Genomic DNA, 55381 nt, shown 5'->3' with positions numbered 1-55381 from the left:
ATTGCGAAAATATTACAAAAGTGATGCAAATTGTTTTCTAACCACTTTTTCTTTTGGTGAGTACCCAAGACTCCAAGGTTAGTTCCCTCAAATACTTTTTTCCAACTACAGCACTGCGAATAATCTCATACAAGCGTTGAGCTACCAGGGTGAAGATATACTCAGTCCTACAACGAAGTCATTTGTCTGCAGCACGGTTACGGCTATTCCAGACTGATGAGCCTAAAATAAGAACGAAACTGCTGTGAAGGTTTTAACCGAGCTGTATTGCTTTCAACTCTGCCTTATCTCCCTTATCTCCCTATCTGCCTTATGAGGTGGTAATGTGTAGCAGTAGTTAAAATTTCAAATTTAAGTTTAAAATGTGGGCAACACAACTTCTCTAACTCACTTTTCGTTTTTAACTCACAAAAACTATGAGCTTGACACTAAAACTTTCTTCTTTGTTTCTTTCCAGGAAATCGATTTCGAACGCAGATGCACAAACGTTTCTATCATCCGACGGAGAAAATGTCAATTATGATTCCTTCATTGGCTCATTTGTTTCAAGCGGTGGCAGCGAAGGAGAAAAATCCCATTTTTCTAGAGCACCCACAAGATGCTTGTTCTACCCCGATGCCCAACCACGCCAAGAAGAAGGCGATAATATCCCAAGAAATATTAAAAACATAAAAACAATTTTTTCTGATATTCAGCCCGATTCTGAACGTGGATATGACTTCGGGACGATACCATCCTCTGTTCCAGTTGAAGATTTCTTCTCAAGAGGTACGGTAGGTTTTGAGCATGACCTTTCCAAAGGTTTTGACATCAAAGGAGGGCCTAGTTCACAAGGACAAGGTCACGTTCAGAACGGGCATAAAACAATTTATTTTAAGCCTCAAGATTCATCAGTAGATTCGAAAAAACCTTATGGTGTGGAGGAAACAGAAAACAGCCGTTCTAAGGAACCTCTCAAAGCTTTCCCTGCCTTTCCCACAACTTTTGACTCAAGAAATAATGATCCTGACAGTAGGTCTACAGCAGAAAAAATTGATATTTCCACAAAAGATGAAGATTTTGAGAACAATGAACATATATTAAACACTGAAAATCTTAAGAAATCATCTATAGAGCCTGAAGAGCGAAAAATAATTAGTAAACTACATGAGGAGTCTCCCTCGTATGTCGAGTTACCAGAAGAGAGAGGAATAAAAAGTACTTCAGATAAATCGATACATCAACCAACGGGTAAAAGTAGCTATAATTCTGGAAATGAAAATGAATCACCATCGTATGATGAGCTACCAGAGGAGAGAGGACTAAAAGGAACTGCAGATAAATCTCTACATCACCCTGCAGAGAGAGGTATATACCATTCTGAAAAAGAAAAATCCACAACATCGGCAAAATTTCTGGAAGTAAAGAAGGGCGATGATAAGACATCCACTTCTTTTTTCCAAAAAGACAACATCAAGGAAACCGAAAACCTGAAAGCTTTTATGGATGCTTTAGATAAATATGATGAAAACCATTCATTTACTGATTCTTTGTCGTCCGATTATGATGACAATGACGAAAAAGACTTAAGACATACTACTGAAGGCAGTAGCATTCTCAAGAAACCTGGCACTATCAGTTCACTTCCCGTCATTTCAACCGAACAAAGAACCGGAAGTTTCAAACCAACCAATTCGCGTACTCAAAATCTTGATTCCAAAAAGGTATCCGCTTTGGTTCCAACTGTTCACGAAACAAATCATGGAAATAAATTCACTGAGATACCTCAAGGAAGGGTCGAAGACGGTAAAACTATTTCATCTTCAGGTTTTAAACCCATTGCCCAGACATCTTATGTGGAGCAACAAAACGTGAAAACTGTGGTCAGAAGCGATCAAGATACGCAAGTTCCACTGCAAGAAACCTTCTCAGCCGTTTATTCGTCTGACGTAGGTTCACGTTCAAGACCTGTCTATGAAAATACTGCCAGTTTGATATCGTATCCATTAAATCCTGTCTACCATCCAGTTTACAGGTACAACTCGCCATCTATAGTGCATTCAGATGTCATAGTCACCTACTAAAGTACAAGCAAATGTTCTGACTGAAAATCAACTCATAAGGAATAAGTAAATGTTGTGAAACTTGATATTCTTAGTCCCCTACTGCACAGTTCACATCTGAAAATGGAAAGTTTAACGATTGGTTTAATTTAAATAAAATGTACTCAGACATAAGTGAAGCCGGTTGTTATTAACCCTGGTATATCAAGAATACGGTTTACATTTGAAAAAGAAAGTTTAACCATTGGTTTAGTTGAAATACGCTAGTTATACATAAAATCAACACTACGATAGCAAGAATACAGTTCACATCTGAAATAAGAAAGTTCAACGATTGGTTCCGATTGAAAAAAAAAACTGTTTTCATAAATGAAGCGAAACCATATTTTCTTTACCCTGTTAAGCAAAAACGCAGAATACATCTGAAAATGGTGCCCAAAGATTGAGTTAGTTTATAAAAACTGCACTCAGAAATGCAATGAAGCTCAATTTTCTTACCTCTGTTATAAGAAGAATAGAGTTTTGAAAGGAAAAGTTTAACGATTGGTTCAACTTGGGGAAAAAAAACCGTGCTCATAAATGAAGTGCAGCCAGATTTTCTTAACCCTGTTATAGCAAGAATAACCACAGCAAGGAGAGAGTTTACACCTGAAAGGGAATGACCAACGATCGGTTTAATTGGAACGCAGTGTACTCATAAATACAGTAAAGGTCGATGTTCTTACCCATGCTGTAACAATGATACAGTTTACCTCTTAGAAAGAAAATTTATCGACTGATTCAATTTAAATAAATCGTACTATGAAATTTTTAAACCTGCTGTTGCAAGAAAAACAGAATACATCTGCAAAGGTTATCTAACAATTGCCTTAACTGAAATGAACCGTGGAGTAAAACTTGATGTTTTTAGCCCTGCTTTAACATTAATACAGTTTACATAATCTGAAATAAAAAGTTCAACAACTGGTTTCAGTTTAAAAAAAACTGTACTTATAAGCAAAGTGGAGATCGTACTCCTTAACTCTGTTTTAAAAATAATACAAAAAACTTATGAAAAAGGAAGTTCAACGATTGGTTTAGTTTAAATTAACTGTACTCATATGAAATCTTTTTTAAAAATTGAAATGAAATGTTTACGTTTAATGTCTTATGCTTAAAACAAAAATAAAGAAAAGTGTTTTAAGGTACTAATGAGCTTTATTTATTTTTTTATTTTTCTATAATACTTGAAAATAAAATAAAAGCCCACTCATAATACCGGACGAAGCGCGAAAGTCGTATCAGCAGCCCAGTTCAGAACAAGAAATGGGGTCGTTTCCAAAATTTTAAAAGTATTTTTTTTTCTGAAAGAGCATGCTTAAAAACATAGTCAAATTATTTAAAAAATGGTCAGATCCTAAGTTTAATATTTTTAAGAGATTACTTTCATCGGTGCACTTTCATTGTTTAACGCTTCTGCCGATGACATCACAAATGATGAAATGCCATTTACTGTTGCCATTCAGAAGAGCACATTATTTAATTCGCATCTTTACTCACGTGTACTGGCAACGATATGGTTGATAGCAAGCGTAGAGGCAATTTTTAATTCGCTGCTTGATTATCATAACGTGGAAACGTAGTAGAAAGATGCGGCAAAGTGCATCATTTGTGACGTCATGAAGACCACGTCTTGTTTGAAAAATCGGACATTTTAAAAAATAAATTATTAAAAAAAAAAAAAAAAACTGTTGGGAAAATGAAAGTATTTTCTGAGTCCATGCTTTTTTTTTGCTTATTCTATCCATTTCAATCACTAAAAGTAGTACTTTTGGCTGTCATTAAGGTTTTTTTTTTAAATGTTTTACAACTTGCGGGCTATATCAATCTAGCTTTTATTTAATGACTTCTTTTCTTAAATCGCGGATTATTTTACGTTTTATGGGAAAATTTCAATTGTTGGGTGATTTATTTTTCTTTTAATGGAACTCTTTGTCTTGTTTAATCCCTAGTTTAGTTTCAAAGTTCACTAAAAAGACAAAATAACGTATGTTATGACCAAGTAAAAAAAAAAAAAAAAACCAAAGTCTTTAAATATTTTAAATTTGAATGAGTCAGAAGATGTATGCAACTGTACTCTACGTCAAATCGCGGATATCACAAATTTGCCACAGCGACTGCGTATGCGCGTGGACATACGCATATCTCTACATAGTATAAAATGAAGTCCCCAAAAAGCGTCTGTGTGTTTGAACTCGCAAAACTCGAGAACTACCCGGCCGATTGCGCTGAAATTTTCACAGTTTGTTCCTTTGAGTCCTGAGAAGGTTTGCAGAACAGTTCGAAAACAACTCCATGAATAGTTCTTTTTTTATTCCAATTTACTTCCAATTTTCACATAAATTCCCGAATATGGGGGTGAAAAATTACTCGCAAGTAGTAATATTACATATCGTTAGAAAGGGTAGAATTTTCCGCGTTCTACGCAATTTGTTTCAATGCTCTAACTTTATTATGGCGGGAGTTATTTGCGTTTTTAGCTCGATTTTTTTAAGGCTTAGCTGAAATTTAAGCACTTCTTTCTTCATTAAATAAATCAATAAAAAGTGAAGGAATTGTCCCACAGCTTTCTTTTTGACCCCATTGAAAAAAGCCACCTTTTTTACTCCAGATCTAACTCGACCTATGGTCGAAAAAATAAGCTTTTATCTCGAAAGGAAAAAAGTTACAAGCCTTTTTAAATCAAGTTTAAGAAATCTCGATTCCATTCAAATTGTGAACCATTTTCTTTCGCATTTTAATTCCTTAAACTCATTTCATTTAGTGTTTCCATGGTTACGTATTTTAAATCCATCTTTCTGGATTTAATTTCTTAAAAGTATTTTAATATTGTCGTCATTGTTGTGAAAGGAAATCATGATGTTTTTTTAATTTATTTTTTACGCCTGATTGTTGAATATACGTCACTAGACACAATTTTTATTTTCAAGGTGGACCGGGCAAAGCCGGGCAACGCAGCTAGTATTTCATATATTTCAATTCATAATGTGTTATGCTTGTGAAAAATGCATTAATTTAAAAAATAAGCAAACCATTAAATAAGTGCTATTTTTCGCTGTCAATTATAAAGTTGGATGTATCATATACATATGCGTACAGTTACATATAAAATGTCACGCAAAATATTTTCATGGTTTAACCCCAGTTTTGCCGACCTTTAAAATTTCTTCCCCCTTAAATACATCAAAACTGAAAAACAGGAAGAAAAGAAATTTCGTATCGGCGAAACTGGGGGGGGGGGGGGGCACTATTCCAAAGATGTTTGAATTTTCAAATGTTAAAAATTTTTAGAAAAAATTAGGTTCACGAAAAATATCCGAGTTACAGATCAAATTAGTGCATGTAATTGTCTTTCAATATGTTAATATGCAACTCCGTATCTCCCAGGATAAAGCTAGAACTATACCACCTTAAATATACTACCTTAAATTATACCACCTAGGATGGTCATGGCGCAGACTGCGCCATTGAAATTTTTAAGGGGGGGGGGGGGGTTGAGAGGAATTTTTCTTATTTTTAGGGAGGTTCTTGGTTTGAGGGGTCTTCACGATATTTAGGGAGGGTGCGCCCTTGCTCTTAGGGGGGGGGACCCCTGCTTAAAGCACGGCCAGCACGTAAAAAAATGCGCTTTTTAAAGATTTTCCAATAGTAATTGCTCATAAATTTCAAGCAAATTATTTTTTTTATTATACATAAATTTAAGATGTTAACGGAAAGTTTCATAAAAATCTGAGATGGTGAGTTTGAGACTTAACTTTTCATGATTCAAAACTAAAATTTAGATTTCTTCGAAGAAATAAAACAATTATCAGCAAACTTCTTTGCGCTTCCTTCTCATTCTACATCCATACATTTTGGAACAAGTAAGAAAATTTTCTCATTAATAATCAGTACGAGTATTATACATGCCATCATTAATCATTGCAGAAAAAAAAAATAGGTCCTGTCAGAAGTGGGATTCGAACCCACGCCCACAAGAAGTGGACTGCGACCTGAACGCAGCGCCTTAGACCGCTCGGCCATCCTGACATGATAATATAAAATTAAATGTAAAATTTAAACCTGATTTACAAATTGAAATTAAATTGCTACAAGTTATCTAACATTTTACTGTTATTGCTTTATGAACAGTTTTAGTTCCACCTCTGCTCTACGCAGAAGCTAAAATGGCAGTTCTCACATCACAAAACCTTTAGAGGGATTCATGAAAACTAAATTTTAGTGCTGCCATCTATAAGTCTTGTTCCTTACTAAATCTTCCTGCTACCCTATTGCTTTGATACTTAGATTTTTTTTTGTGACGTCATAAAGACTACGCCTTATTTTCAAAATCGGACATTTTAAAAAAATTATTAAAAATTAAGCGTAGAGAAGAGTTTTTTCTCGCTCCAAGTTTTTTTTTTTTTTTGCTAATTCTATCAATTTCAGCGACTTAAAGCAGTACTTTTGACTAAAGGAAACAACGCCAGAAAAAAAACCAAGGCTGTAAAACTTGTGACTAAATAAAATTTCGTTTTTGTTTTGAGGTAAGCATTACCCTTTTTGATTATTATCTTGATTGAGGTGATTTATCTTACTTTTTTTTTTTTTTTCTTTTTTTGTACTGTCAGCCGAGGATAATCAAGGATGTTAGTTGTATTTATGAAGGGTTGCGGTTAATTTATTCGGGAATTTTTTATTTGCATATTCATTTCTTAAGAATGATTATTTTGACGGAAAACTTTCAGTACTATTTTTTTCTTTAATTTTACCTGATTGTTAAACATGCGTCACTTGGCATTACTTTTAATTTCGAGGTAGACCGTGCTAAGTCGGGCAAAGCAGCTAGTTGTAATAGTAATTCGAATGATTATAACAACAACAAAAAAAAAAACATTTGAATAGTAAAAATTTTTTTAAATGCTTCTTTTTTATCATGTACGCATTAAAAATTTCATAACGCATTTAATTCAGTACGTGGAAGTATAAAGTGCAGTAGACTTGCGCTTAACCGGTACTCCGGTTTAACTGACCGTAGTTCACATAAGTACGAAAACCGAAAACCAAATTAGTAAAAAAATTAAAATGTCATACAAATTTTTTGCTAAAAAATAAAAAAAAACTAAAAATACGAAATACTTTGTTAACGGTATCATAATTTGTTCGCAATTTAAAAAATAATAATAAAAGAGTTTTAGAATGTGTGTGGGGGGAACGGATTGACTTCTATTCGCAACTCTAACGAACTATAAGGGGCACTGCAGTCACTGTCTAATGGCGGACGAAAAAACTAAATCAAACGCACGTGGTAACGAAGAAAATGCTAAAAGTGTTGTGAGTTTTGTTCGTATGTATGATTTTTTTATTTTATCCTTTATAAATCAATATTTTAAGTCCCGAGGATATTTTGGCCCACGTAGAAAGAGATTAGAATTCAAGAAGCATTACTAAACGTCAAACATTAATGCAAACTACGTAGTTCGTAGTTCTAAGCAGCCATTTTCACGATGTTGAGTTCGATATTTATCAATTCTTGATAAAACTAAATAATAATTGTGGCCTGACAAGAATAACAATTAATGCTAGAAAATTTAATGTGACATTACAAACTATTACCAAAAGAAGATGATACTTCTTTGCTTTGCTTGACTAGCGCTTATTGTTTTGCATTTGTAGCTGAGTTATTTCTCTCGAATTCCCGAATCGGTTAATTTAAAATTTTTCTGTTTCGATGTTTCCAATTTCTGAGTTACGATTTAATTATGTCATGTTATGCAAATCATCTACAAAATTCTTACGGATATACGGTGGTAGTTTTCTTTTCAGTTTGATTGACCATTATTTCTTTTTACTTATCGAATTCTGTAATTTTACTACCATTTTATTCCGCTCATGATAAAAATTAAAAATGGTTTCTCTAAAAACGCGAAATCTCGCCAAGGCTACTTTGCTCGCACAATACCAAAACTATAACCCTAAACAAATTTGGCGAAACCTTTCAGCTGAGAATAAAAGGAATAAAGTAAATTCTTTCTCTGTTAAACATTTTTCATTTTGTTCTACGATAATATATTCAAGAAAATATTTTGCATACTGTCCATTCCAACTAAATGCTGCTGTAAAATATGGTTAGTCAAATTAATTTAAGATTAAAAAAACTCATATTCTTACAAATTCATACAAAACAATAAAATTTTTTACTTTGTATGACGTTATCCAAGTTTGTTAATCCAGAGTTTTCGCTTTCACCATTTCTCAAATCAACTCATATTTTAGAAGGAAATAAGGAAAACTAACATTATTTTGAGAAGCTCGAGAATACTACTAAGGGACAAATTAATTTCTGTAGCTGAAAGCAAACTAAGACACATCGATTGCGTTAATAAATACTCAGAACAAACTGCCTGTGTTTACGTCAACAGACACACGAGGAACGCAACGTGGCGATGTTTTAGTGGTGTTTTCCCATTTGGTCCAAAAAAGAAGGGTGTTTTCCCATTTGGTCCAAAAATTTCTCGTGGTTTTGACTGACAAGATTTTCTTTATGTGTTTGACAGTTTGGACCAGTTGGAACCTCACCGTTTTAGTTTCTTCGGCAGTTTTGTAAATCACCGCAAGGTAGCGTATTCGAGCTCTGGAGTTGCGAATTTCTTTTTACTTATCGAATTCTGTAATCTTACTACCATTTTATTCCACTCATGATAAAAATTAAAAATGGTTTAACTAAAAACGTGAAATCTCGCCAAGGTTACTTTGCTCGCACAATACTAAAACTATAACCCTAAACAAATTTGGCGAAACCTTTCAGCTGAGAATAAAAGGAATAAAGTAAATTCTTTCTCGGTTAAACATTTTTCATTTTGTTCTACGATAATATATTCAAGAAAATATTTTGCATACCGTCCATTCCAACTGAATGCTGCTGTAAAATATGGTTAGTTAAATTAATTTAAGATTTAAAAAAAAAAAACATTCTTGCAAATTCACACAAAACAATAAAAATTTTTACCTTGTATAACGTTATCCAAGTTTGTTAATCCAGAGTTTTCGCTTTAACCATTTTTCAATCAACTCACATTTTAGAAGGAAATAAGGAAAGCTAACATTATTCTGAGAAGCTCAAAAATACTACTAAGGGACGAAACAATTTCTGTAGCTGAAAGCTACAGAAATCGAACTAAGACACATCGATTGCGTTAATAAATACTCAGAACAAACTGACTGCGTTTACGTCAACAGACACACATTTAACGCAACGTGGCAATGTTTTAGTTTTCCCGGCAGTTTTATAAATCACCGCAAGGTAGCGTATTCGAGCGCTGGAGTTGCGAATTCAGTTCAATCATAGAGACAATCATAACACCACCACAGAAACTCTAGTGTGGTGATGATCATAGAGGCTGCTTTCAGTGATAAAGCTAACGGAGTCACCAATTTATTAAAAACGATTCACTTTTAAGGATGCACAGTAGCACCTCGTTCATCCGACGCGCGTTTATCCGGATCTCCGGTTTACTCGGATCAAATTTATAGAATTTAAAAAAACATTACATTCCCTTAAATAATAATTTTAAATTGTGGCAGCGTGGCAGCTGTAGTACTGATCGGTATCTTAAATTGAAATTGTAGGTAAAAATCTTACCCTTTGCCGATTCCTTTTGGGCGTTTGCATCTTTAATTGCTGAGAAAGGTATTGAAATTGACTAAAGAAAATGCACAGTAATATCTAATAGAAAACTCAATATATTAACAAAATATTTGCAGCTTCAAATAACAAATTTACAAATCGGACTCCATAAAAATCATTTTTCCGTGTTCCATCAATTCTATTTATTTTATCCCTCGCTCAGTTCACTTCAGATCCGAAAAGCGGTGGGCGGAAGGAAAAGTTCAAAAATAAAAGTTCAAGGCTAACCTTGATCAATTGCAACAGTAGAAAGAACGGAAGTGTAAGTACACCTAACATTCGCTTTTTATCTTGATTTCTGCCTATGTTATCAAATCTGTAGTTGCCAGTTCAACATTGCCTCTAGAATAATGTCAATCCATCAGACATGACCCCACTAAATTTTGCTTACGCTTATTGGCCGAGACAGTCAATGAAACTCATGGCAGCAAAGAAGGGGCTACAGGAAACCCCTGTTTCCATTATGTTGCCATTGATTGGTGGATGCAAGGGTCCAGCTCAGCGCCGCTTGCGGTCAAAAAGGGCGACTTCCAATCCAAAATAAGCAAACTTTGAAACGCTGATGTTGATTGGAGGGTGCATGAGCAGTTGCATCGGTTTAACCAGAAACGTCATACATTGTCAAGGCCCGTTAAACGTCAGCGGCATCTAGTGGGGCCATGCTTCAGATCAACCATTTTGGACAAAGCGCATTTTTAAGTCGTTGTCTTTTTCGGCGAGTTGTCGCGTTTGGGGATTTTTCACTGCGAGCAATTATTAGCGACACGACCCGAAACCCGAAACTTTCCTCTGGTAACCCTAGTTCCACAGCAATGAAAATTACGAGCCAAAATGGCTAAACTTAAGCTGATGCGTCGTTCCTGTCTTCTAATAGTGGTTGTATTCTAGAGTGGTATTCACAACTCCAGCGCTCGAATACGCTGCCTTGCGGTGATTTATAAAATTAAAGAAAAAGGTAAAACATTGCGTTCCACGTGTGTCTGTTGAGGTAAACATAGGCAGTCTGTTAACGCATACCATGCGTCTCCGATTGCTTTCAGCAACAGAAATTGATTTGTCCTTCAATGGAGCTTCTCAAAATAATGTTAGTTTCCATTATTTCTCCCTTAAAAGTTAGTTGATTGTTGGAAACAGCGAAAGTGTAAATAGAAGAAAACTCTGGATTAACAAACCACTTAATCGGCATGAAATTAGCGACGAATATGCTCGTCTGTTCCAAGCATTTTATTTGAAAGGGGATTAAGTGTTTTACCAGGTAACTTTTTTATTGTTTTGTGGGAATTTGTATAAGTATGAGGTTTTTATTTTATCTAAAGCTCGAAAGGAGGATTTAATATCATTAACAGAAGAATTAGGACTTTCATCTCTACCTATTTTAAAATTAATTAATTTAACTAACCTTATGTTACTGCATTTAGTGGGAATGGATCGTATGCAAAATATATTCTTGAAAATATTGTCGCAGAACGGAATGAAACATTTTAATCGAAAGAGACCGTTTAGAATTTGAGCTAGCCAAATTAAAAGCTGAGAATTTTAATCGCCAAAATAGTGCACCAACTTTATTTCATTGCTGACATTATCGGCTGAAGAGTTTCGCCAAAAAATTGTTTAGGGTTATAGTTTTAGTGTTATGCCATCAAGGAACCTTGGCGAGATTTCGCTTATCAGTTAAACATTTTTTTTTATGATGAGTGGAATAAAAAGGTAGAAAGGTTACAGAATTCTAAAGTTTAAAGAAATAATGGAAGATCATTTAAAAAGAAAACTACCACCAATTTTCCCGTGATATTCTAATTGATGATTTTCATATCATGATAGAATTAAATCATCTAATTCAGAAATTAGAAACATAGGAAACGGAAAAAAATAAAACTAACCAATTTGGCAATTTGAGAAATAACTCGGCGACAAATGTAAAACAATTAGTGTTCGTCAAAGAAATATCACCTTCCTCTTTTAAAAAATATTAGTATTGTCATATAAATAAATTATCTACCATTAAATGTTATGAAAATGTAATTCTATCAAGAATTGATAAATATCGAATTCAACATCGTGGAAATGGCTGCTTCAGAACAACAAACTACATGAAATACACCGCCAGCTCAGTCATTTCCAGCCGAGGACTGCAGTTTCGTGCTTATTAGCACTCATCAGCCCGGCATAGGAAAGTGACTGAGCTGGAAATGGAAAACCTCTTAAGGAAGCCAAGAGTGCGAAACAAACTGGTAGCTAATATAGAATTAGCAGACCAGACGAGTGACCGAAGCAATGGTTCGGCTCAACTCGAAGATTGAACGCGAGGCAAGGTATATTCAGTAAATTACCGCCCATTAGCCAGGGCTGAAGCAGAAATACCTGAAATACACCGCCAGCTCAGTCATTTCCAGCCGAGGATGCAGTTTCGTGCTTATTAGCACTCATCAGCCCGGCATAGGAAAGTGACTGAGCTGGAGATGGAAAACCTCTTAAGGAAGCCAAGAGTGCGAAACAAACTGGTAGCTAATATAGAATTAGCAGACCAGACGAGTGACCGAAGCAATGGTTCGGTTCAACTCGAAGATTGAACGCGAGGCAAGGTATATTCAGTAAATTACCGCCCATTAGCCAGGGCTGAAGCAGAAATACCTGAAATACACCGTCAGCTCAGTCATTTCCAGTCGAGGATTGCAATTTCGTGCTTATTAGCACTCATCAGCCCGGCATAGGAAAGTGACTGAGCTGGAGATGGAAAACCTCTTAAGGAAGCCAAGAGTGCGAAACAAACTGGTAGCTAATATAGAATTAGCGGACCAGACGAGTGACCGAAGCAATGGTTCGGTTCAACTCGAAGATTGAACGCGAGGCAAGGTATATTCAGTAAATTACCGCCCATTAGCCAGGGCTGAAGCAGAAATACCTGAAATACACCGTCAGCTCAGTCATTTCCAGCCGAGGATTGCAATTTCGTGCTTATTAGCACTCATCAGCCCGGCATAGGAAAGTGACTGACTGGAGATGGAAAACCTCTTAACTAAGCCAAGAGTACGAAACAAACTAGTAGCTAATATAGAATTAGCAGACCAGGTAATTTACTGAATATACCTTGCCTCGCGTTCAATATTCGAGTTGAACCGAACCATTGCTTCGGTCACTCGTCTGGTCTGCTAATTCTATATTAGCTACCAGTTTGTTTCGCACTCTTGGCTTCCTTAAGAGGTTTTCCATCTCCAGCTCAGTCACTTTCCTATGCCGGGCTGATGAGTGCTAATAAGCACGAAACTGCAGTCCTCGGCTGGAACTGACTGAGCTGGCGGTGTATTTCAGGTATTTCTGCTTCAGCCCTGGCAAATGGGATGTAATTTTCTGAATAAACAAACTACATGTTTTGCATTAATTTCTAACGTTTAGCAATGCTTCTTGAGTTCTCATTTCTTTCTACGTAGAACAGAATATCGACAAAGCTTAAAATATATGAATTTCAAACGAATAAAAAAAAAAAAAAACATTTATGCAAACAAAAATTGGTAGAATTACGGTAACCGGGTCGCGTTGGCGTATTTTTTTAAAAACTGCCAAATTTGGCACCTACGACTCAAGTAAACAAAGTACAACAATGTAAACAAAGGAATTCATTCAATGAGAGTTGTCCCAAAGAAAAGGGGCGGATCTTCGGATATCTTAAACTATATCATCTTGGTAACTACAACTGTTTTTCTTTCTCTGATCGCAACCGTTACTGTCGGCAGTCACTGTCTAATGGCGGATGAAAAAACTAAAACAAACGCACGCTGTAACGTATAAATTGCTTCTAAACTTAGGAAATGAGAGAAATTTTCGTTCGCATGTATGATTTTTTGTTCTTTATTCATTTGAAAAGATTTTTCAAAGTCTTGGTTATTCTGACCCATGTAGAAAGAGATTAGAAATCAAAAAGTATTACGAAAGTAAAAAATTAATGCAGAACACACAGTAAGTTGTTCTGAAGCAGCCATTTTCACGATGTTGAATTCGGAATTCATAAATTTTTGGTTCGCATCGAACAGCATTTTCATTTTGTAACGTTTTTTCTATACATTAGTACATATTATGTCCAGTGTCGTGACATTTCCGGCATTTGTTGACATTTTTGTCACATAGTGCACATACGTGACAGACTGTCAAGAGTGACATTTAACACTAGATAATTTATTTCTATGACTATATGATTGGATATCAAAAGAAATCCTCATGCCTTTAATTCAATCGTCATGGAAATGATTTAACTGATATGCAAAATCTTGTCGAGATGCATTATTCTTTCACACAATTTCAAAACCATAACTCTATAAACAGATTTTTGGCGAAACTCTTCCACCGATAATGACAGCTTTTGCGCAGCAATAAATTTAAGTTGGCGCGATATTTTAGCGATAAAAATTCCAAACTTTTATTTTTTTATTGTTCAAATTCTTAACGTTCTTTCTGGATTTTTCAATCTGTTCTGCGATAAATATTTTCAAGAAAATTTATTTGCATTATGTCCATTTCAGTTAGATGTTGTAGTAACAAAGGTTATTTAAATCATTTATGTGGAATTAGGTTAAGGAAAAGAGTAATTTTTCATCATGGTCCTAGTGTCCAGTCAATGTTGTTAAGTCCGCTTTTGAAAAACTGATATTTATTCAAATTCACTCAGAACAAGATAAATAAAATGTGTACTCACAGTTTATATCAGATATTTTTGATGTAACGCTGTTGCGAATGACGATTCCAAATGATGAATTACGCAAATGAAAAAAAAAAAAAGTACACATAACAATTTGTTTGTTTTGCCCAAAATGAATACGTGGAACGCAATGTTTTAGTTTTTTCGGCAGTTTTGTAAATATCCGCAAGGTAGCGTATTCGAGCTCTGGAGTTGCGAATTTTTCCTTTTAAAAATATTGCAAAATATGGAAAGAAACAAATGATTACGCCTATTTTTTTTTTTATAGAATTATATCATTTTTCTTATTTTGAAATTAAGTTTGTAGAAAATATACAAATGAGAGGTAACGTTTTTCAGATCTGCAGAGATGAATTTTTGAGACATTAAAAGAAACGTGTTTAGGATTCGATACTAACAATAGCGAAATGATGGAATTTGACTTTTTTTCTCCAGTGGAAAGCAAATGAGCAAGCTTGTACAAGAAAGCTCAAGTGCAACGCATGATAAAAATGCGAAGATTTAAAAATAAAAATTTGCCGTTAATGCTCTTTACGTTCCCATTCCAGTAATATTAAACTCATTTTTTCCTTTAATTTGATACATTTTTTAAATAAAAAAAATATTTAGAAGCGGAAGTGTAGGAAAAGAAATAAAGTATCATGATGTATTTGAATGAAAAGGTTCATGACGTGTTTGGTGTTACACTTTTTATTAAAATGTTTAATTTCCTATGGAACATTGAAATGAAACATATATTTCTACCAAAATTTAACAACAGTAAAATTTGGATAGAACACATTAGTCTGAAATAATCTGAGAAAAAGCCATTAAAAATACCTATTGTTTATATAAGAATTAAAACGATCTGCTAAATAAGTAAAATCACATCAAAAGATCCATTCAGAGAACGTTATCATTACTAAAATTGAAGTTCTAACTAACTGAATTAGTTATTTCGATAATAAATAAATTTTAAGTTTAAAATAGAACAATAAAACATGAAGGAAATAACTTACTGCGAACACATTCCAAAAAGGCATCCAAAAGGTATGAATAACTAATTTTAAATTCAAAACTTAGGGGATATTTCGATAATTGGGAATCTGGCGCGTTCGTCTTATTTTTGGCGTAAACCTTTTTATTTTGGTAACCCTGCTGATTTATAGTAACCCTATGAGAATAGATGTTTCCCACCTCTTTGTTTAGATTTGCAACGAAAAATATCTCTCGCGCAGGCAATGGAGCCAAAAATTGACGCCAATGAAGAAGGATCGCCAGATTCCCAATTATCGAAATCTTCCCAAAACTTAAAAAAGTAAAAAGTGACAAACATTTCGTGAAGTAAAATTTTATAAAATGCTTCGAAACGTTCGGATAAATCTGCAACGGTCTACCTCTGATGTCACAAGAATGGGTGGAGCTACGTAACCTTCTGACGTCACATCGTTTTCCTTGCGAAGTTGATTTTCGCGTTTGATAATTTTTTCTTTTCGCTATTCGATCATATTTTTTTATTTATTTATTTCTCTTTATTTCCTTTTTATTATTGTTATAAAACAGAAAGGGAGTTTATTTTTAAAGCAATAATGTTTTTACTTCATATTTAATTAAAATATTATTTGTTTTTAAGACATAAATTTGGCGTTATAAAAATATGATTATTTTATTCGAAAAATGGGAGGGGGGAGGAGATATCAAGAAAAGTTTTTAAAGTTATTTACCAAAATATGCTTTATTTTAGCTATTTAAGGGAAACATTTTGTGGGGAAAAATAGATTTTAAGTTTCTGTAAAATAAAACGGTATACGAAAAAAAAATGGTAAAAAAATCACGAATTTTTTTGTTATAAAATAATTTATTTCCCTTGAGCCGAGAAATAACAGGAATTATCTAACGTTTATTAGCACAAATAAATAGATTGTTGAACACACGTGTTTCGGGGTTTCCAGGAACCCCTTTTTCAATTCAAAGTTGTGAACTTTTGGATGTAAAGACATCCAGTAAAAATCTGTTTATTTGTACTAAAAAACATTGGTTATTTCTTGTTAATAATATTATTAAAGTTTAAAATAGGTGGTGACGATTGTCAAAATAAGTTTATCAAGTTACTCAACCATTATATTTTTATTTTAGCAATTAAATAAAATTTAATAGCCAAATGGGATAATTTAATAGCTAAGTTTATGGGGAACAATAGGTTTTAAGAGTCCGTGAAGTAAAACAGCTGACAAAAAAACAATGAAAATGGAAGAGCAGGATGGGGAGTGGGGGGGGGGGGGGCAATATTGTTATACCAAATCCAAATTATTTCTAAGGAATAAGAGAAAACAGAGGCATGGATTAAAACGAAAAATATACATTACTGAAGTTTAGTGCATTTGTGCTCAGGCATTCCAACTCCTTTAAATGACTGCTTTTGACAAAGATTCGTTTTTTTTTTTTTTTTTTTTTTTTAATGGAATAAACTAAGATGACTTTAATAAGAGTCCCCTGCTCGTTTCGCTACGCCTCAGACCCGGGTTTTATGCCAAAGTTCGTCACGGTCAACTCGGCCTTTCATTTCTTCAGTGGGTCGATAAAACGAGTATCAAGCGTGCTTTGGAACCTAAACACTAGGGGCTGCGCGTTCGGCTGACCGGAACATCTGATTTTAGCACCCCAGTGCCAATTGTTAGTTCATAAGTTTTGTTGATTTTAATTTCAAGGATATAAAGCTAGCAATACGTTTTTTAAATGAATAAACTTGTAAATATAGGATCGAATTGAAAAAGTTTAAAATTTCGGGGGAGGGGGAATGAAATGAGATGGAAGTGTAACTTTTTTTTTCTAGCAAATACTTGGTAATAGATTAATATCAGATTAAAGTAACAGAAATAGCAATACCTCCGTAGTCAACGTGTTAAATAACACTAGCCTACACTCCAGGCTCCCTGGTCAAGAGCGCCCATATAGGGGGGAAAGTGGGAGCTCAACCCATCCCCTCCCTTAGATATTGGAACCTCCTTGCTTTTAGTACTTTTTCTTTGCAAAAATGAAAAAAACATTTCTTCTCTAGCCATCAATGAATAATTTATTAAAAATGTCACACTTCAAAAAGTCTAATCTGCACTGAAATCGGTTTCTATGGGGAAAATATATCCTGCTAAACCATGAAAAAATATCTGAGCGCCCCCCCCCTATTTTTAAAATTATGCATATGGGCGCCCATGTTCCCGTACCTACCGCTTACACATGGTTTCATTGGTCAGATAGGACCCTGAAAACAGTTAAGTTTCTTGATCCAGACCAGGAGCTGGGCAATCCCTGATCCAGCACCCTCGAAGATATCAATTTGGAATGGAAACTTGGAGGTCTTCGTGATCACGACTGATTAAACGTGACGTGAACCTGTCACCATTAGCGTACACGGAGGATCTCCGACCAGCTGCATAGAACCCGCGATCCTGCAGTTGCGAATCCAACGCCCTACCGATCAGAAGAATACGGCCACATGTTAAGAACATGCAAAGGTCGCTGTATCATTTACCTGGAGACCCTACTCAATGGACTTCTTTTTCCCACTAATGGATTTTACCGCAACGCTGTAATTGAATTCTTGACTTCAAAATTCAAATGATTGCCTGGGACTTGATACTGGATGTTATGTTTTGGATGTTGCGTGCTGGATAATGTTTTCGCTTAAAAAGGATGTGTGAAATCGAAAAGGTCGTTAATAAATAATTCGATTTCGAGGTGCATGGACGCTACCATCCAAGGGGAGGAACATGCTAGCGGAGGCTCGTGGACTAGAGGACATGGACGCGCCACCACCTAAGGAGGAGGGACATGCTCGCGGAGGCCCGAGGACCAGAGGACATGGGCGCCATCATTGAAGAAGATGGACACGCTCATGGAGGACCGTGCACCAGAGAAGTTTGCATCATAAGTATAGAAAAATGCAATCAAAGGAAATCAATTATTGTCAAGTAAAAACAATAAACAACCGCGATTGCTCAAAAACATATTTATATAAACTTTTTTATTTTACTTTTTTTTTTTAATTCAGCAATTGTGAATTACTTATTGTTCTCACTTGACCCTTTTGGGCGTCCGTCCGTCCTTTGATTTTTTTTTTGCCACCACCGGTGGATTTTTGGAGGGACTCCACTTCGTCCACCCCCTCCCCAGTCCCCATACTGCTACTCCAGCGGACACCGTCTCCATGTTGCATCCATAGCCTACACACACGCAGAGGCCTACACGCACACACACGCCTGAACACATACACGCGCCTGCACACACACACACACTCCTGCACACACACACACGCCTGCACACACACACACGCCTGCACACACACACACGCCTGCATACACACTAACACACCTACATATACACGCCTGCACACAACAACATGCCTGTAGGCGTGAGACTTACACTCACACGCCTACATACACACACAAACTCGTGATTGCGAAAGACATAGTCAAAATTAAAATTAATTTTTATTTATTAATTGATTTTCCAATTTTTAAAAAATTATGTGAATAATTATTTATTTATTTAATTTATCTTAAATCGACTTCTAAGACGTATTTCTATTTAATTATTCAGTTCAAAAGTTACATTTTTCTGATCACAATATTTCTGCAGTTTTGTATTTGCCCTCTGCTTAAAATGCAGTTATTTTTACTTTTTTTCTTATTCAGTAAAAGTAGTTACTTTCTTTCTTATTTAGTATCATTAAAAACATGCTTAAAAATATTTTTAAAGTATTAAAAAGTTTTTGTTTCTAAATTATTGCAACTTTATTTTTTAAAGTCGACGGGGGGGGGGGGACTTCTTGCCAATTCAGGTAAACATTAGCGATGGAATAATTTTAATCGTGATGTATTTTGCAGTTCTTTAAGATATTTTGTAATTTTTCAATATGTTTAATTAATCGAATTAGTTTTTATAAGTCAAATGAGGAATGCCCCTAAAAATAATATAAACACCTAAATATAATAGAAAACATAGTGATATATGTTTAAATTTATTATAAATAACTAGTAAAAAAGTTAATATAAAAAAAATGTTTTTTGAAAATTGTTTTTTGATTTTTTTTTTTTTTTTCAAAAGCCGTGAGGTATAAGAAATCCTTCTTGCACCCCCCCCCCCTTGCCGCCATCCATGTGCACATTTCTTATTTCCTGCGGAAATAATAGGTGTCACATCATTGTCGTACCAGTAAAATTACAAAAGTATAAGAAAAAAGAAATGAATGAGTTAAAAAAAAAAAAACAGCGAGACTAAAACAACGTAAATCCGCTTATTTCAGACCGGCTGAAGAGTAGCTCCACCCATTCCGATGACGTCATATGGCAACGTAGCTGTGACGTCAGTGGTAGACCGTTGCAGATTTATCCGAACGTGTTTCGAAGATCAAAAATTGAAAAAGCACAGTATGTTGCCAATTTTCATTTCAGAAAAAAAAAAAACCTTTGAGAAAATTAAAAATATTATTCTATGGAATTAAAAAAAAAGATTTATTGGACAAATAAATTACAATTTTGTTCATGTGAATTCTGAAATGGTTGATTGGCCAAACGAATAGCAAATCAACTTTGGTTAGGGTTACCGAAACTGCTCCGTCGCCAAGGTAAGGTAGCGGGTTGCCAGAATGAAATATTTATCGCCGCGACCCGGTTACCGTAATTCTACCCAAAAATTACTAGGCCTATTATTTTATACGCTACTGCATGCATTTGTTTTACCTTATTCATCCGCCATTAGACGGTGGCTGCAGTGCCCCCTATAGTTTATTGGAGTTGCTAATTGCCATTTATGTGCATCTTATTATAGCTCGATAAGTATTACCTGAATAAGATTTTAAAAAATAACAAATTACAAAATTTAACACATCCAAAATTTGTTTCAGCAATGCCTTTGTATAACTTACTCCACAAAAAGTTTATTTTCAAAACAATGTAACTGCCGTAACCCGTTGCGATAGTGTATACTATGCTGTTGATTGTTCTTTCAAAATAACTTTGCTATTTGATACATCGTTTCTTGAAATTATTGTATTTGTGGACAATTAATTGAATATGGAAAATCGAGAATTGTAACACAAATTTCAGGTATCTAAAATAATTTCATGTTTCTTAAGTAGAATACTAAAGAAATATTTTCTTTTGAAAAAATTACTTGGAATATTTATTACCCTTAGGTACTTTTTCGTTGAATGTACTCTAATCGTTTAAATGGCGATTAGTGACGTAGTATTTACTTTCTAAATTGGCAAAAATATTTTTAAAAAAATGTTTTGCCGCCATGTTTGCGCCTTATGCTTTAGTTTTACTTTGCAATGGAATTTTAATTGTTTTAATTGATTTTATCCATGAGTTTGGTGGACATAATTTTACGGTGCTTTTCCGTTAAAGGTACGGCACTTAACGCATTTTTTATTTTTGAACTTTTGGCGATTTTAACGAAACAGCTTTAGTTTTATCACCGGGTTGGTGACTTTTTTTTTTGAGCAATCACGATTGCTTATAGTTTTCAATTAATTTCTCAATTCAAAAGTGTCCCCATGACTGAATGAACTTTTCTTTGCATCATGGATTTTTTCAGGGTTTTTTTTAAATAATTTTTTATGGGGCAGTAACTTACTGAATATACATGCCTTGCCTTCAATACTCGAGTTGAACGAACCATTGTTTTGGTCACTCGTCTGGTCAGTGCTAATTCTGTATTAGCTACCAGTTTGTTTGGCACTCTAGGCTTCCTTAAGAGGTTTTCCACCTCCAGCTCAGTCACTCCTATGCCGGTCTCATGAGTGCTAATAAGCAGGAAACTGCAGTCCTCGGCTGGAATTGACTGAGCTGGCGGTGTATTTCATGTATTTCTGCCTTAGCCCTGGCTATGAGGCGGCAACTTACTGAATATATTCTTTATTTTATTTATATAGATGTTTATTAATATTAATAGCAATTGACAATAAATTTACAAACTGATTATAGGAACATAATAATGATTAATATTTACACACTTTTTTTACACTTACAATATCCTACAGTTTTAATAATATTAAGGAGAACGGTTATGGGAACTGTTCACTTGTGCCCCTAGCTGTTGTGTTCACAAGTGCCCCATCGTCTACTTTAGAGCTAATTCGCAAAAATGAAGAACTTTTAATTTAATCAAAAAATTTAAACATTGTCATAAATTTACTTGAATGTTCATACAATGATTCGTAATACCTGTAGTTAGATTTAGAATTTTAGTTTTAAAAATGTTATCACGTGAAGAAGACACTGATAAAAAAATTTCGACACCTGCGAAAACAAAGAAATTTTGAGTGCCCTTCCACTTTAAGATCTCTGGCCTGGCTTGAGGAATTCTCTCCCACCGACATCAGTCTGTACTCCGGCAACATCAAGTAGCTGGCCGGCTGTGATTTGCATACACGTGGATACATGGATACATATAGTTCTTCCCATGGACACGACACCACAACCACTTATCACGCCAGCAAGAGTTGCTTACGTAGTTACTTTTGGACGTCAATCAACAATTCGAAATTCTTTTAAAAATAAAAATAAAAACTTGTTCGATAAGCACATTTTTAGTTTCAAAAAGATCTCAATTTTAAGTAGCTCGTCTACTGAGAACACGGAAGACATTTTAGCAATGATATCATCTGAAAAAATCTTATAGAATCATCCTGTTTTAAGCCTAGAATCAACGTGGTGAAACATAAAGCTTATTTACTCCCAAAAACCCCAAAGTTCCGGGTTAATTCTCCAAAATTCCCGAGGTTTTTCTCCCCCGTAGCTCAAAAACTGTTTTTTGCATCCCCAGATATGGATGAAGCAATGAGGGATAGGGGTGCAGGAGGAGATACGCCTGACTTCAACAGTTCCAAACGCTTACGGAAGGAGCTGAACAACATCATCCGTGACCCACCACCTCTGTGCAGTGCCGGACTGGAGGACAGTAACATCTACAGATGGGTTGCCACGATCGCCGGGCCTCCAGGATCTCCCTACGAAGGAGGGGTCTTCTCGCTCAGAATCAAGTTTACTAACCAGTACCCATTTGAACCACCACAGGTGAAATTTCTTTTATGCGCTGCCGAAAGCAGAGTTTTCTTTTTTCTTTTTTTGAGCAATCACGATTGCTTATTGTTCTTATTTGACCGTTTTTGAGGTCCGTGCCTTTTTCAGCTTGGACCAGAAGCCTATGCAGCACCACCGCCCACCGTCCTCTGCAGGCGGCGCGGCGCAGCTGCTCTGTTAATGAGCTATCCGCTTCTCCTGGTCGGAGGCGTCCATGTCCTAGACACACGCACGTTCACACACTCACACACATACACACACACGCCTACGTGCATACACACAGGTCTACGCACACACACAAGCCTACACACTGACACACACAACTATGCACACGTAACCGCCCAGGAGGAGAGGCAGGCTTTGGGGGGGGGGGGACAGGAGCTGTTTCTAGAAACAATAACTCCAATGAGTAGGGTCCTGTCTCAGTTCGTGATTGCGAAAAACATAATTTGAATTCAAAATTTCAGAATTCATATTAATTCTTTTTTTTTTTTAATCTGCATATTTGAACAACAGCAGCCGACGTCCGATTTTGACCAACTTTAATTAATGACCAAACTATCTCCCCGAAGTACAGCCGAACCTTCGGAAATTGACAACCTAAAAGGATTGGTTGGTAGAGTCTAATGACCGTTGTGGCACAATAGCCTTAATAGGCTGCTGTCTGACCACGGATTGTACGGAAAGACAAACAACCGTTTTACAGCCGCAAATGGATGAATCTATTATTTTTTAAGCGATGCCAGCTTTTGCAGAAGCAGAGTGTCATTCAAATGAGCGGAATACGCGCATCAGATTTTTACTTTTCCCCCTTTTTCACATAGATTCGTCTTATCTGGACGTTTGAAAATTCTATATAATCCGTAATTGAACAGTATACTGTGTCAAAGAGTGAATTAAACTAACAAACCGATGAAGAGATGCCGGAAATGTAAAATTAATCTTTATAATTAAATTTCTACTTCTGTTTGTATATCCCGGGTAATCTTCAAAACTTCTCTGGACCGATTTTAACCATTTTTTCCCCATAGATAGCTACATTCTCAGGAAAGAAACATACGCTATAATTTATTTCTGAAAAACTTAGTTTAAAAAAGTTATTATGGAAAACAGTAAATTTCATGCAATTTCCCCATTTAATCTTCATATAAATATTAGCCGATGATCGAGTAACCCGCGTGTTCCAATAATTAAACTCGCGCCACGGCATGATAACTTGATAATATGTTTTGGTAATGTTTAACATGCAGGGAAAGGCTTAATCGTGACAAGGCTGAACTCGATCCGGTCACTTAACTGTTTTACTGCTAAGACTGTCATTTCAGGGGAATGAAAAAACGAAGAAATGGTCAAGGGTCGTCGTGGCCTGATCGGTAAGGCATTGGACTAGGGGCCGGAGGGTCTCGGGTTCGATCCTCGCTAGTCGAAGATCCACCGTCGTGGTTAATGGTGATTGAGCGACGTTAATTATGCTCGTGGTTACAATAACCTCCAAGTGAAACGATACCTCTGGGGTCCCTCCCAGACCATAAAGTTATTCGGCTTCTGGCCTGGTTCTAAATTCTCGAACTGTCCATAGATGGCACCACCATCTATTGTGTTGTTTTCTGAAGGCAAGGCGCCTGGCACGCAGTCCTTCATAGTTAGAGGGCCAGCGGTCCCTTTGATAGTTAATAGTTGATAAAATCGTAACAATGAACGCTACCTACTGCAGTTTATAGGGTTCATCCACTGGAGTTAGGCTTACAATTTCAACTACCAAACAGGCAATGGCTTTGTTCAAATGTAGAAAAAATTTTCACCCATACCTTGACGGGCGATTTTCTAGTGATTAAATATAAAACCGATTGTTACAAAAATTCGTTGCTTTACAACAGCAATATTAATAGAAATCATAATGAAAATTTTGAATCAGTGCTTCTCTGGAGCAAGCATGAATTTTGTTCACTTCTAGTCGGGTACCCGGCGCTGCCGGGGCATTTAATTCAATAGTTTTTTTTCTTCTTTTGCACATACTACTTTTTGAACACAACGGAGAACATAGAAGAGCTTTTTTTTTCAAATCTTTTTTTTTTTTTCAATTTTTTTTTTTTTTTTTTTTTGGGGGGGGGGGTAGTACAATAGTTAGTACAATAGTTAGAATACAATTGTATAAACGAGTAGAACAACTGACCACACGAGTACAAAGTATTGTATTCGCGAAAAAATTTTCACTCAAAAATCGGCCTTAATTTCCGTTTTGCTCACCCCCGAATGAATGTTGAGTTTATTTTTCAACCCAACCACACGTGGATATATGCCTAGGAACGTACAGACACCCGAAATATCCATTTTGACGATCCCCGAGTTAATTACAACGAGTTTTCTCGTGACGTCTGTATGTACGTATGTTTGTGCGTATATGCGTACGTGTGTATGTGTGTATGTATGTCGCATAACTCAAGAACGGTATGTCCTAGAAAGTTGAAATTTGGTACTTAGACACCTAGTGGAGTCTAGTTGTGCGCCTTCCTTTTTAGTCGCATTCGGATGCTCCAAAGGGGGTCTTTTGCCTCTTTTTGGGGGGAAAACATTGTTAATATCGATGTAAACTCAAGTGGTGTTATAATTTGGCGGACACTTGGCGATATATCGCCATTCTTTTGGTCGCCATATTCGACAAATTTGGCAATTTTTTTTTCAAATCTGGTTTCAATTTAGCCACTGTTGGTGATATTTAGAGAGTAAACAATTGAATCACATTAAAATTTTTAATAATGGGGAAATGACATTAAATTGGAGTAAAAGGAAGTCATGTGATGCACACATCAGCTCGTTTGTAAAAGGAAGTAAAAGGGAGGGCGTAGGTATTAAAAGTTTGGAAACCAGTGGTGTGCAAGCTCAAAATGATGATTTTCTGTGTTACAGGTGACGTTTCTTACCCGCATCTACCATTGCAACGTGGGTGCCGACGGACACCTGTGCATGGATATCCTGGCGGATGCATGGAGCCCAGCCCTGACCGTGTCTTCTGTGCTTCTGTCTGTGTGTTCCTTGCTGACCGACTGCAATCCGAAGTCCCCGCTACAGTCTCACATCGCCTCTTTGTACCGCAAGAATCGCCAAGAGCACGACCGCCGAGCCCGACAATATACGCGCAGATATGCAAATGGACAAAACGACAATAGAATTCGAAATCCAATTTTGTAAAAGCAGTGAAATTATATCAATCATATACAGGGGTTTATAAAATAACGTGAGGTGTTCAGAGCTCTCTTGCGAGTGAAGTAGTGGACAAAACATTGCCAAATTTCATTGGCATACACCATGTATGCCAATGCAGTAGACCATGGGATTTCGATGTCTGAAAAAAAAAAAAAAAAAAAAAAAAAAAATCGCCATCAGGGGAAATTGTAGCGTTGAAAAGGTGTATTCTGTGACTATTGAAGGATTAAATGCTAACTGATAAAAATATGCATCAATTTTATTCACAAAATATGATTTTTACCAACAAGTGAGGTTCAATATGACCAACATCGAGATTTTCCAGGTACTGCACACAAAATGCACAATATTTTCCACACGTCTGGGGGGGGGGGGGGGAGGATTAATTTCGCCTACCTGTAACATTTTTCTAGTTTTGAAGGTTGAGGTATCGGGAACATGTCGCAGATACACAATACCGTTACGAAATCCCCATGGTTAAAAATCACAAGGTGAAAGATTGGGCGACCACGGTCTCCATACCGTAGGAAATGCATGACTAATTAGACTGCTATCAAAGAAATGTTGCCACCATACACTCAGTACCTAAAGCCCAGCATGGGGTGGTGCACCATTTTACATGAAATCCTTGCTGCCGCGCCTAAATTTCTTCCTGACGACTTTTGATAAAATTCTTCTCGTTACAAATTGAAATTTCGTGTTGGTTTTATTGAACCTCATTTGTAAGCAACAATTATTTGTAGCAAAAAACGTGATGTGTGCTTTAAATTTGACATTTTTTGGCATTTAATTCTTCAGTATTCGCAAGTAATACACTTTTGCAGCGCCAAAGTTCCTCCTGGTGGTGACTTTTGGTATTATTATTTTTTTTATTGTAGAAATCGAAATTCCGAGATCTGCTATGTCCGCCCATGAAATTTGGCAATGTTTCGTCCAATACTTCACTTTTTAGAGGGCTCTGAACACATCACGTTATTTTAAAACCACCCTGTATTTTGCATTGCCACTAAATCAATTTCTATGGATCGGCGGGAGTTTAGGAATCAATATTTTTGTAAACACGTCAATGCTACTACCATTCGAAAAATAAAAAAGTTTGAACAAAAAAAAAGTGTGAGAAAGTTGTGTGTGACTTTATATTCGTAGTTCTAGAGCTTGAATACGCCACATTTCGGAGATTTAAGAAATCATCTAAAGAGGAAAAACATTCCATTCCTCTTTTGGAATAAAACGTAGGCTTCAGACTGCTTGTGATGTCAATGCGATACAAATGATTAACCCCATTACCGCCATTCAATAAACAGAAAAATATACGGTGGTGCAATAATGAAAAAAATCTAAATAAGTAGCAATCGGAAGAGCATTTTAAAACATGTTTTTTGACGCATGAAATTATTTGCCCCCGTGTCCCCGTTATCAAAATAGGAGATCCCAAAGTCTGCCGAAATTGTAAGAAAAGTCGCCCCATTTAGCGAGTTTCGGCGAGTAATGGAAAATATCTTTCATGCGCTTTGCAAATGGATGCCCTGCCATATGCAGACGGTGAAATCGCTAAGTACCTTCAATATCTCGCCAAGTCTTTAAATTTGGCGCTTTTCTTAACATTTTAACAGAGTTTGATACCTTATATCTCGCAGGGGGAGGGGGGTAACGAAAAAATATTTAAATTACTTCATTCTTACCCTATTCGTGTGATACTCTGCTAAGCTTAAAAGTAGGTTATAAGTTACCGGACTTGTTTGTTTTACCCCTTTCATCAGCCATTAACCAGAGACTGCAGTACCTCCCATAGTTTATCCGAATTGCGACTATTTTTCATTCTTATCCTATGAATCAAGATCTAACTGCCCAATGCGTGGCCCAAAGGAAACATAACTCGACTCGTAAACAGTGTTTCGTGGAAAGAACCAGGTAATCCTGCCACTGAGGTTTCAGCATTGAGCCATGTGATAAATGTGATGTGAAGCAACTTTTGACCAAAAGAAAATAAGAAGTTCCGTCTAGAACTAAACGAGCCTACTTTCCCGTATACCCATACTACTTTCTAGTACCCGATCAATATTCTCAAAAATAGGGAAAATCGCAAATTGTTTCAAACATATTTTTTTAATATTTTAAGCTGATTTTTAAGAATAAAATATTCTTCACTCATCTAAAAAATTTAATGCGCAAAAAAAAAAAAATAAAATAAATAAATAAAAAAAAAAAAATAATAAACGAACAAATAAAATAGCAGCACCTTTTAAACAAAGCAGCTAATACACTTTTTCCATTAAAAAAATTCTTCAACAGCTTTCAAAACGAAAAATAATTAAAATTAATAACCTTATTAAAATAAATACATCATATCAAAAAAAATCGTTTCTTTTTCCCCAGTTGCCAAAAATAATTTTTTAAATTAATTAATGCACTTACCAAAATAAATAAAAACAATAAAATGTCAACTTAAAGAAATATTTTTCGCTGTCAAAAAAAAAAAAAAAAAAAAAAAAAACGTCTACGCATATTTTTATGTAGAAACATAAATGACTCCGAGTTTATCCGCCGAAAACTGAATACCTAAATTAAAACTTTAGCGTGAAAATAAAAACAAGTCATATTAACAATAATTATTTCAAAGTTAAAACCATAGCTGCGGAGTCGGAGTCAATCTCATTTTGGGATAAAGAAGTCGGAGTCGAATAACCAAGAATCGGAGTCGGTCATTTGTCCTTCGTGTATAAATTTTTGCCAAAACTACGAAGTCAGAGTCGAAGTCGGGGAGTCGGAGTTCGACTAATTGTCGGGCACAGGAGTTGGAGGGGGAGTCAGGTGCCCCTAAATTCTCGGATTCGGAGTCTGGAGTTTGTCATCGAGAGCTGTTTCCAACAAAATTTGTTTGAAGTAAATCCGCCTTCAAGTACGGAATCTGCATTGACTTTCAGTTTTCCCGTAGGCACTAATGTTAAATGATTTGAACCGTTCAAAATTGAACGGAAAATTTTTCAAATCAAAAATATATTTTATATACAAGTTTTTCATCAAAAGCTTTTCCCTACAAAGTTTGAAGCAAATTCGCCTCACAGTTCGGAATTGCCTTGAATTTCCCCGTAGGCGCTGATGTTAAATTTTTTTGAACTGTTCAAAATTGAACAAAAATAGTTCAAATCAAAAAATGAAATATAGGAATGAGGTGTCCTCGCCGAGATCTTCCGAACAAAAAAAAAATTGTTCGAATCGGTCTATTTACTCAAAAGTTATTAGGGGGGGGGGGGGGGGGACAGACAGGCCGACAGACATTTTTCCCCATCTCAATACCCTACTTACCAATTTTTAATTTTTCGATATTTATTTAATTATCATTTTTATTTTTGACTTTTTTTGTTTTTTGTAATACTTTCAAGATGCATTAAGCCTTCTTTCATGCTTTTTTTCGTCTTTCTCTGACTTTTACTGGGAAAGTAGGCTAAAAAAAAACTATAACTCAAAGACTAAACTAAGGCCCCCTATACATACGAGCCGAAGCACCAACTTAAGTTCAGCCATTTTGGATCGGAGTGCGTGTTTTATCTTTGCTGGCAAGTTATCGTTTTGGTGATTTCTTACTGCGAGCAATTATTAGCGGCACGTGAATTGTTTATTAAATAAAGTATAATTTTTGGCTAATTTAATGAAACCCGAGACTTTACTCTGGTAACCCTAGCTCCGCAACAATGAAAAATCCGATCGAAAATGGCTAAAAAGTTGATGCTTCGGCCTGTATGTATAGTGGCTCTAATAAAAATCTAATGATGGGGTCGCAACAACCAATGAAGACCTTGAAAACTTGTGACGTAGAAAACTCGGGTTGAACTTCAATTAGCGACTCTTAAACTTGCTAGCCAACTGCTATGTCTGCAATCACTAGTGAATCACACTAGCCTTGCTACATTGTAATAGTAATAAGGCGCCATGCTGAGAAGTGGAGAAAATTCAATGAAAGCTTGAATCAAAAGCTCAGGAGTGAGGATCACAAATAAACTGAAACTGCGAGGCCATATCTGGATGATACCTTAGGTGAGCTGATTGGTATTTGCTTGTAAATACAAGGGTCAGTTTGACTACACACAGTTGCACAGAAACTCCTCCTTTAATAAAGGATTCATTAGAAGAGGAAAGGATATACAATTCTAATTACTCTTATTTTTTTGGCCTAAAGCCTTCGATAACAGGTTTTGTGGAACAAGGGCCAATTGCACCCTTCACAATTGCCAGTCAATTAAACCAGTAGATAAAGATGGAGAACAGTCAAACGAACCAGGAGTTATAAGCTTATCGCTGATGATAGCAAATAATCGTAAAAATATAGTATGCGGATGCTGTGGTGATGGTGCAGCATGTGGATGCAGTGACCTAATTGGTATTTTCTTGCAGAACCAAGGGGCAGAGTCACAGAAACCCCACTTTCAATAAGAGATTCGATAGAAGGGGAAAGATATACTTCTCCAACAACTACTTACTTTTTTGGAATGAAGCTTTCGGAAACAGATTTGATGGAACAAGGGTCAATTGCATCCTCCACAATTACCATAGTCAATCAAACCAATCTCCTGTATGGTTATCCTAAGTGGCATGCTAAGAAGTAGAGAAAATGGAGAACAGTCATGCGAACCAGGGTTTATTAGAGCCGCTATATTAGCCCAGTCAATAAAGGTTTCGTGTCGCAACTGATTTAGGGAAAACTAAATTTTTGCTAGGTTGTTAATACATAAAGTATACACTAAAAAAATACAAAGTCCCGACCCCCACCCCTCTTGCTTTCTCCCCTGCCCCCTCCGAAACATTGTCGGAGCAGTACTATGATTATACGCTTTTCGTGTTGCAACTACTTAAAAGCAAGCTGAATTTTGGCAGAATGTTAGTACATAATGTATTATTTAAAAAAGTACAAAGTCCCGACCCCCACCGCTCTCCCCCCTCCCCCCGAAACATTGCAAGAGCAGTACTATGATTGTACGCTTTTCGTGTCGCAACTAATTAAGAGAAAGCTGAATTTTGGCAGGATGTTAGTACGTAATGTATTCTTTAAAAAAATACAAAGTCCCGATCCCCATTCCTCTTGCTTTTCTCCACACCCCCTTCGAAACATTGCAAGAACAGTACTATGATTATGCGCTTTTCGTGTCGCAACTAATTTGAGGAGAGCGGATGTTTTTCAAGATGTTAGTACAAAACGTATACATTAAAATAAGACAAAATCCCAACCCCCCTCTTTCTTCCCCACCCCTTCCGAAACATTGCAAGAGCAATACTATGATTATAGCTTTTCGTGTCCCAATTAAATAGGGGAAAGCTGTTTTTTTCTCAAGCTGTTAGTATGCAAAGTATAAACTAAAAAAACACAAAGTCCCTACCCCTATTGCTTCCCCTCCCCCCGTCCGAAGCATTGCAAGAGCAGTATTATGATTATACGCTTACAGCTCGAAAACTAATGATGATACCGGAGTATTCCTTTTATTTCACTTCTTACAATATTATAAACCAGTGGTGCCCAACCTACGGCCCACGGGTCACATCCGTCCCATGAAACTGATCAGTGTGAACCGTTGTTTTGCGAAATGTTACAACTTGAGGACTATGTTGTAACTGGTTTCTGAAAAACAGGTTGCATTCAACAACAACAAAAAAAAAGGCATCAATTTATTACAACTACAATTTTTTTATAAGGCGTCATCTAACAGTTTGTTGGCTTGGTACGGAATATTGTTACCAATGCACTCCACTACACTATTCTTACATAGACGTACAATCGAACCCAGTTTTACGACAGCTACAGTTTGTAAAACAATGTTTTACAATTGCAAGATATGAGTAGGAAAATTTCACTCTTGGAGCAGAGGTAATTGTCATGATCTTAGGAATCAGTCTGTTGCTTGAAATATATTTTCAAACCCATTCTTCTGCTGGAAACTTAAAACCTAACTAAGTTTGAATAAAAGTTTGTGAAAAGCAAGTAATCGCAAAAATGTCCCTAAAGTCCACTTTTGATTTATCAAAACTTCCACCAACTTCAGACGTAACTCGTCAACATCTTTTAAAGATTTCCACCAGAATTTTTAGGGTCAACACCAGATTCAAACTTGGTTAGGTTTTAAACGTCCCCCATTGGGGTTGGCATTATACTTCATGCAACAGACTTATTCCCAAGTTCATGAAGATTACCTCTGCTTCAAGTGAACTTCTCCAATTAATATCTTGCAATTGAAAATATTATGTGTTTCAAACTGTATCTGTCGTAAACCTAGGTTCGATTGCACGTCTATGTGTGGACACTGTAACGGAATGCACTGTAACAATATTTCGGACCAAACCAACGAAATATTAGAAGATGGCCCCTTATATAAGACTTAAAAATAATAACCAAAAGCAATATTAAACGTTAATAATATCCGCTGGGAGAAAATAATCTCAGTTCAAATAAACTGTTCCTGATTTATTTAAAGCTTAAATAGTTAGCCAAGCATTAACATTATTTTGTAGACTATCGCCGACACAAACGAATTATAAAGTTTTGTAACAAATAATTGCATTATGGTAGTACAAACTTTAAGTGATCGTCATTACATTGTTGATCCATTTGAAGAAAATGATTATTATCACATTATATTATCTATAAATTTTGTTCAAACATTTCTTTCCAAAACGTAATGATAAAAAGCATTAATTTGTTGAAGTTACTTTTTGGTTTTTATTGTGAGTTTTCTGCATATGATTAAGTTGGTAAAACGGTGAAACTGAGCTATCTACATAAAACGTGTATGTTTCAGAATTTGTGAATAACAGTGGTCCCCAACAATGTTTTCAGAAACCAATTTCTAAATATTTGGCTAACAATTTGTAACATTGTCATTAATCGTGCTCTTCGAGTTGTAACATTTCACAAAACAACGGGCCACACGGATCAGCTTCGCGGGTCGGATACTGCACCTGGGCCGTTGGTTGGGCACCACCGGTTAATAATATTGCTAGGAGTGAAATAAAAAAAAGAAACATTCCGGTAACATCATAAATTTTTAAGCTGTACGCGTATAATCATAGTATTGAACTGATCAGTGTGCAATGTTTCGGAAGGAGGGGGGGGGAGGAGCAGCAAGAGAGGTTGGGGTCGGGACTGTCAAGGTTTTAGTGTACACTTTATGTACTAATATCGTGCAAAAATTCAGCTTTATCTTAATTAGTTGCGAAAAGAAAAGCGTATACTGTACTGTATCATACTACTGCTTTCGATGGTCTGAGTGTTTCGGAGAGGGTGGGGAGGAAAGCAAGAGGAGTAGAGATGGTAGAGATCGGGACTTTGTGTTTTTTTAGTGTTTTCTTTATTTACTAACGTCCTGCCAAAATTCAGCTTTCTGTTAATTAGTTACGACAGGAAAAGAGTATAATCATAGTACTGCTCTTGCAGTGTTTCGGAGCAGGTGTGGGGAGGGGGGCAAGAGGTGGGGGGGATGTCGGGACTTTGTGATTTTTTAGTGTATACTTTATGTACTAACATCCTGCTAAAATTCAGCTTTCCCCTAATTAGTTGCGACACGAAAAGCGTATGATCATAGTACTGCTCTTTCGATGTTTCGGAGGGAGTGGGGGGGGGGCGGGAAAGCAAGAGGTGTGGGGGTCGGGACTTTGTATTTTTTTAGTGTATACTTTATTTGCTAACATCCTGCAAAAATTCAGCTTTCCCTAAATTAGTTGCGACAAAGCCTATTTTTTTACCTTCATTGACTGGGCTATATAGACAGGCCGACGCATCACCTTAAGTTTAGCCATTTTGGATCGGATTTTTCATTGTTGCACTCATAGGGTTACTACAGCAAAGTTTTGGATTTCGCCAAATCGGCCAAAAATAATATTTTATTCAACAAACAATTCACGTGCCCCTAATAATTGCTTACAGTGAACAATCACCAAACGTGATAACTCGCCAAAAAGACAACCACTCAAACACGCGCTCCGATCCAAAATGGCTAATCTTAAGCTGATGCGTCGGCTCGTATATATAGGGGCCTTAGGATTTATAAGCTTATCACTGATAACGTTGACAGCGAAAATACAGCACTGTCGGTCTTTCACGAGAAAAGCTCCCGCCGTAAAGTCTTAGCCCGTCTACTGCCATAGAAACGGACTTCGTTCATTTTCCGCAATATCCAATCATCTGATAGCCGTCCACCATTTCCTCAATAACCGAGACCCTATATTTCTGTTTCGGTATTGTACGATAACGGCGCTTTATTCTGAGAGAAAAATATTGAGTTAGATGTGTCATTTCCGGTGATAAGCTGTCGGTTGTATGATAAGATACGTCACACGTGTGAACATTTCTATAAGGAAAGAACGGTTGGCAAATAACTGTTCATCAGTTTCAGAATTGATGTTCGGCTGGGTTTCGGAGCCCATAATATTAATAAGCTCCAGGCCCAGATCTACATACCCGCAGATCCAGCAGTGCGAGGGGGCCCACGTCCTTGAGGGACCCAACGGCCCAAGAAATTGAAAAAAAAAATAGCCCTAAGACTTTTTAACGTTGCAAATATACTCTGCTGGCCTCTGGGGAGGGGCCCTACAGATTTTGCTGCAGGGGGGGGGGCAAAATTTGTAGATTCGGACCTGAGAGCTCCTCTGCTCGCCGTCCGATTTGTAAAAACATCGTTGCAAAAAAATGAAGTGACGGAACTGAGCTCCCGTGAGCTCCCATGCTAATTCTACCCTGTGTACCAAGGCTGCGGAGTAGGCGGGAAAATAGCCGACTCCGACTCCTGGAATTCTGGATCATTGGACTCCGACCCCATCCCGTTTATCTCAAAAGTAGTCCGAATCCGACTCCACTACTCTGACTCTCTCTCTTCGCAGCTCTTGAGGGGTTGCGGAATCGGAGGGAAATTGATTGACTTCGACTCCTGGAATTTTGGATTATTCGACCTCGACTTCTTTATCCTAAAACTAGACCGACTCCGACATCACTCTGCAGCCCTTTAGAGATGCAAATTCGGAGAAAAATTGACTCCTACTCCGACTCCTTTACTTCAAACAACAGTCCAACTCCTGCTCCACAAACCTGCTGTGCATGTGAAGAACAATACGCAGAATAGAACCGTTGTCATAAAAAAGTAGAAGCACGTGTTCCTGTCAGTTTAAAAAAAAAAGTGGGAAACGGACATCCTCTGTCATGATTGGTGGTCTCTGCATTGGCATTCAGAAGCGTTTCGTTCTCTTACAATTGCTGTCGTCAATGAAAATAACCTTGTTTGAGGCTCAAGAAATTCTAATCATAGAGCTGTGACATAAATAAAGGTGACAAGATGCTGCTACCCATGTCAGACTTTCGCTGCTTCTTTTTTTTCTTTCTTTCTTTCTTTTCCTTTTCTGGCTACTAGTTCTGTTTGCTTATCATGATGATGTACCGACCTATTTCTCATAAAACGTAATAAGGTAAAAGTTAAAAAGAAAGGATTTATGTGTCTGTCTCTATCAATCAAAAAGAGAGAAGAAAAGAGAAGGCTTGTGAAAAAGAAAATTACAAAAAGAAGTAACTGGGTATCGATATGATAATTTTGCAGCTTTTAAAGCATAGTTTAAGGGAAAGTTAATAGGCTCCTTTTCTTTTTTGTTGAGCAATCACGATTGCTTATTGTTCTCATTTGACTGTTTTTGATGTTACGCTGATTTTATTTTCCCGCCAGCACCCTCTACAGCATCACCGTCGACCGGCTGCCTCACGATTCTGCTCCTCTTGCGAAAACCGTCTCCAGGTTGCGTCCATATCCAACACACACACGCATACATACACACACCTACAAACTCACACACCAACACACACACCTACACATACACACACACATATACACACTTATGCCTGCACACAGACACAAACACACGAACGCTTACACACACACACACACACACACGAACGCTTATACACACACACACACGAACGCTTACACACACACACACACACGAACGCTTACACACACACACACACACACGAACGCTTACACACACACACACACGAACGCGTACACGCACAGCACTGCATACATACTCACACACACACACGCACCCACGCACATGCGCCTACACAAACACACACGCGCATACATACACACACACGCTCGTGATTGCGAAAAATATAATTTGAATTCAAGATGCCAAAAATTCAAATTAATATTTTTTTTATTAGTTTTAATTTTCTTGCTCTGTCGCGCATAGGCGGCTCGTACGAGAAGGTAAGGAAGGGGGGCAACCACCCCCTCACTTTCAAAAGTAATGGGACCTTGCTCCTTCACTTTTTTAAGCCCAAAACGTACAGTCAATCGAAAAATGATCGTTTTGAAATTAGTTCGTAGTTAAAAGCAGAGGGTTCTGAACTTTTCTGGCTCTGTGCACCCCTTTGAGCACTGATGTGGGCTCAAGCACCCCCCCCCCTCAATCGGACCGCTATAGGTGGTTAATACAAGTGTAGAATCGAATTTTGAAATTGAAGCTAGTTAGGATAGAAGAAATTGGTAATTAAATAAAAATGTAGATAATTTCAGCTTATAAAAAAATTTCATGAAACTGAAAGCTACTGTATTTTACGCATATTCTTATTAGAACATATGAGCTAAATACAAATAAATATGAAGTAATATTGGATCTAAGTGAGGTTTGCATCAATCACTTACACAACATCAATAGGAGGAATACCTCTGTTTGCACTTAAAATTTTTTGAAAGTTGTAACTTGTGAAAACGCGCCTCAAAAGTCAATTTAATGTCCATTCTTGCTCGATATCTTGACTATATAGTCGCCTCAGAGCAACAATAGGATATCTTTGTGTTATTCCTATTGTTAGGTTTCTTACTGTTGCTCTGAGACGACTATCAAAACGCCTTTCTACAGCCGCAAACAGATTCGTAAGGATATGTGGATAAAACTGCACGAAAAGCTTCAAAAACGGCGATAATAGCGAAAATATTTGCAACTGACCTCAAAATTAAGTTTTGCAACAAAACTGTTGGTTGGTAAAGACTGGGTAACAGATCAGTAGGGCCATCATTTAATTTTTTTCCAATGGGAGTCAAAAGTTAAATAATCAGTGTACACCCTGATAAAAACTTCGAAAAACCGCGCTCATCACCCCCCCCCCCATGAAAATACATCGCTATCTTAATGCCAGGGGGGGGGGGTCAATTTTTCCCTATTGACCTCCGTAAATAACGGGCCTGCATTTGCCAGCTCATAAAAATGTTTCACCCTAAACTCAACTCATGAAACCCCTAAATGCGATTAGATAAATTCATGCGACGTCAGAAAGTCACGTGATCCTTTAACTGTGATGTCACACATGGGATTAAAATGCCACGTAACCATTGCTATTTTTTTTTGTTGCAGGGTGAGTAAAAGCGTTTTTATCATTTTTATGTCATACTAGTGGTACCCCCGCACGGCTTTGCACGAAGTACAAAAAATAAAAGGTCGTTGGTTTGCCTGTATAATTACAGAAAACGGAAGATGAATTTCTCGCCAATTTGCTATGTTAATTTCCTCGCCCATGGTCGAATATGTTAGTTTGCTCGCCCACGTTATGACATAATCGCCCACGTTATGGTAGTTTACTGATCCACGTTATGGTAATTAGCTAGTCCACGTTATATTAATTTGTTCGTCCACGTTATGATAATTTGGTCGGTGAAATGTTCTTAAAATTTTTATGGAAAAAGAACAAAATCGAATTTTCAAAAAATCGCTTCGAGGTGCGCACTCCCATGCTGCTAGCTAATTTTGTGCCGAATTTCATGAAAATCGGTCGAACGGTCTAGGTGCAATGCGCGTCACAGACATCCAGGCAGAGACAGATCCCGACATCCAGACAGAGACACAAGACCTTCAGCTTTATTATTAGTTAAGATTTCTGTTCAAAATCAATGGTTATAAAGGCTCAAAAAATATATGTAAGTAAAAGAAATAATAAATGAAACAATCGAACAACAGCATTTTCAAAGGTAAAAGAAAAATTACCTGATAAAACCCTAAAATTTAGACCCCTAAATTTAGTGCCAAAAATTCTATCCCCCTAAAAAAATCCCATTCTAAAATTTTCCCCTAAATTTAGGGGGAGAACCCCTAAGTTGGCTGCTTATGAAAAAGATTCTGAAAATTCAGCGTGTTGCCAAACAATTGTGTAAGCGTCATCATTGTTTGCAGATAACACTGAAAAAATGTGTTTCCTAAAGTTTAGTGATCTTGAATTTTCTTTTCCAGGAGATCAACAAATGCGATTTAACTGATTTCAAGTAGTGTTACTCGTTACTAAAAACATTTACTCACGAATTACACCTTCCCTGCTAATTTTGCCACGAAATTCAGGCGTTTCAATTTATCCTACAAATGCTGCAACCAGGATTCAAATGAAGAAAATGACGCTTTTCATTCCTCCTACTTTTTTAGATTACATTTTGATGTAAATTACACTTCTGAGTGTGTGTTTTACCTAACTCCAGAGCAGGGCCGAATTTGGAAATGTGGAGGCCCCGGGGCAACGAAGGAGTGGAGGCCCCTAATCAGGGTTCGAAAAGATCATAATATTTTCGAAAATATCCGATACTTTGATATATATATTCGACTATTTTTATATATATGTATATATCCGATATTTTCGATCAGCACTTTAATAGTAAATACATCCTGAAATTACTGCTATTTATTTTTTTTACATTATTATAATTTATAGACTTAAAATTAGTTTCTTATTTATATCTTTATACATTTCATTTTAAAAGTTATGTACTTTAAGGTTATTTTCATACACTGTTAAAATTTTTCCGGAAAATTTACGGTAATTCTTACTGGCATCTACGTTGCCAGTAACTATTACCGTAAAAATCAAATGTTACTGTAAAATTTTACGGTTTCCTCGGTAGGCCACAGCAACCAATTGGAGCTGCGATCATTGACTAATAATAAGAGTAGACCGAGCTTTCTCATTCTTGCTGATGAAGAAAATTGGTTCATAGATGTATCATGTGACTAGTGGAAGGGCTTGGCGAAGACTTTGGCAGCATGGTTGCTAGATGGCAGCATTATCTACAGTTTGGCACTCGACATGTATTTTAAGACAATGTGTTTTCATTAAAAAAAACTTCCAGGTGCAGAGATTGAACTGTTTTTCTTTTAGTTATGCATTATTTTGACATTAGTAAGTTTTTGATCAGTTTTCGGTAACTTTTATTTCATTTGGAGCTGTCAGCGTTGGCGTGAACGAAATGGCGTAAACGTTTTGCGTTAACGCAAAAATGTACTAATCGGTATCTTAAATTGAAACTGTACGTAAAAATCTTACCGTTTGCTGATTCTTCTTGGTCGCTTGCATCTTTTATTGCTTAGAGAGTTATTGAAATTGACTAAAGAAAATGCACAGTACTATCTAAACGAAAAACTCACTATATTAACAAAATATTTACAACTTAGAATAACAAATTTACAAATCGGACTCCATAAAAGATCATTCTTCCGTGTTGCATAAATTCTATTTATTTTATTTCGCGCTGGCGTTGATCGTCTGCTACGATTAACGCCCGCTGTTGCTAGGATATCCACCAGTCACATGGTTTGGTTTATGAGCAGCAAAAGGGTTGCCATAGCTCGGTCTACTCTTATTATTAAGGTCTATGGCTGCGATCGCTTATTTTTCCGGTACAAATTACCGTTAAAATCAGCGATGCGTTAAGTCCGCCATTTTACAGTAACAATTACCAGAAAATATTCCTGAATTTTTAACAGTGTATGATATTTAGAAATACATTCTTTGTAGAAATACAAAAAAAAAAAAAAGTCTGGGAGAAAAAACGTAAAATTTGCTAACCCGTGAAAGTTTGGATATTTTGTAAAAAAATTATTGTGGGGGCCCCTTTGTTGCGGAGGCCCCGGGGCAGTCGCCCCGCCTGCCCTCCCCTAAATCCGGCCCTGCTCCATAGCATAATTTTACTTTCTGTATGATTTTTTTAAAAAATGATTTCAGGTTGCATTTGGATCACTTAAAAGACGGGATCATGCAATATTGTATGACTACTTCCAAAATTGCCCAATGGCCAGACAAAATTTGTCGAACCAGGAATTTTTGGAGAGGTCACAGTGCCCTCCCGCGACATCCCCCCCATGGGAGCATCCCTGCTTCCATCTAACTGTTAAAAGCTTCAATTCCCTCCCGTAATAAGTTCGAATAAAAAAGCAGAACTTAAGACTTTCAAACAGAAATTCTCATTTTTCTCTGAAAAATGAAGGCCATATTCAGTTATACCGTTGAACGACGAGACGAGACCTAGACGCCTCCTGAGAAAGTTCTTCAAGGGTAGGGTCAAGGCTTCTAATCCATTCAACAAGTGTCATCCACGGAAGGGGTTCCTCGATTTATCACCTGCCAAACGACAGATCATGCGCTGTAAATCCTATCAAAACTTGTCGTTAAAAGCGAGTCTGACAGAAAAAAATTAAATCACTTTCGCGCACCCCCCATGTCATTTGCAGGTGGCCAACGAATAAAGAACGGCATCACGATTTTGATCTTTGACATCGACACATCCTGAAATTGTCAGGTGCATTATCTTGCTAGAGATCCGCAAACCTATTTAAGGGAAGTATGTTTGATGAAAGGCAGACAAGAATCTTTTTTGAATAATCTGTAGAAGCCCGCAGAGAGTTCAGGAGCTACTTCGTTACGATGAAATTTCTGGTAAGAAACATAATTATTTTTTTTTATTTTGAGACTAAGTCGATTCGTTTTGATCGTTTAATCGATCGCAAACCATAAATCTGGGAAACATAATTATTTCAGCCAGTATTCATTTAAACTGATTTTATCAAATGACCTTATGTAATTAAAAACTGAGTGTATGTACCTCTGTATGTAACTATGTATGCAACTATGTATGTATGTCCAAGTAACTTCTCCCCGAATGACAGTGAACTGACCATCGAACCAGGTATCCCGCCTTCATGTTTGGTTATTTTACATAATCCTCCGATAAGAATTAGCGGAGATATCAATTAAAAACTATTAATTGTGACACTTAGATTTCGACATAAAATCAATATTTTTCGAAGGCTTTCCTCCATTCAAATTATTATTCAGTGCTTCATCCTCTCAACTTTCCGCAACATTACTTTTATTAAAATTTATAGCGTGAAAAAAATCATGAAATGAAAGATCTGTTGCCATTTTTTGTCTCGAATATGAGCAAATAAAACTCTGGTTTTTGTTTTGAGGATTTTCCTGCAATCAGGGCATTTAAAATGTTTCCTTTTTGGATATTTTTCCGAAATCTGTCGCAAAATTTTACTGATTTTTTCCCCCGTTCAAGCCTGATTGTTGAACACGCGTCACTTGACATAACTATTATTTTCGAGGTTGGACCCCGCAAAGCCGGGCGACGCAGCTAGTAGTTTATTATTCGACGTTGCCCAGGCGTTGATTAACCCTTAATCATCGCCTGGCTAGGTGTCTTACCTGGAAAATTGGACTTCATTCAAGCGTTTCGTAATGTTTACACATGAGGCAGTGAGAAGCAAAGGGATGTAAGTGGACATTTTCTAATTTCAAGTAAAACGCGTTTAAAGATAACATCCAATGTAGTCTTTCATTGATTTTTTTTCTAAATCAATTTTTTTCTAACGCAGCACCTACCAGGGCTACTAGTACCATCTCTTGCCTCAAGACAGAGGAGAGGTTCACCTACCATTTGTACTGGTGTCTCCAAATTTTTAATTTTGCCCCTTACATCCCTTTGCTTCTCACTGCCTCATATGTGAGGCTCATATGAAAAATGTATATCATTTACTGTTCGTTTTCCTAAGCCGAGACTTAACGCCAATTTGCGCATGCGTCAGGTCTGCTGTGATTTTATCAAAATAGGGAGGGAAACCCGGAAGTAAAAAGTGCAAAATAACGTGTTCAAAGACAGCAAGTGCGAGCGGAAGTGCCCATCCTCAACCTATCGCCGCTTTTTGAAATGGAATCTGTCCTGAGTGGTAGTCTTCGCTTTCGAGAACGGACAGTACGATACTGTTTAAATTGTATATTTCTATAAGGTATTTGAATAGGCATGATTAAGGTTGTTTCTTTTTCTTTTTGTTCGCTTTTGTTACAAATGCTGCAGTTCTAGTGCAAGGGAAAAAAACTAATTCTAACGGTGTTTTAACTTAGAAATCGCTACTTCTATAGATGTGATATTTTCATTAATTTTCAATTATGATTTTTATACATGTTTTGAAATAAATTGGAAGATGCTGGTTCGACCAGTTATAGTCAGACTAAAAACTAGAAGTGGTCACGCGTTACTGTTCAACAATATTAAAATACTTATTTTTTTATTATATAATCAAATTTACACGATCTTGACTTACTAATTCGAGCAATATTAAAATTAAAAAATGGATAACTGACAAATCGCTTTTGAAAGGTTTTATTGAAAAACAACGAAAATAAATAAAATAAATTGAACTATTCTACTGTTGCAATTTTTATTTATCGTTGCCAAACTTAGGTTACCTTTGATCATCAAACATAAATAGTAATTTCGCGTAAGGAGGGCCAAAAATTAATTATGATATTATGTGCCCACAGCTAAAATATTTACTTTTAATCAACTGGTTATGAGTACATTAAAAGAATTTTAAATATCCTAGTTAACGGCCAAGTTATACCTAAATGAGAGAAAAAAAAACTAAAGAATGAGTTCGCACTGTAAAACTGCGAGATGATTAAAGAAAAAAAAACAAAAAAAAGCAATCTTTTAAAGCATGAATCCCTTCAAAAACTTAAATGCAAAGATAAGGCACATTTGGTGACTGAGAAGCATTAATATGATAAATCACACAAAAGATAAAACTTTTGCTTAGGAAAACAAATGTGGTGATGGTTGCGGGGGTGTTTTTGAAAGATGCTATTTCGAAAACCCACTGATGGTGCTCGTGAAATGTCCATTACAAGCTCGGTATTGACAATACAAGACAAGCCTGCCCATTACTAATTGGCTGCCAATAACTAGTCAGTTGCCCTCAATCAGTATTACAAAAATCATTCGAGGTTGCTTTAACTGTGTATACAAGAAAGATAATGCTGGGGATACATACACTCAGCCTCAAAACTTAATTTATTCTTACCAGATTTCTCTTTGTTAATTAAAATACTGTTTGTCCATCGATTACATGGAAAGACTAATATCCGATTTATAGGCGGAAATGGACGTAGCTATTAGTTTATAGGGGTGTTAGTTGGTTCGTTTCAGAGGTGCACTTTTGCCTCTCTATTATTTAGCCTAAGTTTTGTAAAAATGAAAATGTGCTCACAGCAACATTTTTTAAATCTTAAGTATATTAGATCTATATTCTCACGGCAAAAATTAATCGATTTGTTTATTCACAACAAAGTTTTGAGCTTACCATTTTGCTTTTACGTTCCTGAACGAAATGAAAATATTTTATTTTCTTTTTGTTGTTTCCAACTTGACGTTAAATCCCGGTTATCACAAATTTGCCATTTCAACTGCGCTTGCGCGCGGACTTGGCTTTTTGGGCTTTCTGTTTTAAGATTTCGTGTTGCTTGTTTATATTTAAGCTGAGCGAGAGTCCCACCAAATTAATGAATGCGATTAGAATATTTTCACAACGACTTCGTGATATATTATATGAAACTACGGATATGAATAATTGATAATCTTAAGAGAAAAATGACACTTCAATATTTATTAGTTTGGAAATATTGATTTAACATAAGTGTAAAATACGTTGTGTACTTCAAAAATGATTGGAATATTAGTACAGAAATCCGTCTTTTGCGGATATTTTACGTTAAAATATCCGCGTAAACAACTTAGTATTATACATTTTTATTTAGGTTGAGGGTTCGGCTTTCTATTAGAAGTGATGCTGAAATTCTAGTACGCTCTGCTGAGGTTAAAAATTTGGTCCTGAAAAAAGACAGACGATTCAAACACAGAATCCATTAATAATTAAGACGCAAAATTCAATCTTTACCGAGGCCTAAAAACTAAATCAGAAAAAACTTTGTGATTTCTAATTTTTATCTCTTGCCATCTCATATTTATTATCAAATTTAAAATGTTTGTAATTAATTTAGCAAGAGAGTAATTTGAAATCAGCTAAGTCCGCGCGCAAGCGCAGTTGAAATGGCAAATTTGTGATAACCAGGATTTAACGTCGAGTTTGTTTCCATGGTAACTATTTTTGTTTCCCCTTATTTAATTTTTGAGAATGCAATAAATGAATAAGACACTAGTGACATTATAAAACAGGTGCATCAAAATCCCATCGTTACTTTCCCTTCTTGCCTGTTAGATTCATTCAGATGGAACCATCTTTAGTTGGCAGATCGCCAAATTACATACAATCCGTGGTCAAACAGTAATAAGTTTATTCTATTTACCACATTGGCTAATATGACAGTTCATGTATTAAACTAAATGGTAAATGCATTTTGTACGTATTCTTTGATTGCATACGTAATCCCTGACTTTAAGTGACATTTTATGCATTAACTAAATTGAAAAAATATTTTTTTGTCTACTATGATTGCATAACCAATACCTAATTTTAATTATTCGACTCTTCATGCATTAAAATGAATGACAAATATATTTTGTATGTACTATTATGATTATGTCCTCGGTTGAGTACTACCACAACTAGGCAACTACAAATTTGGAAAAAATAGAATGTTTGACTATTGTTGAATTTTTTTGTTCAAATGAAGACATAAATATTCTGTAAGTTAGTACCGCCCTACAGCCACGGCTAAAGCAGAAATACACCACCAGCTCGGTCAATTACAGCCGAGGACTGCAGTTTCGTGCTTATTAGCACTCATCAGCCCGGCTTAGGAAGTGGTTGAGCTCAGGGGCGGCAAATAGGGGGGTCAAGAGGGGGCGGTCGCACCCCCAAATTCTTAAAGGGGAATGATAAAAAGTGAGCAAATTCAATTTACGTAAATCGCCAATCAAAGTTGAAGAAAAACAATTTTGCTGGTTCTCCATAATGGTTGACGAAACTTGACACATTTCCAGACAAGAGCAAGTATTTCCTGTTTTTTAAATTATTAGAAGTTCATGAAGCCTTTACTGGCCTTTTCAGAACAGGAAAAAAAAACTGATGAAGAATCATGGTTAATTTTAACAAAAGACGTAATTTCCGCATATGGGCTAAATATCTCGTTCTTGTGAGCTCTGCGTAACGATAGTTATGAGAGGCCCGTGCAGTGGTGTGGCTGCACAAGAAAATGCCGTGGTATTTTACATTCATTGTTACGTTCATACTTTAAGTGTGTCTATTTGATGAGTGTTCATCACTTTCTTAAGCTAGAAACACATTTCAGCTGCTCAATGCATACACTGTAACAAATTTCGGAAACGTTTCTGGATATATCGGAAACGTTTCCGAAATAGTAGGAATCCTTCATCCAATAGCGAACTCCTCATTATTCAGAAAGCTTTTTGTTATTTCAAGAAATCTAGAAGCGGAAGTGATGACGCAACGCTTCGAAACGTATTTCATCCTTCCAACACGAGCGCCAATGAGTCGGAAATATTTTTTTCTTATCTATGGTTGCTGCAGTCAGCAACTGGTTAGCATTGGATTGCTTGTTATTTCTTGTCTAGAGAGTAGCAAAGTGTGTCGTAACTAATTTTACGCCTTTGCATATTGGACTGCCCTAGATTTTTTAGACGATGTACGCAGCTATTAAGTTAGTTAATAACCATTTGCTTCTTTACAATTTCCAGTGCTACTATAGTTAGATGTATATTGTGTGTTCAAGCGTGAATAGTTTCAACACGTTTATACTTAATGAAACGAAACCCTTTGGATTACTTATTCAGTTGTAATGGAGGTACTTAGATTTTCTTCCGCTCATGTTCACTTGTAAGTATTAATGAATATTTTAAAACATGTTGTTACATACATTTATATTTTTGTTGATTTGCATTTGATGAGGCTCCAATTGTAACTGTTTTTGAGTTTATCGAATTAATTTAAAGTTATCCTACATACCTATGTGCGCGGTGTACTATTTGCTGTAACCAACTGAAACTGATTAATTACGCAAAAGAAAAAAGATTTATATTTGAGAAGCAATCACAGAAAAGTTATTTCGAAATACTTGGATGTACATACATTTTGGTTCAAAAAGAAAAAAAATCAATTGTTTAATTCATTAAAAATATGGTAATGCAAATGTTTTCCAGTATTGTAATATGCTTCACAAAAAATGTGCCAGTATTATTTATCTTTTTTTATTATAATTTATTCATTCATTTAAAAAATATTTATACCATTAGAAAATGACCCAGTTATCTATTAGTAAGCAATGTAGTTATGCAATTAATTCATGTGCTTATTCATTTTGTTAAATGTGGTTGACAATAAAAAATTCCTTGACATTAGTTTACCTCACCAATTTCTCTGTTGGTACTTTTCGGTACACTTTGTACGTCAGAGAATTTGACTTGAGGTGAACGAATTCCGGAACGCGAAGGGTAGGTAAGTTCTGTCAAATTTTATTCGAAAATAAAAGCTATCAAGTTTGATACAAGATATGTTTTTAAGTTCTGCATTAAAAATACAATAATTTGATAATTTTGTCTTGAAAATATTGAGAGAAAAACTGAAGTTTAAGATTATTTAACAAACAATCCCACTTTTGAGAAAGCACCCCCCTCCCCTCCCCTGACGATTTTGTGATTAGGAATGAAACTACTATATTATTTCAGAAATTTTCAAAAATTTATAAATTTGCATATGTTATGCTGCTAACCATGCTATTTGTCATTAGAAATTCAGAAAAAAAAAAAAAAAAATCCACGAATGATTCCAAAATTACTTGTTTCATTGCTCTTATATATGAAAGAATTGAAATTGATATGGTACGCAATACTATAGTAAAGAATTATATTTTAGAAAAAATCACGGAAAAAGGATTCCGAAATTCTCGGAAACGTTTTTAAAATTGTTTGGAGAATTCCGAAATACTCGGAAACGTTTTCGAAACTTTCATGAACCATAGCTGCACAGAATACTCAGAAACATTTCTGGAAATTACGGAAAGAGGATTCCGAAATACTCAGAAACGTTTCTGAAAATTACAGAAAGAGTATTCCAAAATACTCAGAAACATTGAAAGAGGATTCCGAAATACTCAGACACGTTTCTGGACATTACAGAAAGAGAATTCCGAAATACTCAGAAACGTTTTTGAAAATTTCATGAACCGCAGCTGCACGATATACTCAGAAACGTTTCCGGATTTTTTTTACAGTGTAGTATGGTTTCATAGATACTCTTTAAAAATACATACTATTTTTGAAAAAAATCTCACATCAACAAATATCTTTTCTGGGGGCTCTTTAACTATACAATCTCCCCCCACATCATGATTACTTGCTGTTAGCCAATATGTGTTTTTTTCCATACTGAGGTAATTCGTATTTAAGAAACTCGACCCCCCAAATGAAATGCTGAAATGCCGCCCCTGGTAGAGCTGGAGGTGGGAAACCTCTTAAGGAAGCCAAGAGGTCCAAGAAGCCAGAGGTGCTTCGGTCACTCGTCTGGTCATTGCTAATTCTGTATTAGCTACCATTATGTTTGGCACTCTTGGCTTCCTTAAGAGGTTTCTCACCTCCAGCTCAGCCACTTCCTAAGCCGGGCTGATGAGTGCTAATAAGCACGAAACTGCAGTCCTCGGCTGCAATTGACTGAGCTGGCGGTGTATTTCATGAAGACATAAATGTTTGTAATCAGGTAAAACTTAGAAAAATTAGTTCAATATTTAAATTAAGTCTTAACAATTCCCCAAAATCGGGGGAGTACATTAATTTGTTAAACTTCCCCCAAAGTAGTATGGAAAAAAAAGAAACTGAAATGTAGTACCTAGGAAAAGAAAATAAAGCACGAGAAAATAAAAAGCCACACATTTTGCTGGAGAACTGCATGACACGTGTTTCGGAGTTACAAGGAAACCCTTTTTCAGTTCAAAAGAAAATAAGCTTATGGATGAAAAGGCATTCGAAAGTGGGCCAGGGCGACCGAGAGACCATGTCAGCCTAGTCGGAAACTAGGGGATCCGCTTAGAATCCTGACTAAAGCCAGATCTAACACTAACTAAAGTGAAGTTCTAACAAGATTTATTAAACTCTTCAAATAACAAGTATACGAAATTTCCTCAAACTTAAACTATTGTCCCTACCATTTGAAAAAGGGAATTACAACCGTACAGTTCATAAATTATGAGAAAGTTTTTATCTTGAATAAAAGTAAGGCAAAATGATTTCTCGAATCCTTGCAGAATAATTTTTAATTTGGAGTTGTGATTAAATAAACAAATTTTCACAAAACGTCGCGAGGTCACATTTGACAAATAAATGTATTTAGGCAATTAATTCAATTTTTAGTTCTCCCCTTTTAAGGAAACAAGTAGGCTTCCGGAAAGGTACCATATAACACCCAGCGGTAAGAAAATTGAGAACAGTGAATATTTAAAAAATGCCATTTGTAGTGAACTTCCATAACCTTAGAATGGTTCGAATTAACTTGACGTTTTCGACAAAAAAAATCTCGTTGCTTGTCAGTATTGTATTTTATGCAATACTAGTGGTACCCGCACGGCTTTGCCCGTAATAGAAAAAATTAAAATATCTTTTGGTTCGCCTGTATATTTACAAATAATGTAAGGTGAATTTTCTCGCCAATTGGCTTGTACCCATGTTACGGTTCCACGTTATGATAATTTCGCATCTCGCCAATTGACATGTGCCCATGTTACGGCTCCACGTTATGATAATTTCGTAATTTACTCGTCCATCTCATGATAATTTTGTTCAAAAAATTGGAACAGAAAAAGAACCACATCGAATTTTCGAAAAAATCGCTTCGAGGCAACCCCATGCTACAAACTAACTTTGTGCCAAATTTCATGAAAATTGACCGAACGGTCTAGGCGCTAAGCGCGTCACAGAGATCCTGACAGACAGAGAGACTTTTAGCTTTATTATTAGTTAAGATAACAAACAGCCCGGTTCTCACATCCTGAGACTGCAGTTTCGTTCTTATTAGAACCTCTCGGTTAGGAATAGTGAATAACCCAGCAGATGTCATTTTATTGAAGCTGAGAGGGCCAACACACTTGCAGATAGAGTGACTTTAACTCACCAGGCAGGTTTGTTGGCACTCTCAGCTTCAATGAGATGTCATCTACCTCCAGCTCGGTTATTCACTATTCCTGACTGATGAGTTCTAATAAGAACGAAACTGCAGTCTCAGGATGTAATAACCGAACTTTGTGGTATACTGCATGTAGGCTTAAGGTGTGGTAGCCCTGGCTTAGGAGCGGTAACTTACTGCTAATGTACTGCACTTGTTTTTTAACCCTAGTTTTTTCTATCAATAAAGCCACGTAATTTGCTTTAATTTTTTACCGAAGAGTTATACTGAAAAGTCAATTTCAGCCGAAGACTGCAGTTTCGGGCTTATTAGCACTCATCAGCACAGCATAGGAGTGACTGAGCTGGAGGTAGAAAACCTCTTAAGGAAGCCAAGTGTGTCAAACAAAAAGGTAGCTAATACAGAATTAGCACTGATCAGACGAGTGACCGAAGCAATAGTTCGGTTCAACTCGAATATTGAAGGCAAGGCAGGTATATTCAGTAAGTTACCGCCCTATAGCATTGCCAAGGCAGAAATACATGAAATACACTGCCAGCTCACGTCAGTCAATTCCAGCCGAGGACTGCAGTTTCGTGCCAGGTTGGACTGAAGTTGGAATTGACTGAGCTGGCAGTGTATTTCATGTATTTCTGCCTTAGCCCTGGCTATAGGGCGGTAACTTACTGAATAAACAGTTATACTGTTAATAAATTTGTTTATTTGTGCTAGACAACGTTGGATATTTCCTGTTATTCCTTGGCACAAAAATATTTATTCATTGCTTAGTTAGACCGTTATTTTTCCTTTTGTAGGTGACCGTTCTTGTTTTTGCCCTGATGGAGCTTGCCGCTTCAGAGGGCACAGAGAAGGCCAAAGGAGCCAATGAACAGACTTACGACTACCGGGAATACCCAGTCACCCAGTACCAGCGATACCTGCCCAGAAGTTATGTCCCGGACACCAAGTACCAAACATATGCTGCAGATCCTGCTTACGCCTACCCAGCTTCATACGATGCCCACAGATTGCACCTCTCAGGCGGGATCTACAGACCTTACGGCTATGATGACGTTTATGCCTACAATACCGGCTACAAGCCTTACGTTTATGACAACACTTACAAGCATTATGATCGCAGCGTTTACCGTTATGCTAAGCATCCTTACATTCATTATGCTCCAGGGATTTACTAGGAAAGACATTATGTAAGTATACAACTTAATTTAAATCATTTGGTAACAATATCAGTTTTATCCTTTACAAGCAGAAACAATATCTGTTCGCCTGTGTTAAAAATCATTTTTATCAACTTTTCTGCTAAGTTAGATTTTTTGTTGATTTATAGTAACACATTTAATCTTATATAATTAAAAACTGAGCGAATGTACCTATGTATCTTTGTATGTCTAAGCTTCTTCTCCCGAACGACAGTGAACTGACCATCGAACAAGGTATCGATGGATTCGTCATCTTCCTGTTTTCATGTTTGGCTATTTAACATAATCCTCCGATAATAATTAGCGGAGATATGCGTTGAAAACTCTTAATTATGACACGTAGATTTCGACATAAAATCTCTATTTTTTGAAGGCTTTCCTCCATTGAAATTATTATTCAGTGCTTTATCTCAACTTTCCACAACAATGCTTTTATTAAAATGTATAGCGTGAAGAAAATCATTGAGATAAGAGATCTGTTGCCATTTGTTTTCCCAAATATGAACAGGTAAAATTTTTGTTTTTGTTTTGAGGCTTTTCTTGTAATCACACAGGAGATTTAAAATGTTTACTTTTTGAGGTTTTTTCCGCAATCTGCCGCAAAATTTCACTGACTTTTTTTTTTTTTTTTTGGTTCAAGCCTCAGTGTTGAACTCGCGTCACTTGACATAACTTTTATTTTCGAGGTGGACCGTGCAAAGCCGGGCGACACAGCTAGCATAATTTAAAACCTGTAATTAGCTTTCTTTTACCAAGTCAAGTTTTTCCTCTACATCTAATGTAAACGTGGCCAGAACGCGTCTTGCAGGAAGCCTTTTTGAATTGAAATAAAGTGTTTCTCTTCCAAAGTTTGTGACAAATTTTACTTCATTTTAATTCCACGGAAAGAAGTTAAATTTTCAGTATGAAATGTAACATTCTTCCATATTCAGCAGTAACACTGAAGGCAATTTTCTTTCGTCATACATTTTTTAAAGTGCCCTATATTTTGTGAATTGGTCGAATATTGTGAAGTATTTTGTGATTTGGTATATTTTACGAATGGTCTATGTTGCTCAACAACTTTACGTGATACACTAAAACTGAGATCACTTTTGAGCACAGCGGCTATAAGTTAGTCAAAAACAAGTCATGAATCTAAGGCAGCCAAATCGCTGTTTCCGAGTGTCATCAATGGGGTCGTTTCCAAAATTTTAAAAGTATTTTTTTTTTCTGAAAAAACATAATTAAAATCATAGGATCTAACCCTTTTTTAAATAATAGTTTTAAGTTTAATATTTTTTAAAAATTACTTCAATCGATGCGCTTTCATTGTTTCCTTTTTTTGCCGATGACATCACAAATGATGAAATGCCATTCTGTGTTGCCATTCGCAGAGCAAAATATTTGATTCGCATCTTTACTCACGTGTATTGGCAACGATATGGTTGATAGCAAGCATAGAGCGCAATTTTAATTCGCTTCTTGATTATCATAACGTGGAAAGGCGGTGCAAAGATGCGCCAAAGAGCATAATTTGTGACGTAATCAAGACCACACCTTGTTTACAAAATCGCACATTTTAAAAAATTAATTAAAAAATAACTGTTGGGAAAATGAAAGAATTTTCTGGGTCCATGTTATTATTATTTTTTTCTTTTTTGCTTATTCTATCAATTCCAGTGACTAAAAGTACTACTTTTGACTGAAGGAAACAACCCCATTCTTCTTCGCGAAAACAAGGTACATGCGTCTGCTTTTTTATATAATTGAGAAAAAGTGGAACAAGTTCAGTCTGATGCAGAAAAAAAAAAGTTCTTTCGAACAACATAGAACGTCAAGGGGTGTTGGAAATTTTCCATCCATTTAATAGGCACTTTATTTGAAATTTTAGCGTAAAAATTAATTTCAATAAAACTAATTCGCAATTTTCAACAAAACGCCCCGAGGAGCAAACCCTCGGAGCTCGAAGTAATTTTGAACCAAATTTCGAGGTTGTAAGTGCTATGGGGTTTCCTAGACGCAGGCCCGCCAAAAAACAGAGACAGAACGTTTTTTTTTTTTCTTTTTTCTTTTTTTTTTCTTTTCTTTTTTTTTTTTTTTTTTTTTTTTTGACGTTACTTGTTTTACTATGTAGAGATAATTCTGAAGAGGTTCAAAATCATCTTTAGGGGCAGGGTAACTTTAATTCAAGTTAATAATTTATTTGCAATATTCGTAAGTGCTGTTTTTTCCATTGTTGGTTAACTAAAGATTGCTTTAGAATATTTCGTCAATTTTATATCAATAAATGCATTAATACCGTTAAAGTATGAGTTAATAAAAAATAATGAAAGTTTGTCTTAAAGTTATCTGAATGACGGTATTGCGAAAAGGAGTTGAGTTTCCATACGATAAGCTGCAATTACTTGTAGTCACGTAACACGTGACCTTATCACTCCAAAATATGTTTTGCCACCGATGTTGTTCAACTTTATTTTTCTTCTCATAAACAAATATCGTTTTTGAGAAAAGTTTAACGAATGAACAAAAACTGCTAACTTGATATACTTACATGCTAACATATTTCCAAGTAAAAAGTTTTTTTTTTTAGAGGTAGAGAACTTTAGGTTCAAATAAAACACTGCTAAATGTTGTTAATTGCCATGAATGCTGCTTTATTCGAAAGATGATTCTTTGCCATTTTTATTTAAATATGATTTCTGGCATATGGTCACCTCGGCCGGCTCGGAGAAAGTCTAATCGGAAAGTCCAATTTTCTCACATTTTGCAGCAATAGAGGCCGGATGTCAGTAATAAGGTGGCGAATGTTCTCTTCCAAGACGTCAATCGTCTGTGGCTTATCGGTGTAGACCAGAGACCTTACTCCACATAGCCTCACAAAAAGTATTCCAGCGGTGTTAAATCGCATGATCTTGCAGGCCAATTCACGGGTTCATTACGCGAAATTATTCATTCACCGAACGTTTCTTTCAATAACGCTCTGTGTGGCATGTTGCACCGCCTTGTTGTCTATTCATGATGAAATGGCAAACCGAATTGAACACAAAACAAGTGACAGCTATCGAAATGGCACACATATCAGTGTTGCCAACTTAAATTTCTATACCTCTAAAAAAACACCCTTTAGTACGAGTTACATTTAAACATTTCATGTTTCATAGACGTTTTAAAACGGTTGCCACGACGTTGGTAACCAATTTAAAACGTTAATGAAACGTTTATGAAAGTGTGCTACCTGGGCTTTCATTTTTTTTTTTTTTTTGCTTGTCTTTTTCTCCCCATTTGTGCACAGAAAATAAATACGGTACAATGAATAAGGAGGTAACTATAGTATGTAGTTATGGTTAAAAAAATAAAACAATTTTGTCGGAAATAAGGGACTCAATTACTCACGAACTAATTTAAGTAGTGACTTGAAAATGCATAATCTATCATAGTTCTGTGCTTAATGAGCGTATGAAATATTCAGGAAGTGATCGCGGCATTCTTTAGAGAGTTATTAAGTATTCCATTTTCACTAGTAAACTGGGAAGTAAGAAAACACTAAGTTAAATATGTTCTATGAAAATCAATGAGACTGCTTATAATAAAATGTTTAAGCGAAATACTAAATAGAAATATTTTTATTTTTAAAAACTGATAAACTTTCCGCGGCAACACTTAACCGTTATTTTGCTTCTCTCAAGATAGCAGCATAGGTATGTATATCGATTTCCGAATTACAACAACAAGAATCCAAAAATCTGTTTTTCTAAGTGTAATTAAGTAAAACAACCAAAATTTGAAGTGTTTGCTTATTTTTTGCCGACATTGGCGAAAACAACCTTTCAAATAATGCTTTACATATGAGCTCTGATGAAGAATAAAGGGGAGTCAGTACCTCCTATACCGTCGATGTTGATTTTCACAGATTCATGTACCTTTTTCGGAAAATCTATTAAGGATACAATTATGACATTTTTTCTGTACCTTAAGTTTTTCTGTACTCTTTTCTTCATACTGAAGTATTCTTCATACTGAAGTAAAATTTTACAGAAAGAAAGCTTTTTTTTTAAATTCTTATGTGTAAGTCACTGTATTTTTTTCAAAAAATGCCATTTTGCAGCGCGAAATCAGCTCTGTAAAAAATATTTTTCGAATATGAGAAAAAAAATTACTTCAGTATATGCAATTAGATATATTGAATAGCTGGTAAAAATTTCTAAGCCTAACACAATTTAGTTTGAGGAAAAGGAACATTTAGTTTCAAAAATACCATTTCGAAATATTGCTATTGTAAAATCATACCTCATCAAAATAGGTTTACATTTTTTAAAGCTTATTTTAACTTACTTCTAATGTGAGCACGATCAAGAAGTTTTTATCATTAAAAAGGTATTGAAATAGAGTTTCAAAATGTGTAAAAATCAAAAAATCGAAATTTTGAAAGTATTTAGGGTACTGACTCTACTTAAGGAAATCTCATTTTAACACCCCTCCCCGTCCCTAGAAAAAAATTTTGAGTTCAAATTTAGAAAGTAAGTTATATGGGTTAATTTTAAGGATTAATATTATTAGTAAAGGAAACATTAATAACTTTAAAATGCTGTACGAAAGACACTGAATAATTCGTGTATATTATGATATGTGTTTAATTTTGGACCCTGACGCTCTTTTTTTAGGCTTGAATTGTGTTGTTGATTTAAAGACGAGAATACATGATGCACATAAATTTTTAACTGATTGCTGTTTCTTTATTTTTTAGGTAGAGACATAAGATTCATCGAAAATAGGGAAAAAAATATTTCTTCTAAAAGAGCAACATCCGAGGACTTTGTTCTTTGTGAAATAAGTTGTCTTAATTTTGTTAAAACATTAATGAACTTCTTGCTGTGCCATACTCATTAATAAAATGCATTCGTATTTTTAAAGTTTTCTTTAGTTCATATGTTCGCACTCACTCAAACTGGAAACATACACACCAGAATTTAAGAGGGTCCGGGACACATTTTGAAAAAAAATTTATTAAATACTTGAGTTTTGAAATTTTTTGCACTGATTCACGATATATTTAATAAGCAAAATCATAACATAAATACTAAAAAAAATTATTTAAATTTATTTATTTTTTTTTAAATGGGGTTGCTTTAAATTGCTATAACTCAAAATATTCTTGGTCAATTTTCAATTTTTTTTTCAAAAAATTATGCACAAATATCTAAGCTTTAATTTTTATTCGGCGATTTTAAAAATATTGATTCAATAAAAAATAGAAAATATTTGAAGAGAAATTTCGAAAAATT

At 35.9% G+C, this 55381-nt stretch overlaps 1 protein-coding gene and 1 non-coding gene across 2 annotated transcripts; one reads left to right on the top strand and one right to left on the bottom strand.

Moving 5' to 3' along the window:
• Window positions 1–6025: 6025 nt before the first annotated feature.
• Window positions 6026–6110, bottom strand: Trnal-cag (transfer RNA leucine (anticodon CAG)). The gene has a single exon. It is a non-coding gene; the product is annotated as a tRNA-Leu (tRNA).
• A 408-nt stretch (window positions 6111–6518) lies between these two features.
• On the top strand, window positions 6519–25689 carry LOC129219738 (ubiquitin-conjugating enzyme E2 E1-like). Its single transcript, XM_054854031.1, has 3 exons — window positions 6519–6607; window positions 22244–22494; window positions 25408–25689. The coding sequence occupies exons 2-3, from the start codon at window positions 22246–22248 to the stop codon at window positions 25687–25689; spliced, it is 531 nt and encodes a 176-aa protein (XP_054710006.1). The 5' UTR covers window positions 6519–6607; window positions 22244–22245.
• The last annotated feature ends 29692 nt before the right edge of the window (window positions 25690–55381 follow it).

The sequence above is a fragment of the Uloborus diversus genome, chromosome 1 (genome assembly GCF_026930045.1).
Source record: "Uloborus diversus isolate 005 chromosome 1, Udiv.v.3.1, whole genome shotgun sequence".
NCBI lineage: Eukaryota > Metazoa > Arthropoda > Arachnida > Araneae > Uloboridae > Uloborus > Uloborus diversus.
The sequence above is the reverse complement of the archived record's forward strand: the minus strand, read 5'-3'. Positions and strand labels throughout refer to the sequence as shown.

Bases quoted from the DNA above. Each gene is read 5' to 3' on its own strand.
- LOC129219738 (XM_054854031.1), top strand. From the start codon at position 22,246: ATGGATGAAGCAATGAGGGATAGGGGTGCAGGAGGAGATACGCCTGAC. The intron at 22,495-25,407 runs GTGAAATTTCTT...TCTGTGTTACAG, and splicing joins ACCCATTTGAACCACCACAG to GTGACGTTTCTTACCCGCAT.